Here is a 72,089-nt window from a genome sequence, read left to right as displayed (position 1 = left end):
AAATCCCATTGAGTAAATGGGGTGCTTTATTGTCTTTTGAATATCCACGATGCGCTTGTAGAGATGATAGCCCAGAAACGTTACCCGTCCAGTGCATTGAAATCGAAATGTTTTTGCTTTGGTCCTCGCTTAGAGCGTTATTTTTTTATGCAAACAATTTATTCTTTTGTCAGTTTAAATTTATATACTGATGTGTTAAAATTTCAAATTAGATAAATTTTGGTTCAGTTGCACCGAGAGTTAACGCAATACGGAAGTTTCGAGATTATCTCCCTTGGTGCTTTCTTTCGTTAAAGAGGGGAGTTTTGTTTCCTCGTAAGCAGGCAGGTGGGACAGTTATTTAATATTGGATACATTATATCATCAATATACCGTCTATCAAAACTTGTTGTTGGGATGTACTCATTACCGAGTTAAAGTAAAGGCATCAATTTTTTTCAAAAAAAAAAAAAAAAAAGAAGAAAGAAACGGAATAAAAGAAAATAAAAATCGGAACAATGAAAAGAAAATATCAGTGGATAAGACTTATCAAAGTGAAACAAGGGAAATATGGATATCTAATAAATGCACACGCATCTGATCATTGTACATCGGCATTCTGAATGATTCTTTTCCTTGTAATAACTTCAAATAGCCCAATATCTTTTTAGAAAAGGTTTGTACAATCAAAGAATTTTTTTTTATAAAGACTATGACAGTTCTTTCGTTTTCAAGCATCCTAACTGAAAGTAAATTTTGTAAATATGTATAGAAGAGCTTTACAAAATCATAAAAATGATCACTGCTTAGCATTATCATCTTTTTATAACATCAAATGAATTCTAAAAGCCATAGCCATCGTTCTTTTATTTATTCAAGTTTGTATACATTAACAATCTGTCCCACTACCAAGCTGATATGGATACTTTTTGCGCCTCTATCATAGGAGAGTTACAATCTCGAAACTCGCGTATTCTTCCAACCTACTGCAACTTTTATATACACATTTAACTAAACCCTATTATCTTATAGGTGTTTATATATAAGTGAAACATGTTACTACGTTATCGTTACTATTAAGATGAGCGGACTTAAATATTACAATTTGACAAGATATTTCAAACTAAATGTAAGATTTTCCTATGTCATAACCCAACAACTATTAAGTATAGTTCTGCTGGACACGTCATTACTATTGACGAAAATATAGTTAATAATGAAGACCTTAAATCACTTATTTTAAAAGGGCCGAAATTTAGGGAATTGTGTTCTTTCAACCGACCTCATAATTTCATAAATATTATGAATTCTGTGGAAGATTATCTCAGACGATGGGCAAACATGAAATAGAAGACCTTGACCGTCAGAATGGATTGAGAGTATCAGTTGGATGTTGAAATCTCGCATTAAGCAATTGAGTGCAATATGAAAACCATGCACCCTTCTGTCTTGAACAATTCAGAAGTGAAAAAAAAAATTAGATAGATTTTACGATCAGTATGTATTGGTCTTAGCTGACAAAGCAGGTAACAACATTATCTTTCTTTGTAAAGCTAATTAATTTAATCGTATTTTAGAAGAACTGTGGAATTCTGTGTAATTCAGCAAGTGGTAATCCAACTGATACCCATAGCTCCCTTTCTAAGGAGGAAATTCTTCAAAATCATATGTCAGTTTTAAATATTTTTAATATTCCCAACAATCAAAATTAATTTGAATAACCATACTTATACTGGATTCCTAAATATCACAAAAATCCTAACAAAGATACATAGCGGGTTCCAGTATTTGTTCTACCAAACCCCTTTCTTTACTCATCACTAAAATATCAAAAGAAAGAGAAACTTCAGGCGAAATTTTAAAATCACAAAATTTTTCCAAACCAATAACATCAAAAGTATGATTTTTCAACACTTTATACAACCATTCCTCACGATAAATTAAAGTTCAGGCTTTTTCACATCATAGCTTTTTCAATAAAAATGGAACTCGTAAATAAACTTACCTTGTCATTGGTCATTAGTAAAATTATTTTGTTAAAACATTCTGATTGAAGATACAAGTACTCTGAAGTTGATATTAAAAAGATGCTTGAGTTTCTAATTGAAAATATCTATGTCTTGTTTGGAGATCAGATCTTCCAATAATCTGTCGGAATGCCCATAGGGTACGAATTGCGCCCCCCCTTATTAGCAGAATATTTTTGTATTCATAAGATGCAGAATTTATTCAAAAACTTTTAAATGAGAAAAAGAAAACATTTGTGTGTTCGTTCTAACGCAGAGTCAGAGAGATGCTTTAGTATCATGAGGAAAATGCAGATTGAAAATAGACAGAGACTCTCATATGATATCCTCGATACACTGTACAATGGACAGTCTGTGCACAATTCAACATTGACCATGGACTGAATATAAAATTCTAAAAAGCTTCAAAAGTTGCTTGCAATACGTAATTAACACTACATGCTGTGGCACATTTGTGGACTTGAACTTTAGTTATAAAAAAGATCCTTTCATATAGATTTCGTGTCGAGATTTATTTTTAATTACTGTTTTAGATGAGTACCAGTAATTCGAAGTATTTCCACCAAAATGCCAGTGTTTTCAAGGCTTCTGTCCAGTATTTTCGTCTAAAATTTATCACATGTATGCCATACAAGCAGGGATGTGTACTTTACTGGTCCCTGACATCTGACATTTTAATATACAAGAGGGTAAGACTAATAACAGGAAATGCACAACACTACAGAATTTTAGTATGATCCGAATAAACAAATAGTAACTTGATTATCAGTATAGGACAGTTTGCTAAATTATAAGTCCAAATGATGGTAAATTAATTTTTAAGCAGAATTACACAGTACGTAAGATAAATACAAAGTCTGACTAATATCCTAATAAACAAGTTTCAGAATTTTTATATGTAAAACTTTATTTGAAAAAAGAAAATATCACTACATCTTAAAAGACTTTCTAAAATACATAAAACAAAACAAATTATAGTTTTTTATGCTTCAAAATAGTATCATGGTTATAAATGATTAGATCTAAACCTTGATTGAGTTTCTTCTTTTGTGTGTATGAAAAAAAAACTGGCTTTTTAAAATTGTTCTTTTACATTATTTTTTCAATTTTGGTTTGAAAAGTTTTAATATGAAAGAAATATGAAACAATAAAATTCTCCAAAAATTACTTTTTGTCCATTTTAGTCAATTCTTTAAATCTAAGCCAAAAAAGAATTTGACATACAAGTTTTCTTGTGAAGATACTAGTTTTGAAGTGATCTTATTCTACATTATCATGTTGCACTCCTGACATTGACCTGTATTTTATTTAACATTGTTTTAAAAGTTATAACACACATTAACCAATTTTTAGTTTGTAAATCAGCACATCGTTTTGATATTTTTTTATCATTTACGCCAAGTTTTTCCATATTTTCAACAGTTGAAAACATGATTGTTTGCAATATGTAATATATACTGAAAGGAAAAAGAAACGCATGGTAACAAAATATACGAAATTTTTTTGACTGCATAACTGAAAATTTTGAAAATTGGTGAGAGGAACATTTTGGTCACTGTGCATTAAAATCAGTTTTCAGAATTACTCAACCGTGAAATGTATGACGTAACATAGGGAAAGTGGTAAAAAGCCAAAAACACGTGCATATTGTTGACGACATGCTCTTCAACACATCTCATAGTACCACTTGCTGCACTGAAATTATACCCATCGTTTTTCGACATTTACAGACGATGTGCATTTTTTGCAATCATGGTGCGGTCGATGGAAGTACCATGGGGTCTGGGCATTGCATAGCCTAAGTAAGGACAAAAGCAACGACGGGTTTCTGTGCAGTTTGTTGTGAATTTTTCCACCATAGAACGTTTTATCCGTCATCGGAGAGGACCTAGAAAGTTTTCCAACCAACCGTGTCGATGACGTTGACGCGTAACAGTGCCACGTCAAGATCAGGCTTTTCATCCTGCAACCTTTGTAATCACCATCACATTACCCTAAAACTGCTATTAATACAGTAGGCTATCATAATCGTTACATTCATCCCAAAACTGAAGGAAACCGATTGCGCGATTTTGGTTAATGAGCTCATCAACTTTACGTTGGTGTTCCTTTCACTCGCGCACGCGTGCGTCGTTTGCCTTTTTTCGCATGTTAACCCCCGTCCCAATGCTGCCAGGGTTTGTCAAGATTTTCTTGCAAACAAATACATTTATCCACTTGCAGGTCTCCGTAAAGTCCATCTTTTCCGCATCGAACATCTTTGGGACTACGTGGACGATAGAGTTCAAAATGCCCAAGCTTTGTCTCAATCAACTAAGGGCTGCCTTGTTGAATAATATTCCCATTAGAAGGATAAAGACACCGATGAACTCCATGCATAGGAGAATCAAGGCTGTGAGAGATGCGCGAGGGAGACATGTTAGATAATGAGAATTTTCATTTTCCACTTCTCGGTGGTAACGTCATATGAGTTTCAATTACTCATGAATAATTTGGGAAAATCAAATAAGAATTTGGTTACAATTTTTATTAAAGATGATTTTAAATGTTAGATAGGAATACTGGAAAATACGTCTGAAAAATATAACTTTATTTTACCTAAAAAGTTTACCCTGCGTTTCTTTTTCCTTTCAGTATATATACATTGTATTTAAAGATATGTATTACATGTAAGTGATGAATACTATTCTCTGAATTGACTGAAAAATCTCTGTAATTAGTTGATGTACATAATGTATTGAACATCAAATAGTATCAAAAAAATTTTTTTAAATTTATTTTTTAGTTAAGATAGACGAAAATCACTGATAATTATAAAACAGTTTTGTTGCATTCTTAACTGCAGAAAAATTAACGATTTAAACCATAAAACACAAAAATTCATAAAGTGTTGGCAACATCAAGTGGTAACGAAATTGTGCAATATTTAGAGTCCAATACTTCATAATAAAAACACCTGAAAGCATTTAAACTTGTTTTGATATCTTGAATTATTCCCTATTTATTAGAAAAACTAGATAATATATATATATTTAGAAGATAGAAAAAAATATTTAATAATATATTTCCCTCCACAAGACAAAAGGTTGTAAGCAACTGAGGTCAACCAGAAACATTCTACGTCATTTTTTTCTTTACCTATTTTTGTATTTATTTGAAGCAGAATTTGTTCAAAATTTTATACGTGAAAAGAAGAAAACACTTCAACTCGACATTTAGATATATGGACGACGTGTTGTCAATTAACAATGGTTATTTCCATTCTTATGTCGATACGATATATTCCAGTAAGCTTGAAATAAAAGATACCACAGAGTCTGAAACATCTGTTTCATATCATGTTACACTCCTGACATTTTAACATCATTTTTGAGCATAACTTTTTTGTGAATTGAGATATCAATGAGATATTTTGCAGGTATTTAGACACTATCTAAACACATATGCTGAGACATAGAAATTTATTTCCATTGCCGATATTTTTAGTGCAGGTTGATATATATGTGTTTGTAAATTCACTCAAACCTTCTTTACTCACGGAGATCTAGCTGACAAACTGTTTTCATGATAATAATTAACACCTATAGCCCTTTATCAAAAATTTATGACCACAGGGTGAGAATAATTTGATCATATATTGAAAGTACATTGTATTTTTGATAATTGTATTTGTTTTGGATATTGTACTTCGAAGGTGGTCATATCATCGTATTGACTTCAAAATAGCAATAATTGTTTTATTATATGATTCAATGATTAAATGACACACACTCATTAAGCAATCCATGCCATCTTACTTGTTCACATCTTTTGAAGTACTAGCCGAAAATAATGAGAGAAACGGGGTTAAAACAACCAGTTGTATTATTTTGGAATTTTTAACTTTAGTTTAGGTGCAATGTAGAAAAAATAAATATCACATATGTATATATAAGATTGATTTTGAAAAAGTGGCATTAAAAGGAAAAAAATGACAACTTACTTGAAAACAAATATTTGACTAGCCTCCCCCCCCCCCCCAAAGGAAAAGAATTCAAAATTTTATTTGGTGGGATGTAAAGGACCATAAAAGAGGGGAGGGGGCTTTCATTGAAATTTTTATCCTTAAAATTTAATTTAAAACTTTACATTCTCAAAAGGTAGGGAGAGGGGCAGGCGTCCTGCAACCCCCCACCCCCCCACCCCCTCACACACGCACACAAGAATCATATGAGTGGAAGTCAGGTGCAAGTGAAATAACTTTCCAAAACTATTTGCATCAATTTGGAATTTCCCTATCTATTTTTGGTCCATTGTACAATAAATAATTCCTTATATAGACCTGGAAGGTCACGTGCAGGTCAATATAACGTAGTGTTTTTCTAACATTGTTGGATGTCAGCCAATCAGAGAGATGGGAATTATTCAATCATGTAATAATGAAATTTATTATACAGTGCACTTTATCTTCTTTACTTCTGAGCGTCTAGTAGACGAGCTGCATGAATATATGATAATTATTATAAAATCCTCACCAAACTTTAGAATTTTTGTTACATTAGTCCGGTTCCGGTCAAAGCTGCCAAACCCTAGGAAACTCATAAATAGCATACATTTCTACCAGAACACTACATTTTTATCACACATAATCTTTTTAAAACCTCTCAGAGGTTCCTTTTTTCGAAAAGCTGACTTGCCATGAAAAATATCCCGATAAAAATACCTCTTAAGTTTCTTTATTTGACTTTTTGCTGCTTTTTACAGTTACAAGCATCTGTATAAGTCTTTAAAATAAAGTTTGATGTTTTGGACATTTACGTGTATACAAGAAAAACTTGAAAATTTGCGTATTTCTCTAAATTATTTGTATAGTTTTACACAGTACACTGTCGGCCTCGCCTTAAGAGTAGTAATTAAAAGCGTCAACTTTAGCTAATTTAGAGTACCAAATGCTTATCGAATATGAATACAGCCACGTAGTTTCAACAACCTCGTTTTAAAGTCAGCATTTCGTAAATTCTATGGTCGTTATAATAACCTTGTTAGCAAATATAACATACCGTTGGGTCACATTTTGACTGACATATTTCATACAAATTGTTAGGACTTCGCTTTTATACTTCATTTGACTACACAGTGTCTGGACTACTCTGTCTGATCAATATATAGGGCTCACTGATGGTGTGACCGGTCGACAGGGAATGCTTACTCCTCCTAGGCACCTGATCCCACCTCTGGAATTTCCGGGGATCTGTGTTTTATGCCCTGTTCACAGATTTGTATTGTTTGATGGTTTTTAGAGACGGATCACTGTTCGTTATCCACTTTTTTCATTGCATTATCGCGCACGTGTAAGCCATACGCATTCCACGGATATACGAGTCCAAATTAAAATTCTCGTTCATGTTCATCATTGGACATATAAATTACATTAAAAACTTAACTTATCTATAAAACCATATAAATAAGGATTACTTACAGTAACCAACCCTTGGCTATTGGCTATTTCAAAACAATTTTCGCACATTCGATTCATGGAATAAAGGTACAATGTACATGTTAAATCTGGTTTAAGCGACCAAATTATCACCAATATTTAAAATCACTTTTCGACCGAGACAAAATTGTTACATAAAGAATACATGATTCCTATTGCAAAATCTATGGAGCCCTATATTTTTGTCACTAGCATAAATGATCCTTCAAAATTGTCCTCCATCATTTAGGACAGGTGTCAAAAAATGATAGATTAAGTAATCCATCACTTAAAGAACATTATAACTTCCTCTCACTGTCAAGGAAACCATTATTAATATTTCAATTATATTTCTATCAATATTATATGAATAAATGTTTATGATATGTATTGGTAGTTCTTAAATGTCAACAAATTAAGATTGAAATCTTATACATCATATGATATCCAAGTTGATCTGGTTTCCTCAAATATAAAAGTTAAACTTTCGAACTCACCAATTATCAAGCGTTTCTGAGATTATAGTTATCATTTTCTACAAAATTCAATTATAATTTTTTTTAATTGAAAAACGGGGAAAAATGTAAAATGACTTTCATCTATAACATAAATACCCACTGATTAGTTCTTTATTATGACTGCAAATGTTTTGGCAATTTCGCCAATCCTTGAAACTACATGTTGAATATATCACTGTCAAAATACCTTAATTACTAATTAAGATATTAAGATTTCTTATTTATACTGAGAATTCGGAAACAGTATCATAAATGGTCATCGAAGGCGACAAGTTATATAAGATAATACAATAGATGTTGACCAGTTACAATGTGTCATTTACATGAACTTTTGACTTCAATTAGAAGTATATATAGTATAGATAGGATGGGTATTCTACTCGACAGAGGTTCCATATAAGGTGTGAAGCGGTTTCGCACGTAAGTCTAACTTCATGTTCTATAATATATTGAAACATTTAAACATAGAAAAATGCAAAGTATATATTGACATAGTATAATAATATTATCGAAATTGAAACACACATCTTAAATGAATATGTAAATAACAAAAATACAAATTTGATAGCGTAGTTAATTCTTTGTATCTAGGAAATAATACTTGGACTTTGTAACAGAAATCTATCTGTTGCCACCTTGTTCTCGAACCCTGCGACTTTGTTCACATTCGAACTTAACTTGGTTAATCCCCAGCACTCCATTAAGTATTACTGTACTCTGTTCTAGGTTGCCCATCATGGACCTAAAGATTCTGTCCATCGTTCCTATATCGATAGCTTTGCTTTCTCTCCTATGTGAGTAATATGCTTTATATATGTAATACATGTTTGTATATATGTATGTGTACAAATATTTATAATTACATGTATATAATTGTTAACAATTTAAACGTCTTAAGTTTGTTTGAAGGAGCCTTAGATATTTGATAGATATCAAATGAGATTATACAGAAAATGTTTTCAGCAGGAAAAATTATTCGGAGTTATTGTTGCTGGTCGATCAATGAATTTTGATTATAATTTTTTTTTAAAAATAAATACTTTCAATGTCTTATAACACAGACCTACAGTGTTTCTGTACTAAGCCTCACTATAATCCATTTTTCATAAAAAAGATCTAACTTTTGCATTCTTCTTCTTTACTTAGCATAATCACTTTCAATTAAACATTTAAAAAGTACACAACTAAGTTTAATTTTCTTCTTGACATATATCTCAATAATTTTCTTTTTATAAAGGTATTAAGTCCACAACAGCGACGTACGGAGGCGGCAGCTGTGGTCCAATACCGGCAGCAGCACCTGGTGCGTCCACTTTGTGTACAGCAGCGGCAAACGGATTCTGTCTCCTTGATACTATTGACTTTGACAAGAAACTCACCACTGGAGTTTGCTATTGCAACCCTGGTTTTTCAGGCGAAAAGTGTCAAAGTAAGTTTGGATAACGTAACCTTTCTTAATAAATATTCCGGTATCGTTCACAATGGACAATGAAAATATGCCGACCCATCCAACTATTTGCATACATGCCGTTATTGGTGTCGTCGGTAAAAGTTCGCGTGCACACACTATTAAAGTCAAAAGACATACTAGTAGCCCTGAGTTAAAATTATTTTAGGGTTATTTCGTATTTACATGTTATACAGTACATGTTAAGCTTTTAGTTAATACACATTTATTTTCTTTCTGCACTCTCTCGAATATAGTTAACTTTTCACTAAATACATCACTCTCATACCCAAGCATCAAAGATACTAGTTACTTATAAATAACCCAAGCATAAAAGATACTAGTTACTTATAAATAAACTTTTTTCCCCTTTTTTATCAAAGACATTTATCCGAGACATAAAATAAATTCTCATAATTCTATTTGAATGTTTAAAACAAGCAATATTTTTGGAATTTCTTTTTTTAAGCTCCAACATCAACATCCTCAACCTCTTCAAGTGGAAAGAACGCCATAGTGGCTTTAGCATTAGGTGGTGCATTGGCGTGGTTGTTAAGCAAAGGTTTTGATGGAACATATGGCAACGGCGGCTCTAGTGGCTACGTGGGATCTAATATCTATGCAGGATCCGGTATCTACCCGGGATCTAGTGGCTACGTGGGATCTAGTGGCTACTCGGGATCTGATATCTATGCAGGATCTGGAATCTACTCGGGATCTAATATCTACGGAGGTTATGGTGCTGGATACGGATATCAAGCTGCTTACTCTCCTAAAGAAATGTTATACTTTACCAAGCACTAGAGAAATAAACTTATGTAATTATTACTTGAAAATAACTTCAAGATTTTAATCAATTTTGTGCTTTATAAATATCTTATAGTGGTTCTGTCAGTATTTTCTTTTTAATAATTAGCACCTTGCAGCTGATATGCATATTAAATTTAGTTTTCAAAGAGAGTTCTCATCAGGCAGGAGACGGTATAAATGATTAAACAAATTCTCAAATTTATCATTGTCGGGAAATTATATATTACCTGCAATAATTTTTAGCTCCTCTGAGCGAAAGTAAGTAAGCGGTCAATTTTATCGCAGTGTGCCTTCCAGACTGGATGATCGTCTACTGGTGCATCGTTCGTGAATTTTTTTTTTAATTATTTCATTTTACTTCTCAGAACTCCTAGGAAAAATCAATATTTTTTTCCAAAAGGCATTCAAGGTCATGAGGATTGAAATTTGTTTAATTATCAAATCAAATTATTGTTCAACAGACACTTGAAATATAGTTTTAAAAAAGGGAGAAGATGACACATTATCTTGTCAAGAACCTCTTCTTATAGATCTTCTACCAAAAAAATTTAATGAATTAAGTATTTTTTCCTTTTCATTAATTGCTATAATAGGAAATGCTTTGACAATTACATATGGACAGTTAAATGCGCATTTTACTCTCTGGAATCTTCACCTTCTTCTAAATTCATTCAAATTTTGAAATATATGCAAATAATAACCGGAGATATACTAAGATAGTGAGAACATCAATTTCAGTAAACCTATTGGGAGTACATTCACCTATAAAACAAACTATTGAAAATATTTATGAGAAACTTAAGAGAATACTTAAGAATTTTTTTCAGAATTTTTATGAGAAACTATAAATTTAAGGAATTCTTTTTATAGTTGTGTGTGATTGTCACACAGACTTGTCACATAGGCATATCTCATGATGCGCGCTAGCCTCTTTCTTTACTCCCCACCAAAATCTTAACAACAGTGAAGGGGAAACTTCAGGAGTACTTTACAATAACATATTCAAGAAGTGGTGTTAATCAGATGTGGATACTTAAATACTCCAAGGAACTTTTAGAAAATTTGAAATCACAAAATTTTACCAAAAATCAATAGAATCAAAACCTACGACTTCTCAACACTTTCAACAACCATTCGCAAAAATAAATTTAAGTCCAGGCTTTTTGACATCATAGAACCTGCTTTTCAAAAAAAAAAAAATAGAATTCGCAAATTTACATACCTTGTCATTGGTTATCTGCATTTTTTTGTTAAAAGATATTTTAATTGTACACACAAGTACTCCAAAGATGCTTGAGATTCTGATTGACAATATCTATGTGGTTTCTGGAGATCAAATCCTCCAACAATCTGTCGGAATTTACATGCGTATTAATATTATTATTAGCAAACCTATTTTTGTATTCGTATGAAGCAGAATTTATTGAAAAACTTTTACATGTACATATAAAGAAGCTGTCTCTTGCTGTGGCCTTCAATTCGACATGTAGATATATCGACGACATTTTATCAATTACTTATAATCATTTTCATTCCTACGATATATCCCTTTGAATTGAAATAAAAGACACCACAGCGTGTGACACATCTGTTTCATATTTTGGATATCTTACTGGAAAAAGATGTTTATTGCAAACAAACAACAAAACTTTATCATAAATGTGACGACTTCGTTTCTATTGTCAACTTGCCTTATTAATGTAATAATATACCATTATCACATGAATAAGGAGTCTATGTCTCCCATTGATTCAATACGCAAGAGCATGTTCTATATACAAACAGTTTTTAAAACGAGACAAGCTATTACAAATAAGTTGATGGCACAAGGATATCAACAGTCCCATTTAAAGTAAAAAAAATTCGCAAATTATAGGGTCGATACAATGACCTTGTTACCAAATCCAATCTTAAGTTGAACGTTGACTGATGTTTTTCATTTTAATTGCTAGGCCATTAGTTTCACTCTGAATTTTTGGAAGATTTTTTTCTGTTTGTCCGATTTTGACAAGGAACACATGTGTGACAGGTCGACAGGGGATGCTTACGCCTCCATGGCACCTGATCCAACCTCTGTTTTTAGAGGTCCGTGATTGCTCTCCTCCAAATTTGTAATGTTCCTATTGAGTCTTTAATAAAATCTATTTTTCCCATTGTTATTACAAATGGAAATGTCAATCAACAAAAAGTGAGTTTGAAAGAATATTAATGCTAAAAAATTTATATCCTTATAAATTTGCTTTGTTGTCTTCTTGTGTATGTGTGTGTGGGTGGATGTACCGGTTTTTCCTTTGTATGTTTGTTTGTTTGTTGATTTTATTTTGACGTGTCACCTACTCTGTTCATAAATGGATACATTTTGGTCTACAGTGCAAGGACTAGCAGATTTAAAAAATAAAAAAAAGAATTGCCATCAAAATATTCAATATCTCTCGTAAAACTCATGTTAAAATGTTTGATTATATAATATAGAATTTTATTGCATTTTCAAAAGTGAAATACTGTGATTCATTTATTGAATAAAAGTGATATTCTCTCACAGTGTGAAAGGATACCAAAGTGATATTCTGTCACAGTGTGAAAGGATATCAAAGTAGTAAAAGAATAATTTTTGTCCTGTAATAAGATAGAGATAGTAACTAAACCATCATGATAGAGACTAAAATTGCTAATTTCTTCCAAAATATGTTGCTTCAACCCATGTTAGTGTTTTCAATCTCACAGCTGCTAAGCTATGACGTCTCAACTACTCAACTAGGACGTCACAGACTATGACACCGTGTTAAGAAAAGACAGAGGCAAATGGAAAATCAAAGAAAATGTTATAAACAGAAAATTAAAGTTTTGTAGTTGAATATGGAATTTATTTTACTTGTGAGACAGGAGTTTTTGATAGTTTCACTCGCACTCGTAAAAATATCAAAATGTCCTGTCCCCCTCGTGAAATTAATTCCATATCCAACTACAAAACATTGAATATTCTCTATTTTCAATATTCACTGTGAATAAAAGAAAACACGAACTTACAAGTAAATAGAGTCTTTTTATTACATGATTAAGTTTAACACAAAATTCTTGATATTACTTTCATCTTAGTTTTTTTTTCTTTTTATCTGAATCCAAAGAAAGTCTTGATTTTTCTGCTGAAACTTTTTTTAGACAGTTGCCTGAAAAGAAAATATGAGAAAGCCATAAATTTTACACATATTTGCAATTTTATATGCATTTTTTGTGAAAGTAAAGTATCTACTTTGAATGTTTTAATTCCATTAGCTTACAACTTTTGCTCCAAATTTTTGTGCAGAGCAGAACGAATTAATTAATTGTTGAGAAACATCATCTTGTTCTTTATTTTATGTTATAACCTTTCCAAAAATTTCCTTAAAATGAAAGAGGGAATCTCAAGGAAAAGTCTGTGTGAAAAAAGAATTACAAGTTGCCAATCACAATTCAAAGGCATGCCTTTTACAACTCCTTTTAATTACTCCGTGGTGATGAAAATTTATTACTGTAACTACTCATGGTGAGATCCAAAATTTTCATTTGCACGGAATTCAAAATATATTGAAATAAAGATTATAACATCTGTTGGCAAGAAAAGGAGAACTTTAAGCTTTGCTACTTGAAATGCAATGAGTATTTATTAGTTGCAGGAGTAATTAAATGAAAAATTTATCGTCAATTTTTACTGTCAGGAGCAGTGTTCTGACCACACTAGATTCACTAACCTGTTACTTTATTATTCCACTTTGCTAACTTCAAAACATTGGGTTTTCTCACTTGCCTCGGACTCAGCTTTCAAATCTTGAGTTTTGCTGTTTAATGTATAAACCAACAATTAAAGGATACTGAAGACTTAAGAATTCTCCAAGACATATTCGCGAAAAAGGGCTGTTCAAATCAGTGCATATCTTAAATGAGATATTTTAAAAAAAAAAAATGCTTTCACAGGCCGACATGATAATGAAAAGAAGAATACCTGACATTGCCAAGAGCAATCATTTGCTTTGAACTCTTCGGTTGCTTTCTGGTTATGTTTATCATCTTGCTGTGAAGCTTGGTGCAGAATTGAAGACCACTGTAAAACATTGATATAAAAATCTTGTACTGATATTGTTATTTCCAACAAAAAATTTACATATAAACTTGTACTTGAGTACAATTAAGTAATTAGTCATCATTTAGGGATACACTCCCTTACCTATTCTATAAATCACTAGTATACTCTAATTCTTAATTCTGTCTTTCTTCATAGACATGCTTGACCAAACTTTATTTGTTTTTTGCTCCATTGACAAAAATACACCAACATGAATTGGTATCCGAGTTTATGTTTGAGAACCATCTCTTCACCCTTCCACTTTCTCCACCCAGCTGTAGGGAAACTTTAGTATTTCTAATTTTGCTTCCTAGAATTATAATACCCAAAGGAAAATTAATTTTTTTTGCGCAAACTACTAATATCATTTTTCCTAAAATTATAATACACAAAGGTAAATCGGTGTGACACTGAATGCATAAACCTACTCCGTTGGCAGTATTCAATAATCATATTCACTTTTGTTCAGTACATAACAAGTAGAAATAAGTACACTTGTATTATCGGTTATGGAAAAAAAACAAGGTTGACCAAAATCATTATTACAACATATCGGTAATCTCTGGAAAAGGGAGTTTTTTTTCAATGACTTTCATTGTCTAACATGAATCATAGGTTTTAAATATATAAAACAAAGCAGATGGTTTACTTACCAAATTTGTCACAGGTCCGTCGCCAAAATCCAAGAGTGGCTCTCTGAAATAGCAAACACTTATTTGTGACTGAAATAGTAAACACTTATTTGTGAATTTATTATAAATACAGTTAAGAGTAGACAAAATTACCAAAACATAACATAATATGTAGAAGTATCTATGATACTAGAATATAAAGCAACACTCCTGGCAAACATTATGACAGAGTTAGTTTTACCTAGAAATTCCTATCTTCTCTTCGATGACCATCTGAATTTGGGATTCGCACTCCTTTTCATCTTTCCGCGTGGCGCAGTGGTTAGAGCGTTTGCTCTAGAGTCGCGGAGTAAGAAGTTGATCCTTACATCGCAGGTTCGAATCCCACTGCGGGACGTGGAGACCGGTCCTTCGGATGAAACCGTATAAACCGAGGTCCAGTGTCGCAATAGGTGCTGGCACGAAAAAGATCCCTCACTGCTCAATGGCCCTAAGTGCCGAGTATAAGTCAAAATTTGTAGCCCTCCACCGGCAAGTGGTGGAGTCTCCATATGAGTGAAACATTCTCGAGAGGAACATTAAACAACAATCAATCAATCAATCAATCATCTTTCCGTTCTGAAGCTCGTTCTTTGACTTCCGTGAAAACAGATGAAGATAAGACACTTTACTTCCACTTTAAAATTAATTTTTTTTTCTTTTATAATTTTTCTCTCTTCTTCTTTTTTTTTTTTGGGGGGGGGGGGGGGTATTTGTTTGTGTATTTTTTTTGCTATAAGTACGAAGAATTTCTTCGTTCGCTAGCGATATTAATATTCTTAATCACAAAAGGGTCCAGTCTTGTATTCCACCATATTTCGGATTGAAGTCTACATCCTGTATTTCCTATAAATTTGCATCGACTATTGCTTTCAAACTTTTTATTACAAAAAAAAGCTTTACAGAGCCTGGATATTGAGCATCTGAAATATAATCCTCCATCGTGTTCATGTTCTTCTTCACCCTACAACTATAGTCCTTCTGGACACTTTATTACTCGTGACGTAAATAAAGTTAATACTGGGGACCTTGAATCTCACTTATTTTAAAAGGAGCAGAATTTAGGGAACCCTGGTCTTTCAACTGGAATCATGATTTTCATAAATATTAAGATATTACATCTGGCAATATGGCCAGACATGAATAAGAAGACCTTGACACTTTGTCGGAATGGATTAAATGTATCAGATGTCTGTTAAAAAATCTCGCATTAAGCGATTGAGGGGCAATATGAAAACCTTCAATCCTTCTGTTTTCAGTAATTCAGAAGTGAAAAAAGAATAAGATAGAATACACGATTAGTATATACTGGTCCCAGCTGACAAAACAAAAACAACATTGTCTTTGTTTGTAGGGCTCAGTACTAGTATTTTAATTGTGTTTTAGAAATTCTACAAGTGGCAATCCAACTTATACCCATAGTTCCCTTTCTGAGGAGGAAATTCTTCAAAATCATATGTCAGTTTTGAATATTTTTAATATTCCCAACAACCAAAATGAATTTGAATTACATGTACCATAATTATATTGGATTCTGAAACTTCATAAAAATCCTTACTAACAAAGAAACATAGCGGGTTCCAGTATATGTTCTACCAAGCCTCTTTCTTTACTCCTCACTAAAATGTTAACAGCAGTGAACGAGAAACTCCAAGAGTACTGTGCAACAATATATTCGAGAAGTGGTGTAAATCAGATGTGGATACTTAAAAATTCCAAGGAACTTTTGGAAAATAACATAAAAACTTACGACTTTTAAACTCTGTATACAACCATTCCCCACGATAAATTAAAGTCCAGGCTTTTTGACATCATTGACAGCTGCTTTTCAATAAAATTGAACTACCCTGTCATATGTCATTTGCAAAATTATTTTGTTAAAAACATTCTGATTGTACACATAAGTACTCTAAAGTTGATATTTGATTTGAACATATTTTATTATGTATTGAAACATAAATGTATTGGGCAGCAGGCATAGCCTATATAAGCTGTTGGAATTCCCATGGGTACCAATTGCGCCCGTTATTACCAGACCTATTCTTTTATACATGAGAAGCAAAATTTGTTCAAAATCTTATACGTGAAAAGAAGAAAAAACTTGCTGTGGTCTTTAATTCGACATTTAGATATATCGACGACGTATTGTCAATTAACAATGGTTATTTCCATTCTTATGTCGATACGATACATCCCGGTGAGCCTGACTAAAAGATACCACATAGTCTGACACAACTGTTTCATATTTGGATATTTTACTAGAAAAATCCAATATGTCCGACATCTGCTTCCATTTTTGTTGTAGAGATAATTGTTCCGTCACATTAGTTATTACGTTCTTGCGGTGTGTGTTTAATAACGTCATACATAATGTACAAATTCAGTCGAATGCTGGATTTTTTTTTTAGATTACAACTTTTTTACATACAAATTTTACTAATACATTACCGCTGCAACCAAAAATGGGGAACCGGCCTTTCAATAAACATATTCAACCGAAAAATGTTATGCTGAGAAGAAAGGGGGCAGAAAGGGGGCACCCCCCCCCCCCGTCCATCCTGATACTACGTGCCTGAGCAACTACAGTTCTGCTCTACTGTCAAGATTAAGAAGTAGTAATTTTGAAAACGATTTAAAGAAATCATTGCTGGAAATTTACCAAAAAATAATTAATGAAATACTGATGGAAAATAAAATACATTTGGCGAAGATTGGTGAGTCAACTGAGAAATTAACTTGTTGACGATAACATACATCTAGGTTGACGGAGAAAGAAAGAATAACTGTAATTAGCTTAGAAAGGAGGGAATAAAGCTTTGAAGCGCACATGTATTTCTGAAGAAGTAATTCCATATCTTAAGACGGGTTATTTTTAAGTGGGGGAAGGGGGTAATTTCTTTAAAAAGGTATCAAAAGACATGCTGTTGGAATCACGAATTTGCTTAACAATACTCTTGTATGAGTTTTTGTCATAAAAGTAAATCCATTAGATCAATAAGTAAATCTGAGCTCCTCTACTTTTGCTTGTAATTAATCATTTCTGATAAGTTCTTATTAGTCTCAGTTCCTGGTTTCAAAATTCGATATAGGAACACATATATATGGTAATGAAGAATGAGTTGATGATTTGATGAATCAATTCACGAATGTTACTTATTTTTTGGTCTGATTAATTATGTGAATTATGTGTATTTCTCAAAATATGTTGGTCCACTAGATCCAAAAAGCTTAGGCTGAGCCTCTCAAATTTTTAACGCCCTTCCCTAGCGCTAAACAATTCAGTTATAGACTATTTGGACTGGCACAAGGGTTTAAAAGAGGAAGCAATCAGTGAAAATGTCAGTTTCCATTTTTAAGAGAGAGGCGTCATTTCAGCAAATGTACACATAGTAAATAAATCCTTGGATTGGCATCGTGGAGCGCCAAATAAATATAACAAATCAAATTGGAGAATTGAAGAAATTCTTTTTAATTATTTGAAAATATCAATTCAATCATTGCGCGCAACAACTGAATTGATGCATCAAATCAAATATCGCCCTTATTAACTGAATTGAAACGCGCATGAATAGAATTAACAAGAGAATTACATGTAATTGATTTGGTTCGCGCGTCTTTTTTTTTTAAATAATGCTCTTATCAATTCAGTGGACGATTATCAATGATTTTTCTCGTTGATAACATTCATGCGCGCATCATTTCAGTTGATGAGCCCATGAATGTGGGTAAATAATTGCTCAGGGAAATTAACATAGACATCCGTATAAATGATTTGTTGATCTCTTAAATTCAATTAAAGATATCTTTATTTATTTACCAACGATTTTCTAAGAGAATTTAAAATGCTCAGCAACGTTACAATTAAAGATTTCATTATATAGATTCAGGATACGTTGAATTGAAACAGGTAAAAAATATGTATATTGGTAGTACAAAATATCGTATTTTAAAATGATGTCAAAGTTCATTATACGTCACAGTTGTAATGCGAGATAACTCGTACACAATTATGGAGAGATAAATCCTGCCCTCCACCCTGCAAGCGGTACCAGATAGCCTCCTGTTTTGAATGCCGTAGCTTTTCTCACACTTTATAAGCAAAATACATTGGAATGTAAATACACTGGATTTAAAGTGCACCGTGCCATTCATTATAAGATAATGTTTTTTTCTTTCTTTCTCACAAATGTACAACTTGAGAAAATGGTAAACTGAGTTTAAAATCAGCAGAGACTATATTTTTCACGGAAGAGCGGCGTAGAAAAATATCACATGTTCTGCATTTCAAAAAAAGTAATGAGTTTAATTCACAATATTTTAAACAATCAAAGGCTTAAATAATTTTCTGAAGTAGGTGAGATTTGTAATTAGAGATTTTAGTTTTAGAATACATTAAATAAATGTGATTTTCCAAACAAACTACAACCTTGTTTGCATTTGCATGTAAGCTTCCAATTGTATAGACAGACATGAGTGAAAAAAAAATCAGTAAAAACTATATTCTTTCTCTCTTATTTAACGATCAACATCATTATTTTGTAACTTTATATGATAACTCCAAAATATATGAAAATAAGAAAAAATTTAAATACATGGAGTATAGAATATACGAAATGTTGATTAGTCGTTATATCTGCTATTGAACTATTTTGTGATATCTAATTAAGGACATACGCAACGTCCCTTACCTATTGATAATTTTTCAAGATATTGTCTTTCCACAAATTTTATTTAAAAATAAATTTTTGTTGTTATGACTACTTTAGAGCTGACACCAAGGAGTTCAACCACAGGCAAAGCGAGTTTTCCCCCCAAATAAAGGAAATATTCCCCAATTATAGAACACGTTAAAAAAGACACAAAATTCAGACGTGTCAATATTCTTAATGTAAGATTATAGTGCCATCAGATGTTCGTAGACAAAAAATCAGCATGCATTACATTGTATCAGGGGTTTTGAAAAGATATCAATTGATGAAAATTCTTATATAATTCAAAGAAAAATATACAAAAATGTCTAAACATATATTTTAGATGTTTTGTTTATCCAACCTTGTTGTTCAATTAGCATATATAGACATTAATTTTTAGCACACAGTTCCTTTAAGTATTGGAACTCTTCAACTCCAGGGAAAAAGACAATGAAGTTCAAACTACGTTGCGTATGTCCTTAACCTAAATTGTTTCTCTCAGTTTGGTACTATTATCTGGTATCTCTTATGTGGTGTTATCTTTTTACGCAAAAGAAAAAAATGAGATAGAAATAGGCATCATATGATTGGAAACAGTAATTTTTTTGTTCTTAATGTCAAGGTAAAAGACAATGACTTTGACCTATCAATGCTGTTAAATAAGACGGTCAATTTTAATTTATACCATCGTTTAATATAATGTCTTCTAGATCTTTGAAAATTTCACTTATTTTTAAATACATGTACAAGAATCCACCCTTAAATCATAGAGACTTATGATATAAATTTTCATTGCTTTTGAAGCTCAAAGAGAACTTATGTTTCATCATCTGGAAACCATGTTATGCAATATATGAATATTTGACTTTGACCTTTTGACCTCACTTCTTTATTTAGGGAGAAAGGGTACTCCAAAATTTTGTTTGATGAATCTTTAAGACATCACTTTTAATATATGGTTTCAGCATGGAAAGACCAATATTACCTCTTAATTATTTTATATGATATTTTAAGTATTATTTTTATTTATTTATATTTACTTTAAAAGATAAAGTGTAAAAATAGTTTTATTTGCAAATGAGGTGCTTTAGAGTTTCCAATTGCAGCTAATAAATACATGTGTCTAATAAAATATGTCAAGAAAAGTCAGATAGACATTTTAATTGTAATTTATGAAAATAAAACGCATTATTTGTTTTTTTTTTGTTTTTTTTTTTTTTTTAATCTAAAGATAAAATCTTCAAGAAACGAATCACATCTAAAAAAGGTATGCTGGAAAATCATAGTTCAAAAAGAAATTGAGATGAAATTGCAACATCCCAAAAAATTCTGCGCATTTTCTCCGATTTAGATTTAATTAGACAGAACTTAATCAAAGCGCAATTAACCCTAATCTTTGATATTCCCATAAGCTCGGTGCGAGTCTATATATATCTGCAGCTTTGAGGAAGGGATCCTAAATTTAATATTTTTAAACGTAACAGCAGAAATTGAACAATCGAGGGCTTTCAATCTCTTTTTCTCCTTTTTTTGGAGGGGGGGGGGGTCTTTATATGTTGTGCTCTGAAATAAAAATCGATTTAAAAAAAAAAATTTAAAAAAAATGAAATTAAATAAATATAAAAATAGCAGGCTAATTGGTCACTGAATATTTAGAGGCCTTTCTACTTTCTAGGATGTTTCCATATAATTTGAATTGAAAAAAGAAGAAGAAACTGCAAGAAAATTTATAAAAAAAAAAAAAAAAAAAAAAAAAAAAAAAAAAAAAGAAAAGAAATTCTCAGTAAACATCGGGTACGGTGGAAAATTTTGTTTGTTTGTTATGGAAAGAAGTGCCAAGTAGAAAATAGCTTGTGTAATTTGTTTGGTGTAAAATAAAAATGCCGATTTTCTGATAAACTTCTTATTTGGGTTGTTTCATATTTTATATGAATTAAGATAATCAGTTTAGAGCCTATGAAACAGATAAGACCTACAGTGGCGAGACTGTTTGTAAATATGGGAAAAAAACTTAGAGAAGGTCGGGATCGGGACTGCTTGAAATAAGAGTCATAAAATTCAAATAAGTATTTGTGTGGGTTTATGGAATTCCATATGCGACAGCCAACTGCTTACTGTTAACTGCTCACTGCCAGCTGCTTACTGCCAACTGCTTATACTGCCAACTGCCACCTTATAGATGATATAGCCTATTTGATATCTTTAATACGCATACTTGAATAAATCCCATGATCGCAAGAAAAAGAACTGCGAACGCTAATAGAAAGATCTTCTTAATTTTAATTAGTCTAAATTTTTAAAAAATTCGACATACATTTTGTGAGCCACCCTAGCCAAAGATTTAATAAAACAAAACATTGAGGCTAATGAAATAAGCATTAAGCTATTAAAGTGACAAATGTGGAGATGTGGTTTGCATAATAACAATGATGGTATCCACCCGTGATGTTTAGTATGTCTCTTTTTTAGTTTCATGTAACAAATCAAGAATTGTTTTTATTGTAAGTTGAATTCAATCTTTGGGAAAACACCATAATGAGTTACTGTAGTGATAGAAAGATAAAACAAAGGTTTAGGAAATTAGAAATACTTTTAATCTAAGTATGAAAATAGGTTCACAAATTAAAAAAAAATTATTTTTTTTATATATGATTCTGCCATTGGTATAATATATTTATGTTAATTCTTAAAAAGCTTTCTCAGCCTCTCCAAAAATCCCATTCTCTCTGTTCTGTTCTTTATTTCTTTCCTTTTCTTCTGCTTTTCCTTCTTCTGAAAAGATATGTGTTAAAAAATTAAACTACAAGCATATTATATACAGGTATTCTAAATAAAACAAAAAATGAATCATATATTTCATATTGAGAAGTGTGATTCAGTGAAAGAAATTTGTACTCACAGATAAACATGTTCCACAGAGGAAGCTGTACCAGAAAGGTTGTCTTTCCTGGGTGTACTTGATGTCAACCTCCATATCTAGATTTATCACCTTTTTTCCTGCTTTCATTCTTTCTTCCTTGATTGTTTGCAATTTTTCCTCCTTCTTTGTCTCTGTTTCTGCATCCTCTTTTCGTGTCTCTAAATTTTCCTCTTTCCCTATCTCTTTGTTTAATTTTTCCTCCTGGTTTTCTTCCTTTGAAATCTGTATCTCATTTTCAATGGCCGACTTTTCCTCTTTTTCTTCATTTGAAGTATCAATCTTATTCTCTACATCTTCTTTTTTCACCTGTTTTTCAGCATCTGATGTCTCTATTTTATTTCCCATGTATGCCTTTTCATTTCCGTCTTCCTCTGATTGCTCTATCCTCTTTAATACATCTGATTTTTTCTTCTCTTTCTCTGCTTCTGGAATTTCTTTCTTCTTATTTATGTCTGATTTTCCTTCCTCCTTGCCTTTCTCTGATGTGTCTATCTTCCCTTCTGTACCTGACTTCTCTTCCATTTTGTCTTCCTCTGGTGTATCTATCATTTCTTCCGTATCCAGCTTTTCTTCCTCCTTGTCTTTCCCTGATGTGTCTATCTTCTTAATATTACCTGACTTCTCTTCCATTTTGTCTTCCTCTGGTGTATCTATCATTTCTTCTGAATGTGAATTCTCTTCCTCCTTGCCTTTCTCTGATGTGTCTATCTTCCCTTCTGTACCTGACTTCTCTTTCATTTTGTCCTCCTCTGGTGTATCTATCATTTCTTCTGTATCCGGCTTCTCTTTCTCCTTGTCTTTCTCTGATGTGTTTATTTTCTCTTCTGTATCTGACCTCTCCTCCACCTTGTTAACCTCTGATGAGTTTATAATTTCTTCTGTATCAGACTTCCCTTCTACCTTCTCTTCTTCTGATCTGTCTATCATCCTTTCTGTGCCTGACTTCTCTTCCATCTTGTTAACCTCTGATCTGTCTATCTTCTTTTTTGTATCTGACGTCTCTTTCTCCTTGTCTTTTTGTAATATTTCTCTTTTCTTCTGTATCTGACTTCGCTTCCACCTTGTCTACTTCCGATGTGTCTTCTGTGTCTAACTTCTCTTTCTCCTTGTTTTCTCTGATGTGTCTCTCTTCTTAACTGTACCTGACTTCTCTTCGATTTTGTCTACCTCTGAAGTGTCTATCATTTCTTCTGTTTCCGACTTCTCCTCCATCTTGTCTTTCTCTTCTGTGTCTATCTTCTCTTCTGTGTCTAACTTCTCTTTCTCCTTGTTTTTCTCTGATGTGTCTCTCTTCTTAACTGTACTTGACTTCTTCATTTTGTCTACCTCTGAAGTGTCTATCATTTCTTCTGTGTCAGACTTCTCCTCCATCTTGTCTTTCTCTGCTGTGTCTATCATTTCTTCTGTATCTGTCTTTTCTTTGCCTTTCTCTGATGTGTCTCTCTTCTTAACTGTACCTGACTTCTTCATTTTGTCTACCTCTGAAGTGTCTATCATTTCTTCTGTTTCCTACTTCTCCTCCATCTTGTCTTTCTCTGCTGTGTCTATCATTTCTTCTGTATCTGGATTCTCTTTGCCTTTCTCTGATGTGTCTCTCTTCTTAACTGTACCTGACTTCTCCTTCATTTTGTCTACCTCTGAAGTGTCTACCATTTCTTCTGTGTCAGACTTTTCCTCCACCTTGTCTTTCTCTGCTGTGTCTATCATTTCTTCTGTATCTGGACCCTCTTTGCCTTTCTCTGATGTGTCTCTCTTCTTAACTGTACCTGACTTCTTCATTTTGTCTACCTCTAATGTGTCTATCATTTCTTCTGTGTCAGACTTCTCCTCCACCTTGTATTTCTCTGATGTGTTTATTTTCTCCCCCACCTTGTTTACTTCTGATGTGTCTATCATTTCTTCTGTTTCCAACTTCTCCTCCACCTTGTCTTTCTCTGATGTGTCTATCATTTCTTCTGTATCTGGCTTCTCTTTGCCTTTCTCTGATGTGTTTATTTTCTCCTCTGTATCTGACTTCTCCCCTACCTTGTTTACTTCTGAAGTGTCTATCATTTTTTCCGTATCTGACTTCTCCACTTTGTCTTTCTCTGACGTGTCTATAATCTCTCCTGTATCTGACTTCTCTTCCATCTTGTCTACTTCTGATGAATCTATCTTCTCTTCTGTAACTGATCTATCTTTCTCTTTCTCTGGTGTTTCTGTCTTCTTTGTTTTCATATCTTTTTCTATCTCTGATATTTTCTCCTCTTTGCCTTCTTTTGTTTTCCCCTTCTTTTTTGCGTCCCACTTTTCAAGCTTTTGTTCAGCCTCAGACGAATCTCTCTTTTTTCTCTCTCTCTGATTTTATCACTGCTTTGTCAGCCTCTGATTTCGCCTCCATCCTTTCTGTTTTTAGCTTGATCTCCTCTTTTTCTGTTCCTGATTCCTGTTTATTTTTCCCTTTTGTCCCTAATTTATCTTTTCTATTTTCCCTCGTTTTCCCATTTGTGTTTAATCTCTCCATTTTCAACATCTCCACTTGCTTTTTCAATATCTCTTTCTTAAAGTTTTCCTCTTCTCTTTCCTTTCTTAATTTATTCTTCTTTGTTCTCATTTTCTTCGGTTTAATATCTGTTCGTTGTTTTGCTTTTGTCTTTATTTTTTCATCCTTCTTTTTAACTTTCACATCTTTTAAATTCAGAATGACCATATGTTCTTCCTAAAAGTTAACCAATTTAAAAATAAATAACTGATTCCCTTTCAACTCCTGTACACAATTCCAAATGTGGTAAATAAAAAAAATCACCTACCACAGTTTTCTTAGTCTCTTCCCCGAAATTCAGTTGGGTTTCATTCTACAAAAGTAAATGTGCATTGATTTTTAATAATTCGAAACATTATTTAGGAAATGTTAAAAACGTGGTTTTGATTATCAAAGAAAAATTTGAGGGGAAAATCGCTATTTCCAGAGTGAAATGCATTTTCAGTAAAAACCCCCTTTCTCCAGATTTGAGGAACAAAATTTTAAGAACCAATTAATCAGAAAAACGAGAACAACATTTTGGGAGAGAGACTTTTATGGTATATCTCACCTTTTCTTCCTTTAATTTCTCCTCTTCCACCTTTTCTACCATTTCAGCCCAGCTATAGTGAAATTTAAGAATGGCCAATTTCTCATCCTGGAAATAAACCATGAAAGCATGAATCCTTATGCAATATGAATTATTACTTTACTTTATACACCTAGCAACAAAGTTTGATTCCTTCGTGTACTTTGTAGCCCCCTCCCCCCTTCTGTGGGTTTTTCATATTTAATAGCTGCACTTACCACACTTTTAACAGCCTCCTTCCCAAAATCCGGTATTTCAGTTTCGTTCAGCAGAGACAAGAACACATATTCAATTACAAGAAACATTTAAAAAAGAATTTTATTTCAGCTTCTTATAATTTTAAGGGGGGGGGGGGGATTAGTATGTAAATATCAGGCGTCGCGCATATAAAATATGTATGACATCATATATAATTACCTGGTGAAATTTATCATGACTGAAACTGATATTAAATTTTCAGTTGTTTTAGACATAATCCTTAAAAAGTTAAAATTACCTGTGAGCAAACTAAATCAAAACCCTAAGCTCACGCCCACAAATGTTCGAAGAACATATTTTGTCTGTGACTAGCCTGATAACTAACCTGGTTAACACTTAGCATATTTTTTTCCAGACACAATTTCACTTTTGCAGAATAGAATCATCGACAAGAGTAAGACTACAATTTTCGAAAACATCAAACATACTGACGTCATAATTGATATTGTGACGTTAAAAGAAGTTTGACGAATCAGTGATCAGTAGTTTCTTGTGTAGGCCTACTCGTTACTAATATTTAGAGATACTTAGAGATTTATTGAACCCCCGTTGCAACATTGGTCAAAATTTGGCTGTTATACCCAACTTAACAATTCCCCCATTTCAAGTCTATATCAACAAATGAGTTTTATAAAATTATTGCTAAAATGAATAATCATGAATATATACGTTACACAGTACATATAGAAACACATTATAGAAATACACAGGTTTCTTTATTAGACAAAGTCCTATTTCACCTACATGTACTTTATTTTTCTGAGTTCGCGCAAAGTAGCAAAATACGCCAAAAAATCACATTTTCTCTCCTAAATTTCAGACCGGAATCAATTACATTAAAATAAAAATGCAAGATACTAGTATTCAAATACATGTAAACGTAAACTATATTCCATAACCATATTAAATCACTAACCTCATCGCAGATATTCATCCCGTTTCGGAAATATTTCCACAATAAATAATCTGTCACATATAAGCACAACAAGGTTCCGACATTCGTTGCCTACACTTTTGGAAATTGTGACGTCATAATAATCTTGGCGTCACAAGAGCTCTCTCTCTTTGTGTATGTATGTTCGTGTGGTACTGCAACACGCAGTAACCTACCAAAGAAAATCAGGCGCGGATCCAGGATTTTTTTCCCGAGGGGGGGGGGGGGGGGAGTATGCATTTTTAAAAGAAAAACCTGACAATGAAAACTTGAAATGATATTTAATAACATTTAGAAGTTTTGACTTCAACAATGGAAGCTGAAGAACTTTAGATCCTCCTCTCAAAGCTGTTGCCATCAGTTGTCTCGAATCACTTTCAGGGGTATTTCAGTGATCAGTGTTAATTGCACTTCTACTGAGTTCAAGCCAAAGCTTTACCGGACGAGTTTTCTTGCCATGAATATTAGAAAAATGCTAATAATTTCAAATTTGAAATAAAACCAATCTCGATAATAAATAATCGATACAAATTTAAAAAAACAAACAAACAAACTAAATGACTGTCTATCTCATGCACTTTCCACTGAGAAATGCATTAATGATTTGATTAATTAATAAGTTCAAATAATTTGTGAACCATATTACACCAGTCAATCTAGTACTAGTATTCTCGTGATATTTTTATTATAACTGTGGTTGAAAAATTATCAGTTTTTCTTTAAATTCACACTTTTACCTCAAATTTATCTATAAAATATTACTGTCTGATATTTCTTTTCTTTAGGTAACTTTTTCTTGAGTAAATTTTCTACAGGTTGAAAAAAAAGATATTTTTTATCTTCATAAGTAATATATTTTCATTTTAAAATTTTCAAATGTCAATCTGATTCTAGTGTTACACACAAACAGAATGACAGACAGACGGACGAACAGACACAATTTGAAATACCCCACGCTTTTTTGGGAAAGCGGGGCGGGGGGGGGGGGGGCATTCACAACAACAATAATATTTATGGAACTATGAACGAAAGGAAAATGAACGAGTTAATGAATGACGTAGACACCGGAAACGGCGAAAATAGCGAAAGATATGAACTGATGGAGAAGTGTGGTAAAGTTCAGCAGAAGGTTTCTTGTATATTTGAGACACATGTAATTGATGAACCAGCTAGTAAGAGGAAGTTTCAAGGCTATAAAGTGATTGCAACTGATGTAATCAAAAGTGCAGCAATTGCAAGCAGCATAACCGAATCAACAGCTACTGAAAAGCTGGACGGGACATGTGTATATATTGCAGAATGGCAGGGTAATGTTTCATCATCTTATTTTTGAAATGAAGATTAAAAAGGATTAATCACAATTGTCATAAACTCAAAACAATATGGGCATAAATAAAAATACGCGACATTACATTCATTACACAAGTCCACAGGTATTTGGATCTTGGTTTATCCAGTCCAAAGACTATTTCTACCTACGTAGCTAGTTATAGCTACCTACGTATTTAAACCTACTCCAGGTAGCTATTTTATCTACTTTTTGCTTTACTTGCATTTTGTTACCAAGTGCAGGAACGGTGCAATATGGTGAGTACCAGATTTCTTTATACAGTCACACTGACGATGAATACGACAAAAATTTTGGCCAAAAAATTATTACAGTGGTGCTGCAGTAATCCGGACGCTTCACCTTCCGGACGATATTTTTTTGGAACCGGTTTTTTTTCCAATTTTTACCGGTCTCATTAATCCGGAAATTTGCATTCTGGATCCAGACAGTCAATTTCTACTACAAAACGTAATATTATTCATTGAAAAATGAACGGTACGGTAATTTTTCAAGGAATGACTTTTTCACACCTATCTTGCAGTAGAGATAATTGTTGTAAAAACATTGTCCGTGAAGTCGATTTGAAGGTGGTACCTGTGACCTACAAACAAAAGCGTCTATAATTAGCATGTGTTTACCCCAAATAAAACGCATTATATTATGAAGCTTGAAGAATTTAGTTTATACTGTGCATTAATTAAATAATAAATGCTTTCAGAATGGAATTAATTGCTAACGGTATATAAATTTATGAGAATTTTGGAGAGTTATAAATAAAATGAATAATAAATCACAAGAATTTGTGTGGTCTTAAGTTGCGCAAGTTTATAAAAATACGATTTTCCATTTCTCAAAACAGACATATATTTGAAACGATTTTTTCTTTTCATAAAACTATTTATATTTTATAAGGATACATAATTCAAGAAAATATATATTTAATGCACTACAGTCTATAAACGAACATTACTTTAGAAAAGAAATATGTAGCTGGCGTTAGTTATAAATGACAAAAACGTTTTAATTTTCAAAGTATATAACTTAAAGTTTGTAGAAAAAATAATTATAATCATGAATATGGCTTGTGTTTACATTGAATATTTACAATACATACATGTACACTGATTACACGTGTTTGCGTTAGCTTACAGTGTTCAGTTACTTACTTTCTCAGTAGTGAAGTCAGGCTGGAATTTTGCATTCAAAAAAATATGATCCACTGATAAAAATAGAGCAACCAATTTTTTTTATTAAATGCTTATAATAAACTAACAATCAACTGATTTTCAATTATGATTGATAATTAAAACACTAGTTTTATATATTTATTTTTTTGCTTTTATAGGTCTACCTTGGCTTTGGGCTCGTTTAGACAGAAAACCAAACAAAGCTGGAGATAAAAGATTCAAACAATTCCAGTTTCTTCATCAAAAGTGGGAACAAGGACCAAAAGATATACCTGAACCCACATTTGAGTGGAACATTGAAAAAGATTTCAAAGTAAGAGAAAAATACATTATAAATAAAGGGGCGTCGGCAAAGGGGCGGCAGGGGCGGCGATTACCGCCCCAATAATTTTGCGAAAAAAAAAAAAGAAGAAAAAAAAAAAAAAAAAGAAGAAAAAAAAAAAAGAAAAATGAATTTTAAATGAGAAATACGGAATTACAAAATTTGTAATGGCAGTATCTGTGGTCAATGGAGCGGCAAGAATAACGGCATTCTGTGGTCAATGGAGCAGCAAAGTATGAAAGCTATACACAGACACAAATTGGGATGTACGTGTATATACCTGAACCTGGCATGCATAAACAATAAGCATAGTATTCATTGCTCTACTTGCAAGTTTGCGAATTCTTCGTCAGGCCCACAGCTAGCAACATTTTTGGAAATTCTATTTTTGGGGGCGGGGTGGGGATTCTCTAAGTTTCTGGAATTTTTTTTTCTTTTCAAATGCTGGTCCGTGGAATTTGCCAAGCAGCGTCTAAATGAATGAATTTTTACACATCGAAACTTAAGCCAAAAAAAAATTCTCTGAAAGAGTGGAGAAATTGGGCAAAAATTGGTGCCCCCCCCCCCCTTCCCTTGTGTATAACAGGCCTGTTCATTGTCTAATGAATTGGTCGATCGATGTTTGGGAATCTTTGAAGAATCGTAGTTGTAAGCAAAGTACTGGGTAAAAATTACTACTTAAAACAACTTCAGTTGTTTTTTTTTTTAATAATGTCATACATATTTCAAAAATGGAGGGATTTTGAAGGATTAATCACCCTGTTCATTCGACCAATTCATATTATGCATTCTTTCGCCGAGTAACAATTATAAGTTTATAATTATTATACAAAAGTAGAAAATTATATGTATTTTAATCTTTACCTCGTCATTAACCCTTCTAAGTTCTTTCTATGCTGTTTTGGAAAAAAAAAAACTAGCTCCTACATATTTAAAAATATTCCAGTTTTGTTTTATTTATAGTACATGTAACTTAAAATACATAAAACTTTTTTTTGGTTGCATGTTTAATTGTTCTTTTTTAATCAGAAAATAATTCTTAATGAGGAAAATATCAAGATTTTGGCAAAAATTTTAATTATTTAGTTTATGTAACAAAAAGTTGGTTAGCTCCCCCCCCCCCCTTTTCGATCCAGTTTGCCTCCTCAATGTCAAATACTTGCCGACACCCCTGAAATAATCTTAGAAAATGTAAAATATAACAATGACCCTTGTCCTTACAACTGTATACATTGTTTATTGGGTAATTTGGCTTCTGGAACATTTGCTGAATTTGATACAGAAAAGAGTTGAAATATTGGTGTTTTATATTTTGGCAGATTTTCATTTAAATACTTTATACAATAACTCTCTATAAACTATGGAAATGTTGTTCTTTATATTTAGGCTTTTTTTTGTATCTAACCCCCCCCCCCCTTTCAAAACGACAAGTTTTGCAGAGTGCCAAAATTACCTGATATTCAGTATGTTTCTGTTTAGTGGATAAAGTTTGTTAGCTCCTACTTATGGTAATGTCTTTAATTCCCTATCAGGAGGTTCCAGATCATTGGAGGCCAGCTTCTGATGTAAATCTGGTAAATGGCCAACCTCAACCAGACAAAAGTAGACACATTCCAGGTAAAAAATTAAATGACTAAGAATATTATTAATTACTCATATTGGCTGGCTTTAAGATATGGAAAAGAGTAATGAAATTCAATAATATAATCAGGAATATCAAAATCCTTTTGAACTTAGTCTTAAAAAAGAGGATTAAAGTTCAAGTTCTTAAGAAAATACTGTTAAATATCATTATTTTGTACCTGATGGGTCCAAGAAAAAACAAAAAATGAAAAACAAAATCCATTGATCCAAGATATTGAGGTTAAAATACATAAAGAATAATAGATGGGACTTGTTGGGAAGTTTGATAACAAAGTTCAGCTCTTGACGGAGCTTATAATGAACAAACAGAATTAAGGGATATAATTTTTATTGCTGACAGGTTGGGTTCCCTTGGAAAAGAAATCAAGACAGTACTGTTGGCATGAGTCTGCTGTGGACTTAGACAGAGGGCTTGGGTTGTTTTTAATGTAAGTAGAAAAGGATAAAACACTGGTCTCTACAATTACAAGTACATACATATGCAGAGAAAGATCAAAAAATAAAAAATTACCATGATTTCCAACAATATGATCAATTTAAATTATACTGAACATCACCAGGTTTTCATGACACCTTATTTTAAGAAGAAAGTCATTTGTTATTTATAAGCAAGATAAAATTTTCACATATTTTGATAATTGTTTTATATGATCTTTTATAATAAAATTATACACTAGGATTAAATTTTCTCAAGCAGATAGCCTCGTGTAATTATGCCAAAATAAAGTTCTTATGAAAAAAAAGTAATTTAAATTACAATATGAGAAATCATTTGCATTTTAAAAAGAAAAAAATACATGTGCATGTACCATAAACATACTTTTTAACGTGGGGTCATAATTTAGCAGGTTTACAATATCTGTTTGATCAGCGAGTACGAAGTTACACAGATTTCTTGAATTTCCATTGTATGCATAAAATGTAGTCAAGCATTGATAAAAGAATTCAAAAGCATGTGTATACATATTAATGGCAAACACTATTATGGTTACACAGAAAATGAAAATTTGTTTCATAGAAAATTTTCTATTCGCTTATTGGCAATTAAGACCATAAGTATTTTATAAAGTATAGATGTCTATTACCAATATAGCCTTTAAAAAAAAAACACATTGAAAAACTGAGTTGATCAATGACCATGCATCATTCATATATAATAATGATTAGGAAAACTTTCATTATACTACAGAATGAATTTTAAAAAGAAATATCTGACATTATTGATTAAGCATCTGCAATCTTTTAATTAGCTCACGGTTGTCAAGGTGATGTAGTTTTCTCCTGATCCCCTAGGATCGGCATTCCAGGTTCAAATTTTTGGAGCAGGTCCAATTGCTAAGTAGTTATAACCCTGAACAATAAAACATCTAATGTTGCTGTATCTGAATTATGTTTTCCAGATAGAGAACTAGGTTAAGTTTATGGAGTATTTAATCCCTATTTGGAGGGATATATCTAAAGATTAATACCTGGTACTTATTTTTATATTCTCTCTCAATGCATCCAACTAAATCTAAATTAATTCTAAGTAAGAATAAGTAAGACCAATATAGGAATGTTACTTGCTATCCCCTTTATTAAAAAAAACATAGTAATGCCAACTTCTTATTAATGACTTTCTGACTTTCCATTGGGTAATTTTCTTACACATGTACATGCACTAGTATTCAGTCCATTTTTTTTTTGTTATCAAATATAATATTAGTATCTATATGCCACATTCTTCTGCATGAATATCTATATGTATCTGGAGGTTAAAGTGAGAGTCCATAAAAGTATGAATAACGAAAAGTTATAATTCATAATTACATGTACCTAGTCATGTTCTAGTTGATATATTTTGAATACTACATTTGACCTGTATTTTATGGATAAATGGCCAATGTGTAAAGTTTTAGAGCAGATCTATTTCAAAGTAGCTAAAAGTCATACCTGAGCTAAACTTGCATGGATGATGTGTGTTGAATAGTTATGCATATTGTGAGAACTGCTTTAAAAGTTGCATCTGACATGTTATGCATTTTAGCAATATGCCTAGATGATCCACCAAGGGATGTGAGTTACCAACTTTGCTTAATCTGACCTACATCTGAACATGTTTGAAGTGTTCTGAGCATGCCAATTTCAATGAAAGCATACCACTGTCGAGATACTAAACCACCTTGCAGGAATAATGTAAAATTTGATGCAAATTGCATCTGACCAATATTTTCAAGTTGATTGGCTAAGGTAAAAATTTTAGAGTTCATTTTCCAAATAAGTTGAAGCCTTTCCAGGACCAAACTTGAATGGTTGATATGCATCCTTGCTTCACATACATTCAGATGAAGGCATTATCTGAATCAATCTTGCAGGAATGGCCAACCGTTTTACTTATACTTACTACTTACACTGATCGAAGTGACCCATATTTCAAAATAAGTGACCAGTTTAACATTTTTGCATTGGGCCCTTTCCTTTTTAATCATGCATATAAAACCTTATATTGAACAGATTTATATGGATGATGGATCAAGGGATGTTGATTATTTCTAAGTATTAATTAAAGATGTAGAAAGATGAAATGCACAGAAGCATCATTTTGAGCATTCATTTGATATGAGACTGCCTCGCTTTATTAAAGATTACATTTGTCAATGTGAGCTAATAATCTTGATTATCTTTGTTTTAATTGCTTTTATGTACAAACTATTGTCATTAATTGTCTCCTTATACTTGGAGTTTCATACATAAGTGATTCTTACAGGCAGAAAGAGGGTTGTCCACAGTGTCTTCAGATACAAGCTTTGCCTCTACGAAGTGCCCTTGGTCACACAGCGGAGCTGATAGGAACACATATTAATGGAAATGCCTACAGTAAGTAAAAATTACAGTTTATGTAAGAAGCTGCTGGAATTACCTCCCTTTAGCAGCAGCTGTGTGATTTTCCAATTAGAACTTTTTTTAGCTTTGAACCTCAGGAAAAATTACTGTGTAACTATGAAATTTAATACCAATTACACATACATTTTTTGTATTTAGAAAGTAATTCTATAAATAATTAATAAACACATTGCTATTCTTTAAACAGGTACGGTAAATATTGATTTTGACAAAATTTTTGTCACAGGTATCGGCAGCAAAAGAAATCCTCTCCACTTTCTGGTGATTCATGGTTCGATACCTCTCTCAGATCCCCCTGAAATTTCTCTCACAGAGATCCAGAACTGGTTCTCCTCTACACAGGAGGGTCTTGTTGAGGGTGTGGTCTGGCACTGTCAAAATGGAAAACTGTTTAAAGTAAGAAAATTATGATACATGTACAAGTAAATTATGATACTTGTATGAGTACTGTGAATGCTGAATTTCAAATTATCCTTGCCAGGATGCAATGTATTAATTTTGTATTTCTTGTATATATGAAGAAATGCATTCAGTTATTTTCAGAAAATAAGAAAGTAAACTGTATTTCAATGATTAAAAATTATAGTGACATATCCATTTCCCAGTATCTCATATCAGACATTGCTAACTTAGTACACGGGTGTATACTCACAACATGAATATATTCCTCTTAAGTATATATTTTTTGTTTATTTCTAAATGTTGTCATGGTGCTCTTTTTCTTTTCTTTCTGTATTATATTTAAATTTTGTGTTAAAAGTGGCATATAATCCCAATGGGCTGGGTTTTTGATATATTTTTAAACTGCTTCTTAATATAATGTCTGAGAATATACACTCGTCACTATGAAAAAATGAATAACATACTTTAAAAGAAAATATAATAGAAGAGGTTAACCTTCCAAAGTACAGATCTTGTTTTAATCAACTTTTCAAAAGGATACCTATACATGTAGAGCAGAATAGTGAATAAAATTCATAGGTATGTTTTGGGGTTTCCTGTTTTGGTACACAATTTTCTGTTGAAGTGTTTAACAGGTTGGGAACAATCGCCCAAATAGGGTATAATAACCCATCTGGGATATAATATCCCAAATGGGATATAAATTTACGGAGCAAAAAAATAAAAAAAATTTTATTTTGGCTATAAATATCATAAATCCACATCAAAATACTTTAAAAGGAATAACTTTTGGCAAGCAAGTTTTTCTGCAACCCTACGAGTTGTTAGATTGATCCCCAAGAAGTTTACGAACTTCCGAGGGATCAATCTCTTAAACAGTGGTCATACAGAAAAACTTGCTAACCAAAAGTTATTCCTTAATTTATAAGTATCTTGATGCGGATTTATGATATTTATAGCCAAGGTAAAAAATTTCATTTTTTGCGTTGTAAATTTATATTCAATATGGGATATTATATCCCAAACGGGCTATTATATCCCATTGGGCGATTGGTCCCAACCTGTTTAATTCTCATGAATGTATCTCTTTTATAGATTCATAGACACCATCTAAATTTACCATGGCCACTGAAAGACACAACCCCAATTTTTTCTCAGAGAAGAGTGGAAATTCTGGTAGACAGTTCTAATTTTGAATCAGATGAAAATGTTAATACTGCGTTTCAGAAACTGAGTAGAATTTTCAACAAGAAATGTGATTCTATATTAGACTTGGATCAGCTGTTAGACAGTGATGGGGAAAAATGAAAATAAATGTACATGTAAAATAAATTTTCATCACTTTTGTTTCATTTGTCATTTGAAATTGTAATGTTATCAATTATTTTGGTTGAAAATTCAGTCATAACAATATTTTTTTTTTGGCCTGTAAATATTTTAATCTACTTAAATATCCCTATATACACTGAACAAGGAAGAATTTTAAGTCCATGGTAATCTTTATAAAGTAAGGGTGATCTGTTAACATGATTTAGTATTAAATAAATGATATCTTTGATCTCATACACAGTTTGTAACTAATTTAACTTCAAGTATTGTTAACATTATATACACAGAAAAGTAAAGCAAGTGTAAAAAATATATCGTATACTTTTTCTTCTTGGATTTTTTTTTCTTTTCTTTGGACTCTTTCTTAATTGTGGAAATACTTCAAAGTGCTAAAAATATTTTTGCGGCCAGTTTCAATTTCATGCTTTGCATCAATTTAACTTGTGATATTATATCTCAAATTGAAACACAGAGAACTCTCTATCGGTTTTACATTGATTAAGATTTTTAAAAAAAAATTGAAATTCCCTTATAAATGCTTCATTTCAGTAGAACCTTTTCTTTTTTTTTCTAAACCCCCAAACCCCCCATTTTGAAAAAAATAGAGGCTACGTGTACGCGCGAGGAGGAAGCTTAAAGCCAAACAATGAATTTTTTATAGTCTATCATTTCAGTGCTCAATACATGTATTTAATGTACTAAACAACATTAAAATGCTCTTACAACATCATGGCTAAATGTTTTGTAAATCAGATGTTCCGTAAAAAAAGTTCGAATTTAAATAGATACCTGTGTATTTCATCTGCATATTTCTCATTTTGAATCTCATAGGATTTTCATGATGTTGCAGAAAGAAAATTATTGTGTCTAGCCATGTAAATTGATATATATTTAGTTACATGTATATATCCATTAGACAAAAAGTGAAAACGATTGATGAGAGTACTCAATTCCCCTATCCCCCCCCCTTCCCCGCGCAAAATGAATGATGTTAAACATTGGAGAAAACGGGAAACATTAAACATGTATATGTTCTCGTGGTTTACTGAATAGCAGTGAGCTGCTAAATGAAAAAGAACAAATAAATAAAAACCAGATAATATGATTGACGTCGGAAAAATTTCCTTTACAGTGTTCAAAAAAATAGGTAGCATATGTGACTTTTCATTTTACAAATCACCTTCTTCTTTTTGTTTGTAACGTTGAATTGAAAAGTTCTTAGAATATTTCACATTCAAACTTTTTCAACAACTCTCACTACAACTTTTAGGTTGTGATAATGAAGATTTTATGAACGAGTTAACAAATTTTACGAGAACGAGTCTTCCCGCGAGAGTTTATCAACTTCCTTAGCAACGGTTGGTTTTCGGTGGCAAAAATAGATTATGGTTATGATATAAACATTTAAATAGCCATGGATGCTGTTGGAACTTTAGAATTATCGTAAGTACAAATTATTTGTCGATAAATGATGCTGCTAAAACTCATTTTTAGAAAAATTACGATAGCTCGCCAAGTCAACAAGTCTGCATAAACAGATGAAGCATCATCAAATTAACAAAACTGACACGAAGTGAAAATCTTGGCTGCACTCTAGTATACACAAAGATTGAATTAAAGTAGCTGAACAATTTCTACTAAATTAAGGGTGCTTAATTTTTTTTGGCTTCATCGTGGTAATGATTAGCTGATGATGATGCAGTCATCTGTTTGCGTGCTTGATTATGATACTGGTACTCAAAGACATATTTTTCTTTTATTGTTATTTTTCAAAATTATGATTACATAAAACGTGTTTATTACCATATCTTTAAATTTTTTTATGGATGGCATAGAAATATACTTACTTGGATTTTGTGTATATCATAATAGGTGGGCACAGGGGTACAGTGGTGGCAAAATTGGCTACATTGATAAAGATGTGATCTGCTACCAGGCAGGAAGTAATGTGAAGTTTATAGCAGAAGATGGAGCAGAGACTGTGTTCAACTTCAAAGGAAATGGAGTTGGACCATTTGCAGTGCATCCAACAAATAAATGTTTTGCCGTTGCAGAGCAATGCCTCAATCCAAAAATTACTGTTTATGTGTATCCAACTTTCAGACAGGCTGCAGTTCTGAAAGGTTTGTGATAAATAAAAATTCTAATCATGGGTAGCTTTTGACACACCATATTGAGTAACATTTCAAAGAATTTGATGATCTGTGTAAATGAGAATGGTCTGTAGCACTGCCTTAAATGAAATTCACACTAAAGAGATAAATTTTGTGAGCTTGATTGAAATGAAAAAGAAATTGATTATGGAATTGCTTTCTGCAGATGGAGCTAAGCTGGAGTACAGAACGATGGCTTTCTCACACAGTGAATATCTTGCAACACTCACTGGTATTCCTGAATTTCAGCTCATTCTGTGGTGAGTGAAACAGAATATTGCAAATATCCAGAATGATATACAGAAGGCATAACTTTTCTGTAAACATACCACTTCAAGTCTGTTATTGTTTAAATATATTAGGTCAAAAACGGATATGTGATATACCAGTACAGGTTATGTAAATTGTGAAGAATGTCCTCATTTTATGAATGAATAATATGTATCGGCATTAGTTACATGTACACTGTATATGATTTTTTTTTTCATAAGAAAACAATTGCTGCATACAAAGTGATATGAAATGACAAGCTAAAATGAGAGATGCACATGTCATGTGTTTCCTATAGTGGCAACTTTTTAAATATTACTTTCCTAAAGTTAATTATATTTTCCCTCTATTTTAGGCGGTACACAGATGGAACCAAGTTAACAACTGTAGACATTACATCAGATCCAGTGACTTGTTTGACCTTTAACCCTGGAAACTGGAGGCAAATTTGTGTTACCACTGAGAAACTGATGACAGTTTGGAACACAGAACAGAGTGATAATAAATATGTTTTACTGCCTCAGTAAGGATTTCTCTACTTTTTTATTGGTTATTATAGTATCTTCAGAATTTGCTGTCTAGGAAAATTAAATCATAAACAGTACTTACAGATAGACAGCATAACATACATGTATGTATTAGATGAAAAAGAAAGAGAACATTATATTTATATGGTCATATAAAGCTAATGAAATATAATTTTGATATATGTACTAAGTAACACACAGTGAAGAAAAAAAGATCCCATCCTGCTTGTAACTGATGATATTTTTATGTAATGTTGTAATTTTCTATTATAAGCATATATTATTTTAAATAGAAAAGTAAAATTGCCAGCTGAAAATCCATCACTGAACTTTGATGACGAAAAAGAGAGAGATATTCCTACCCGAGCATCAACACGGATGACCAGGTACACCGTTGAACTTCCCAAAGCAGCTATCGCTGGGCTTATAGGGGAGAAAGCTGAAACTTTAGAAGAAATCCAGGACACCACTCCCCGTGTAGTTCCCCTTTCTCATACCTGGTCTCCCAGTGGTGATGTTTTTGTGGGATGTAAAGGAGGTCAAATTTTAAGGGTAGGGATTGATTGTATGTATACGTGTAATTTTTGTCATGTAAATTTTTAATCCTCTGATTTAGTGGGTTTTTGTTTGTTTGTTTTTTATCTTTTTAATAAAATATTTTTTAAAAAAATCAATTTATTGTAAGATTAACCTTTTCAAAAAAGTATTTAGTGGATGTTAAAATCTCTGCTGGATTGTAAATGATTTTTGGACAGTGCTGACAGCTCTTGGTCAGGCCACTAGAATCTGCAATACATATATTAATTTTTTATCAAAAATATCTTTTCTTCATAATAAACGTGTATTCTTTGTTGGTGCAAATTGCACAGTAAGTTTAAAATTGTCCTTGTTTTGAAATTCATATTCAAAATCTATTACATTTAATAGCAAATTATGTTTAAAGAAGTTTTTTTTTTGTTTGTTTTGGTTTTATATGCCTTATTCCCTGTAGCTAAGATGTTCATCAAAAAAAAACTCTGGCATATTTCTTCTGATTATAGTTTTTTTTTTTCATTCAATGGAACTAATAAAATGAGAATTGCAGTTCCGTGTTCATGTTAAAAATGAAAAATAAACCCATTTCAATGTACAATGTCCAAAAATTGATAAATTCCTTGCAAAATGTGTGGAAATTAATCTGGCACTAGGCTATTGTGCATTCCATGCTTAACATATCAATTGAATAGAAAATATTTTCTGGAAAATATCCAGAACAAATTTGCTTTTCATGAAAATATGCTTTGAATACAGTGTTTAAGTAATTTTTGTCATACTCATAGAGGGAATATGTATTGTTTGATAACTACTGTAGTTACATTTATAAGAACAAAAAAGAAATGCATTTTATATCCTAAATTTTAGCTTTATGCAGTTTTGATTGATGATGATACATGTATGACAAATTTTAGTGTAAATATCAATGATATTAATGTTGCTTTATCACTATAATTCTTATCATAATTAATAGGTAGATGGTGAGATTTACAAGGCCAAGGTTTTGTACTGCCCAATTCCTCCAGCCAGCGCCCCAAATTCCAGAGCCACTAGTGCTGCGAGTCGTTACAACTCCCAACTGGACTTACCAACAGGTAATATTACCTAGAGGTTAAAGGTTATGAAGGGAGTTCAAGGTCATTGATTTTAATGTTTATTTTTTAAAAAAAAAACCTACTCTGCATTTTTAATTTTGAAGGAAGATTTTCATGATAGATTTTTTTTTCAAATTGATATATGTGTATTTCTAAATTGGTTAATTGAATTTCTTCTTTTTTTTTTAATTAAAACTGATAAATCAATAAAAAATCAAAAGAAATACTATATATAAAGTAGATTAGACATATATACAAAATATGCCAGTATGTTGCAAAGTTTAAAACAAGACAGAAGTGCCCATTGATTTATTTTATATTATTTTTTTGCAAAAGTGTTTACATCTTAATATTCAATATAAATATTTCTACATGTACATTATAATTCATTTACAATGGTAAATGACATTTGTAGTCAAGAAGAAGACAAGATATGGTGAGCTAGTCGTTATTATGTTTGTGCTAGTAACAATTGCCTAGTCATACATGTGAATAGAAAAATGGATTTCACTAATGTCAGATCTGAAGTGAAGTTTTTGTCTTATTGATAATTGTTAGAACATTAGGTATTAGAAATACTAGAAGTGTGATTTCAATGGAAGGCAATGAAATTACATGTAATCAGTTGTGTGTAATGTCTCAGTTAAACGGTCATATATAATTTCATAAAGAACACATTAAATTTTTATTGTAATCATGTATTGTAGAGATGAATTGTATGTTTACATTACAATGTGCTCCTTATATTGTTATAGCGTACTAATTTAGATGGGATTTATTTTGGTGATCATCAAATATGTGATTGCTACTAATGCAAATGTGGTTGATAAGGTTCAAATTAGATAAATTTAAACACACATTTTTTTATCTCTTCATTTCAAATCATATATTCATACTTGTCAAAATAACCCTTCATGATATTTTTTTTTTACAATTATCTCAAAATCTTGTGAGGTCTTAAAAATATTTTGAGGTATTATGATTTTTTGTTTTAAAAAAAAGTTACTATGAAAAGGGAGTTGGGGCTTTTGAAATGCCCATATTTTTTTCCCTTTCATTGTTTAGCTTGTATTTCTTAGAATTTGTAAGGACAGTTCATTTTCAAGGTAATACTGGGCACACACATCAAATTTATTTCCTAATATATGAAAGTGATTCAGTACAGGTAGTTTAACCAGTGTTCCAAATTAAAAAAATAAAATAAAACAAGATCAATCATTACAAATTGATTAAAAAGAAAATCATGCTTAAACTAACCAACAAATTAAATCTAAATAAAAACTGTAACTGATAAGTTTGTTTAGTAGATTTGCAGCAGTAATTACCAGTATTTTAACTTGTTTCATCTATAAAAAAAAAAAAAATACATGTAGTATTGATACCAGTCAGTACAACTTGTAATACAAATTGATATGTTTCCTTTTGTTTGCAGCTGATGAAGTGAAAGATATGATACTGGAGGGAGGAGCAGATTGTGTAGCCCTCCACAAAAAGGGTCTTTATGTGGCTGGACAGGTAATGCATGGACACTTGATGTTATATATACTTATCACAAAAAATGTACACCTTATCCTCTAGGGATTGAGGCATACTGCAGACATACTTATTTCCTCATGGGATTAATTTACGGTATGTACATGGTCCCTTTTTTTTTTTTTTTTGAAATTATCACAACGTACTTAAAGTGCAGTAAGACATACGATGGTACTCTAGGAATCCATGTAATTTTCTACCTGCAGATTGAACAGAAATTGTGATTTTGATCGACTATGACGTACCCTACAAAAAATTACCTTTACAGTATATTTATGATTAAAAAAAATGTATAGTCACTGCCTGTGATATAATTATTGGCATTTTCTGATTTATTTATGGGGGGGAGGTTATCACTTTAAACAGTATTACTTAAGGAATAACTGTCTAATTTTTTGGATTCATGATATGATCAATCGAGTGGCTTGCGTGATAATTTGCATAAACGATGAAGGCATTTATGCATAAAATTATCACGCAAGCCAATCGATTGATCATCGTCATGAATCCAAAAAATCTGACAGTTATTCCTTATATTTACATGTACATGCTTCTGATTCTGCAAATTCCCGTGCTAATAGTCCCGCTTCTGTCTCTATTTGTCCCGCCCCACATGTGATTTTTTTTTAACCGCACCTACCGATGAACCAGTAGATTTATGTAGAAATAAAATATTTTTACAATTTGTAATTTTATTTCGGACAAAGACATTGGAAATGTAAATATTTTGAAATAATTTCAAAGACTTTGAAGTAAATGCTTTCTGCTGATGCTTATTTGCAGTATTAAACATTTTTCTGAGATCTTGACAAGCTAGGGTAATCTACCAATATATTAGTCTGGTTTCCCAAGTTTAACTTGAAAAAGAAGCAAACACATTTTTTCATGGTATTTTAAAGTTTTATATTTGTAAACAGGAGTCTGCTCATGAATTGTGTAAAGATCAGTATTAAGTTATACAGTCATGTACCCTTAAGACAAATGTATCTATTTCAAATTGTTTTTTTCATACACAGGATGGTGTGATAAGATTAGTAGATCTGAAATCAGAGGAATTTAAAGTTGTGGAACAGATTCCCATTGGAAATCCTGTCACTTCTATGGCCTTTTCCCCAAGTTATCGGCATTTAGCTTCAGCTACAGGCAAAGTAAGTCAATGAGACTATTTGATTGAATTTTTTCTGCTACTTGTTAAGACCAAATGAGTTTAATGTTTATAACTTATTATAAGATTCCTGTAAAGTATTTGTTCATATCTGTTGTTGTTTTTTTTTTAGGGAACTCTCCATATCTATGATGTGGGCTCACCACCAGATTCTGTCAAAAATCTAAAGAATACTCACTGGGGCAACTTTGTTGGTGTATCTTGTCTGGCTGGAAATGAATACTGTGTGGTGGGTTTATAGAAACTATTATCCATTTATTATATATTAATTGCTACATTAAAAAGTTTTATTGTGGATGCTGTAAATTGTACTTTGTTGACCTTTGAACTTTTTGACCTTGTAGTCCATAAGAGAAGATGGAGAGCTTCAGGTTTGGACAATAGACAAAGGTCAGCTCATCTCGTCTGTGTCTCTGGGAGTACAGGTGAGTACTCGTAGCTGTATATTTAACATGGATATATGGCTATTAACGAAACAAAAATTCAGTATCATGTTGATTGTACAATTTAAAAAAAGCTACAACTAATATGAACTTTAACAGATAATAAAAATATATTCTGTTATAGTTGGTAAATAGGATTTCTGGTCCAGTCAATGCATTGCACATACATGTATACAGACAATCTTTACCATGTGTAATTTTTTTCTGTTCATAGGCTTTGTGTCTGTCTTGTTGCCCAATGGTTCATGTTGCTGCCGTGGGAACCATCAGTGGCCATGTTTACTATGTGGATCTGACTTTTCCTAAGAAACCTAGGCTTGTCACAGCAACCAGACTTTATCAGGGACCACTTACACACCTCATGTACGATATTAAATTTATACACTGAAATTTAAAGTTTCACCACTGGAAATTAAAAAAAAGTATAAAAGATAAAAACACATGTTTTAATTTGGTTCTTTGATTACTTCAAACTTATGAAAAAGATTGAGGTTTTGTTTTGTTTTGTTTTGTTTTTTTTTTTTTTTTTTTTGCTGTTTTTTTTTTTTTTTTTTGAAAAGTGACTTTTCAGTGTTCCTAGTTTTAATAAAAAACAGAATATATCTTCAAGGAGTTGTCTGAAAATTGTGATATCAAATCTTAAAGTTTGTGAGTTCTGATATTTTACTATTTTGATTTCATTTTAGGTATGAATCTGAAGGGAAATACCTGGTGACTGGGTCAGATGATGGACATGTGTTTGTAGTAGATGGTAGAGCTTCAGTCAACTTCAAACCCATTGGATACACAAGTAAGTGTCCACAATAGCAATAACACATTATCCATCTTTTCACTGTATCACTGTAGACCAGGTGCTAAAAAGTAGGTATTCTATCATAAATTGGAATTTGTTCCTATTGCTTTATACAGGATAGCAGATGAAAATAATCATTGAAATCAAATTTTTATATTTCAATGCATATCAAAAGGCACCAGAATGAAAATGCTTTTATAAAAATAATTACTGAATTGTATAGATAACTTATAAATGTTCTAAAATATCAATTTAAGTTTTAAATATCATATCAATTTAAGTATCAATACAAGTATAATAGCTTAAATTTCTTTTTTTTTCAGCTATACCTGGAGATATACAGTGTATTGCTACCTACACCTCAAACACAGTCACAAAGATCGTGGTCACCTCTAACACGAGTGGCAACAAGAGAAATGGAGCTGATACAGTGCTTTATTTCCAGGTTACAGATGACATGGTTAAAGGTAGAACACATCACTGAAACTGGCAGAGAATTTCATATTTCAAGCAGAGAAAAGAAAATGTCTATAGCAAGAAAAAAGAGTGAAAGTCCTTTTATTGAAATCTGAATAAAATATTTATTTATGCTTCTTCTTTTTTTTTTTTTTTTTTTTTGGTGTTAAAAAATATGCTTAGTAGTTATCTGTTCATTGAAATCCTTAAAGAAAAACAGCATTTCCATGTGAATTTTCAAGAAAGTAATTTAAAGAAAAATACCTGTCATATCACTTGGTACTCGACAAGTTTGAATTCAATAATTGAGTTTCCAGAGCAGATTACTCATGTTGCATAAAATGTCTTCTACACTAGTACTGTGAAAGTTGATAATGATAAGGGGTATATCTATGATAATTAAATGTGTTTTTCCCTTTCCACAGATTTGAGGAGTAATGTCAACAGCTTGAAGTACGACTTTAAGGATGTTTCCATCAAGCGGATGATTCTGAAAATGCCCATTCCTGGTTATGGGGCTGCCTTGGCAGATGAGAATACATTCTTCAGTATGGGACAAGTCTCTAGAAAACTGTATCAGTTCTCACTTCCTGAAGAGCTTCCAAAGAAGGTACATAAATCATAGCATAAATTTAACTTTCATGATTAAGTGAAGAATAAGATAATGAGATACTAATCTGGATGTTAATGTTATTTAAGTGACAGTTTGGTAGGCTATAGGGTTATATTGATGTATGTAATTCAGATTTATTATTATAGTTTAACTTGCAATATATGATCCTTAAAATAATATTTTCTGTTATTTGCAAGATATTTCATCAGCTGATTTTAATAAAAATTAATGAAACACAAAAATTTAATAGTATTTCTCCTGAAAAATTCTAAAAATGGACATATTAGGGATTAAGAAATTATGTGTTTAAAACTGAAATTGCCATAATTTTCCCCAAAAGGTAGAGGTTGAGATTGTAGAACATGGAGTAAAGAAGACTATTTTGGTGGAGGTAGAAAACTTGATATCGTTTATTTTCACAGAAGTGTCCAAATATCCCCTACACTACTGAAACCTATGCATGTCACTAAAATATGTTTGGCACAATTGTGTCCTCTACCAATCACTTTGCCCAAGTGTCACATGTTATATGTAATTTTTTGGTTACTTTTATTTCATGAACCTCTAAGTTGTTTTTCATTTTCTTAAATTCACCTTATTTTAATTATAATATTTTGGCCGTGATTTCTAGGAGGACCATATGCATATACACATGGTTTGTAACTTGATAGTACTTGTTCATTGTTCAATGAAGCTTTAATTAAATACATTGCAAGCCAGTTTGAACTTGGTGTTATGATGAGTTCTTTACAGTATATTTATTTATGCTTATGATTTTTGGGCTTTTTATAGTTGCTAGCAAAAAAGATACATTATGGGTTATTTATTGGATCACTATAATTGGTATAAGGAGATATCAAAATGTAATCATAGATTAAATGATAACCAAATTCATGCAGGAACTGTCTGCAAAATAAGGGTCAAGGGTGAGAGAAAATAGATTTAAAATGATATATATTTTATAAATCCCATGATAGAATTTCTTCTACTGAGACTGAAACACATCTTTGCATAAGTAATGCCTACACAACCACAGTATTTAGACCTGCTTTTGTTTTGTGAGCTATAATTATCTACCCAGACAACTGATCAGGTAATGTAATTAAGATAAAAAGAACTGTGACAATTTTTTTTAAAACAAATATTCAATTTGATTGGTTGACACATTAGTCAGATGATGCAATCTTGGAGGAAGATGAGGAAGAACTTATCGATAGTGAAACTTTGTTTAAGAGGGTAAGGTGAAGCTATGGCTTTACTAAGTGTTCTTAGCAACTGCAGTTTGTTGTAGAGATGTCATGTGACTTAAATCTGTCAATCTTCTACATACAAAAATAAACAGATTAATGTTTTAATGCAGGTGGAGTTGCTCTCTGTAATGTTGATTCTTTTTAAAAAAGCTAATCCATCACAGTTAAAAAAATTAATCGTTCGATAAGTACATGTATATTTAATATTTACAACTTTAAGGACTTTTCATGAAATAATATTTTTTTAATTAGTTAATTAGTATTAGGAGGGATCTTGGATATTTAGTGATTAAAAAATCAAACAATGTACAGTATAACCTGAGTGTTTGTGCCTCAAATATATGAGGTGAATGTTTGTATTATTACATTTCTGTGTTTTACTAATACATGTACTTCAGGAAAAGTCTTGTTTTTCTTAACCAAGTGGAAAATTAACCAACTTATTTTATAAAATCATGAAGTTTATGTTAATCTACTAAATATTTCACTCTTATGCTTGTGTTACATCAAAGTCATAAAAATAGTCAAAGTCATATATTTATAAAGTTGTTTGATATATTTTGATAATAGAAGAAATATATTAAATTAAAAGACTGTTATAAAAAATTATGTACACATTGATAAATAATCACTGTTCTTCCAGGGGAAACCAAATGAATTGTTTCCTGAGGCTGAGTTTGATTCCCATCAATTTCCTGGAGGCAAGTTACAGTTGTCTCCTCATGGTAAATGGCTTGCCAGCTGCGGTACAGATGGTGCTGTACAGCTCCGTGCTTTGGGAACACTAGTAGGTTCTATTATATATACTGTATGAATTTATTATAGTTACATACATGTACTACAAGCTAGATTAAGGGGACAAATATTGATCATGAGAGCTATAATTTTGCTTTGTTTTAAATTCTATTAGCTTGAAATTTGTCTTGCATTCTGAGAACAAAATCTGAATCTTGATGTGACATACATTACAGGACAGGTTTGTAGTTATAAATCCTCATGACTACCATCTGGGAGGTGTCAGGATTGTGGCATTTGCTGACGATGCACAGAACATATTTACAACAGGATTTGATGGTGTTCTTTGTTGTTACTCATGGAAGTAAGTTAAACCTGCATAAATGCTTTTAAGCAAAAAGTGTAACCCTTAATTTACATCACTTATTCAATGTCTGTGTATTTCATAAAGTTAATATGTATCAGCAGGCTAGCAACCTAAATTTGCTTTTATTATAAGTCATACAGGTGATATGTACTGGCTGAGGACACAAAATGTCATTTTTTTTGTAAAATTTTACAATTACATAAAGGCAGAATACAAGAACATATTGTACTACCATGTATATTCAATGTGAATTAATTTTGAATTCGATCTGATCGCCACAGCTTCTCTTCCACTGGAATTGGTAAGGCAAAGTCAGCCATGGAAGCAGCCAGAGCACGTAAGACAAGATTGATGCAGATCCAGAAAGATGAAGATGAGGTTGTCAGAAATTTCCCAGAATACACTGCTCCTTCCACCTCTAGACCTGTATCAGGGGAAATAACTCAGGCAGAAAAGGTACCTACAATCATGTACTCTCTAAATCATGAGTTGATACGATTCCAATTTCCATGAGAGTGTATATCTGAATTAAGAGGTTTTTTGGGAGTATTTGGATATGATACAGTTGAGGAGCAATTCAGCTTTCTTATTCTACATTTTCCATTGTGATTTTTTTCACAGAGAAAGGGTATATTTCTTTCTTTGAAAAAATCATGCAATATTTTTTAAAAAATTACCTATGAGTGCTCTGTTAAATGTGTTGAGTTCTCCCAGGATAGTTTGTTGGATTATTTTTCAACGTAGTTACCAAAAAAAAAAAATTATAATAAATAGATAAATAAAAATAAAAGAAAGGGGGTATTGAATTTAGTTTTGTAATGATATTTTTGTTACCAAAAAAAAAAAAAATAATAATAATAATGATAAATAAATAAAATGAAAGAAAAAGGGTATTGAATTTAGTTTTGTAGTGATATATTTTTAATCTTATTTGGAGATTGGTGAAAAAAAAATTAAAAGATGAAATACATGTAGGCTTAAGATATTTGTAGAGCTTGATCAATTGGTGGGGTTTTATTTGACTTATGATGATACTATAAACACTCTGTTGCTCAAAATAGGTAGGCTTAACCCCTCCCCTTAACCAACTTCATTGATATAAAGTACCATTTCACCAAGAGAGAGAGAGAGAGAGAGTGTGTGTGTGTGTGCATCCACCTTCCTTTAATAATTTTCATTAGTAATTACCTTTATATGACATGTATCATGTTTGCAGGAGAAAAAGGCTTTGGAGAAGGCTCTTGAGACTGATGAAATCTACCGCACTCCAACACCTGTAGCTCCTAGTGATGCCACTTGGCAACAAGTACAAGAGTTAGAAGTAAGTCCCATAACTCTCTATGATACATTTATTCTGTCTTCCTTAATCTAGGAATAGAGAAAAGTTATAATTAACTATTAAAATTTGAATAATTTTTTTTGTATGTGGTTATATATAGTGAAACATGTTGATCAATATTTTCATAAAAACTGTTATGTATATTTCTTAGGCATAAATTAATTTGACAAAAAGCCCTAGAGTGTAACAAATTTGATATAAAAAATGTCAAAGTAAAATGCTCTTGAGTATCATGTGGCCTCTCAGTTTATTTTTTTATAGATAAATTGAGGTTTAGAGGGTTATCATTGGCATAATTACATCATATCTATTAAGTATTCATGAATCAACTTCTTAAATTCCTCCTATTTTTTTTTAATTTAAAGTTTTGCTTATGTCATACAACTGCATGTATGTTTTGATATTTTAGTCAATAAAAGAAGAAGACAATGAGTTTGCAAGTGTCAAACAGGACTTGAGGGTTCAAATTAGGGATATGAGAAGAACGGTGAGACAATTCAGGACGTAACTGAGATTAAAGTGTTAAAGCTTGCATGTTTTATCTTCTCTGAGTAATTCACAAACTGCAAATTTTATAACTTTTACAAATTAAATTCTCATGCATGTTCTAAGATTTTCAACGTTAAAGTCAAACAATGGACAGTGACACACACCCCCTCTCCCCTCCCAAAAGAAATGGGGTATTGACTATATCATTTGATTCAAATCTGTTGAACTTGCATTCATAACTTGGAAAAATCTTAAAGCCAACAAAAAGCCAAACTTTTTTGTTCATATATACATGTATTAACTTTTTATTTCTTGTTTTTCAGATTCAAGGGATGCTGAAGCAAAACGAGACTCTGCCAGATATTGAGAAACTAGGTCGCCATGAGTTTGACCTTGACATTGAGGAACAAAACCGTCTCCAAGCAGAAGCTGATGCTGAAGTCAACAGGGTAAGTCCCAACTCTCATCTGATTATTTGAAAGGGATTGAATAAATATTTATTACATAATTGCATGCTTGAAGTGATTTTGATAAAAAAAAATAGATCAGTATTTTTTTGTTTGAAAAATCTTTTATACTAACATGGTAAAATACGAGAAATATCTATGGTAAAAATTAGAAACCTATCTGTGTAAACTTTAAATCTCAATTTCTAGGTTAGAGAAGAAATAGAATTTGAAAACTTGGCCAAGATTTATTTGAGGGAAATGATCAAAAGAGAATGCTGGGATGAAATGAATGTCAAAGGTCGAGCTATTCAGGTAAGTCAGAGGTTGAGCTTTTCAGGTATGTCAAAGGTCAAAGGCTTTTCAGGTATAAAAAGTATTACAGGTAAGCCACAAGGTTCACAGAAAAGAATGAGTGATATTTTAAAAGTATAAATTGCAACATAAATGTGCAATAGTTGATGTGTGAGTTAGATACATGTATGAATGATCCTTTAATAAGATAATGTTCAATATTTTCAATTTATAACTTGATTGTACAATTATATTCTATCATAAAAAAGTAAGTCAAGTTCTAACAGTTTCATTTAGAGATTTTTGAAATATTTTAGGCATTTTTTACATCACTGGAGGTTAGCAACTTTCCAATGAGGAAAAGATCAGCTGCTGCAGAAAAACAGTTACAAATTGTTACAACTCGCAGGAAGATTGAACTAGCTGATATCGCAGTAAGTACAATAATTTACAACTGGCAAGAACTGCAAGGATTTTTCAATTATTTGCTAAAATGTATGATATATGATTAATTATAAAAACTTTGAATATTTTAAGTTATTAAAAGCTTAAAATGGAATACATGTAGGTAGTTGTAAGTATCTATAGAACTGGATATTTGTATATAGAGCTTTTTTCATTGCTTGAGTAATTATTGATTTTTGTTTACAGGCTCGTAAAGCTGAAATGGAGGGTACACAGAGGCCAGGCATCACAACAGCTGTAAGTGTTCAGATTAAGTACAATCATACTTGTACCTATTTACTCTATCCTTATCCTGAAAAGATGAATGTGTATTGTTGTACAAGTAAACTTTCCTTTTAGTGATTGTTTTTTTCATCATTACTATACTTACAATCTGCTTTTGCAGTACTCTTTTGAAACTGTTGCATAAGCATTCCCTTTATTAAGGTAGTCTTAGTAATGGTCATGTTTTACTGTAGATGTTACTTAGTATGCTACATCAGCAGAGTTATAGACGAGTGAGTCATTTTCACAATGTCAGTTGCTTCTCATTGCAGATGTTTTTTTTTGGTGTCATTTTGAAAAATTATGTTCTTTTTTCAGTTTTGCATTTACTTTTCAGTTATCTTTCCTTTTTTGCAAACAATGAGGGGAAAATCTCAAGAAAAAAAAGGGGGGATGCTTTTACAATACACTTGTATTTGATGTTCTGCTTCCAGCATATTGGTCTACACAAGTGTTCTCATATGTGGAATAGTACATGTAATTGAATACTGTATTTATCATTACAAATTATAGGTTTGGGTGTATTTTTATAGCCAAATTTAAATCAAAGAGCTTGAGATCACTTCTGTTACAGACAGTTTACACTGGCATTATTAAATGCCAGGAATTTGTTACTTTTTGAATGTAAATTTGCTTTGACAATGTTCAATAATGTGGATTTTTTATGTTTATCTGATTATTTACATTGTTATAAGAGCAAGGGTAGAATGAGCTTATGTTGTAATACTGCCACTTGTTGGATTTTTTTTGAAAATTTCATTCAGTAAGTATTTTAAGGCATATACACTTAAAAAAAAATTACTGCCTTATTGGCAAATCTTAAATCCTTATCTTCCTGTGTTGTAAAATGTTACTGGAATATGTGTACTTGTCTCTTAAACTAGATAAAAAATGCCAACCATTTAACAAGATGCTGATGCAGTATATATTTGACTATGTTTACAGGATTTTGATGTATAATTTACAGGATTTTAATGAATAATTTATGGGTTTCTGATGTAGAATTGACAGGATTTTGATGTATGATTTACAGGATGATGAGGCAGCTGACCTTGATGAAGGAGAAGAGGGAGGTAAAGAAAAACCCTCCACCACTGGCAGTCTGGGTAAGCACTAGTGTCCCATGTCTAAAGTGTTCTCATGACCTCATTAAGTCAGAATTGCTCTCAGTGACAGGGAAAGAACATGTTAGCCAAGTTTAATTTCATTTTTATGTTGGATTTTTTTTTTTAAATAATGAAGTTAATTATTCTAATTATGAATCTGATTGATTTATAATGTGATAATTTGAATATGCATTTTATGCCCGTTTATTTTTTTTTTTCTGTGCACTCACATCAACTAATTGTGATTTGATGTTGGCTTATTAAATTGAATTTATTGTATTGGATTTGAGCATGTTCTATAATTTTGGTGATTGGGATTTACAGGATTTAAAATGACCACTACATAAAATGTCAATTGATAATTTAATTCCAGATCAGGGAATGAGTATGTTTTTATCATGATAAGTATTAGCACTAGAACTTTTGAGCAAGTTATTCCCTTTGTTAGAATAAAAATACATTTCAGATCTCCTGGCACAAAATTTTAATTTTGATATAATGACATCAGTATCAAAAAAATGCAACAGATATATCATACTGTATTGCTCAAAAGTTTTAATCTATATAAAAACAGCTCTCTCAGAATATTAGCTATTTCATCCAGTTTCCTCTTCATAAAAATAGTCTTTTTCTCCTGTCATTCAAGTCTGTCATCTTCATAAAAACTTCAAGGTTATGGCATGAGGTTTATCATAGCACGGACAATTATTTTATATACAGTACTTATTAGGGATGCACACTGCTAGGAATAAAAAAAATAAGATAATCTATTTAATGACTGTTCCACTTGTACAGTATTACTACTGTATTGCATATTAACTGGTGATTTTTAAGAATAAATAGGAAGGTAGGGACAATAAAGTTACCATTACATGTTTTAAAAGACTGTTGAAGGTAAAATGTTTGGGCTGAATTACAGAATCTTGTAGAAAGATATTTTTTAAAATGAAATCATCTTGATAATAAAAAAATATATATTACCTAGATGTTGTCTATTTTATTTCAACACACTGCATGTCAAATCTTTAGATGTACAATATAAAGAAAATGCATGTTTCATTTACAGTGTAATATACTAATACTGCATGTGATGTCTTCTTAAAGTCATTGTACTTTAATTATGATAAACTTTGATAGGGACAGTCTGTCCATAACTGTTAGAAACTTGGGGTACAGTACAGGCTTTGTAATCAACTGGTGATGGCAGAAGCTTTACTGTGTACACTGTACATGTATAAAAGATTATAAATATGCAGCATCTATTGCTCAACTAACTCTCCAGAATTTCATACACTAATACATGTAAATAATATTTATTTAATCAGTTTTGAAATCAAGCAATATTTTATCTAGTTGGAGCTCCTGTGGATATTTTAAAATCATAACTGGATGGATTTTTATTTATTTGCTTGACTTATTTAATAGGTGCTATGTATGGAGGGGGCAGTGACCTCTTTTTCAGTCAGTTTGACCTCCACACACGGGACCAGAAAGTCAGTCAGATCGTTCTCTTGGAGGTAATTATCTCCCCTGTCACACCATCAAGTTTCTCTCTGCTTGAAACATTATACAAAAAGTCAAGGACATTTCAGATTGCCTATCCCAATTGGTTTACATCTTGTCAATTATGTATAATTTTATTCTTTCACCTGTTAGTAAATATTTATGTATGTAGAAAATGTTTGTCAAAATTTTTAATTTGCAGGATGCAATCTACAGAATTAAAATTGCATTTAACAAAGAATTTGATGAAGTTTATCAAAAGAAACTGTCAGAGATTGCTAAAATTAAAGATAAGAACAAGAGGATTGTAAAGATTCTACAAGACCTGGATCTTCAGGAGGACATGGTCAGTCCTGAGTTGTCTATTTACGAGGATCCAGAGTCCCTCCTCAAAGTAGAAGATCATGAGGTAAATTTAGGGGGTTGTAAGGAGAAATGTCATATGCTATAGTGATATGGTGAAAGGTTATCAAATGCTCTCCAAATAATTTCAAATGCTACATGTACATGTATACAATGTACATGTTTGTTGTAGATAGCTTATATATAGAGCATGATCAAGATTGGAATGTTTAGGATAAGGAAAATAATCTTAAAACTACAAAACAAAAATTATTTTAAAATTATTTTAAAATACCTAAATATGTAATTGAAATGCATAAATACATGTATGTAATTAAAATGATATGTAGCCTAGCATTATTATGAATTAATAATTGTCCACATAACTGATTCATTGCTGTATTGATTTACCAGTTGATTTCTATTTTCCCAGGTGAAAGTGGAAAAATATCTGACAGCTGAACAGAGGAAAGAATTAGAGAAGAAGGAGAAAGAGGAAGAGGAGAGAAGGATTAGAGAAAGAGGAGATAATGCCCGGGAGAGAGGACTGGACATGATGATGGGAGGAGTTCTGGAAATTAAGAAAGAGGATGAACTTAAAAAGGTAAACTTGCAGAGGTCTTTCTCTTACAATAGAATGAAAATCATAAGAATTAAATCCCTTAATCTCCTCCCCCCCCCCCCCCCCCCACCCCCCCAAAAAAAAGAAAAAAAGAAGAAAAAATTAATTTGAATTTGAATTGTTATTTTGATTTTCTTTTTCAGGATATTCCCAAACCATTGTTTATGTCCACTAAGGAACCCACTGACTGGACTGAAGATGAGCAGAAGCTGGCCAAAGAGTATGAAAAGAAGGTCAAAGAACTGCAGGAGGAAAGGGAAAAGTACAGAAAGGTCAGTGACAAAAGGACATGTAATGGCATAAAGAGTCTTTCTTGGTACATAAAGGACAAAGTTTATATACTGATTAATGAATGTCTTTAACAGCAACTGGAGACAGAATTAAGAAAGCTCCAAAGCATGATCCAAGATGGTATGCAGGGATTTGACGACGTTTTGACCCAGTTGTTTATGAAGAAGATTAAAATTATGATGGTCATTTATCAGGTGAGCTCATTTAAGTCCTCTCCTATTAATTGTCAGGATTTTGATGACATATGTAGTCTTATCAATCTGAACATTTAGTCCAAATGTCAGTAAAATTCTTTGCTCTAAAATGGCAACACTAGGATTGTTTTAATCTTTTGATCAGTAAAACTTACCTAATATGCCATTATAGTGACATTAAAGTGATGATTGACATTTATAGGAGGAGCTTAAAATTCTGCGTCTGCGTTATTCCCTGTTGGTGGAGGAAGAATTGGAGACAAGAGAGAAAGAACTAAACCGACTCATGGAGCACAAAAAAGCCATGAAGGTACACTAGCTTTATACTCATTATCTACCATGCTGAGTTCTCTAGAAAGTTATAAGCATTGAATTTTAAATGTTTGATTTCTGTTGTTCAGGCTTTGACAGCAACTGCTGTCATGGAGTCTAAGAAACACATGGATGCCTTCAAGGAGCAATATGACATTCTGAATGCTGAGGACAAGGTCATGGACAAAGCGTTCAAGCGTGAATTCCATGATGTTACGGCTGTACAGCAAGATCAGCTTTACAGACTGTTCAGAAAGAGGCCAAGGTATGATGCAAGAACATCACAAGTGAATAATACCTTTGTTACTAATGTTTTAATTCATAATGATAAACCAGTTAATTAATCTTTAAGTAAAATAGTATATTTGAATTTTATTCAACTTAAGTGTATCATATATGCATGTTTACTTCATATCTATATTTTTTCAGAATACCAAGACTTAAAGGTTTTGACACCCCTGCTCCATCCACGGCAGATTCCTCCCTCCCCAATCCTTTTGCTGACCGTCCCTCCACGGCCAGACAGCACGCCCAGGCCAAGGCACAGCTGGACGCAGCCATTCAGGACTTGGACAAAATCTCCAACATGCCTGATGGAGTGGAGGAGGCAGTTTGGCAGAGACTGTGTGCTTACAGGAGAGAAAAGATTGAGAATGATTTATTGGTAAGTTACAGAATATGATAGATGTGGAAGACATCTGTATTTGTAATAGCTGTTATAAAATAATGCAGACAAGAACCTACAAAATATATTTTCATGAATATGTATACAGTCAACCCTCCTTATCTTGAACTTAATGGGACTGAGAAAAAGTTTAGAGATATCCGAAGGTTTGAGAGATCGAGGTTAAATTACAATACGAATATAGTGTTGTGACTTCCAAATCATTTCACATCAAATGTATTTGAGATACATGTATCTGAGTTTGGAAAACTGAAGTTCAACTATTTACACATAGTTTTTCAAAATTGTGCTGTATTTCGTTCACAGATGATTATTACTCCAGATCATCAAGATGAGTTTATTTGTACATGTAAATTTCATAATACACATTAGGTCCAAATGAAAACATACTATTTAATATCCTGACACTTGCATTACAGATAAAACAAAAAGCCTTGGTCCTGGCAGAAATGGACAACTTTTACAAGAAGAGAGTGGAAGAGGATGAGGGACTGAAGAATGAAATAGAGGGAATATTTGATACACTCAACAAGTATGTAATGTGTGCTATCTCAAAGTTTTCTTTATCAGTCAGCTGTTGACAAATTAATACAAATTTAAGGTAAAGTAAACCTTCTAGGATCAAGTACAATTTGTTTAAGAAATAATTCTCGCGTCCGAGGAATTGTTGGATAATATACCCAGATAGTTTTGAGATTTTGTTGACAAATAAAAACCGATCCTAAAGGGCATGAGTTTTTGTACTTAAATTCTTATTTTGTTTTCTAGATTGCATGATGACAGAATACGATTTAACCTTAACTTAGAAGTCCAGTTAATGCTGAAACAAGGTCAAGTGGAGGTGGATCCAACCAATTTTATCCATGATTATAAAGATAGTGCTCTGATCCACAGGAGCGTGGTAGAGGAACTCAACAGTAATATCAAGGTACATACCTCATATACATGTATCTATACAACAGTTAGTCTGGCCAGATGATATTTTGACCTGAAGTATTTTATATGGACCTCAAATATCCACACAGTAGTTAGTCTGACCAGATGTTATTTAATCATTTTATATGCATACCAAATAAATGACCTGCATGTAGTATTTTAATAGTATAAATATGATAACTGCACTTTATATAACTTTGGTTTGAGTTAAGTCCAGCTGGAAATGTTAATTTGATATGTAATTCTCGATGTGTACATTTGTAGCAACTAGGTGAAAGCAAGATTACAAGTATGATGGAGAGCAAGGACTTTAGGAAAGGCATTATACAGCTAGAATGGTGAGAAAACCTAAAGAATTAAGATGAAATATTTTCAGTTTGTTTTTCCATTAAAAGAATTGTACAAATACATGTACATGTATATGCTATACCCTGTCCCATGTGACTGTTTACAGGGAACAGAAGCGCATGTTGATGCAGATGGAGGATCTACAGAATAAGATGAAAGACATTCAGTTCATGAAAGTCACCAGAGAGATTCAACTGGTAGGTTTGAAACGATTTATAAAATCACCTGTATGCAGTCTGCTTTATATTTGTAACACTTAGGTTGTCTATAGGGACAAATTGTATGCATGTATAGTTATAACTGAGCAGTAAACATCTACCCTGAATTATACACACATTATCCTACCTTTCCTTCAGCAAGATAATTGGGAGAGATACCTTAATTTATAAATTATTGGACAATTTGCAATGCAATCATAACAGTAATTTTAATTATCAACAGAAACACCATACCAACAGTGAAAATTTTGTCTCATTGTTTAAAGGATAAAGGGATTGGTTTCAAAATATTCACATATAGTGAATGAATGCATTCAATTCTGATCTCAAAATGATCATGCTAGCTAGCTGTTTTAACCTCTATCTCCATATATTGTGTTAATTATTTATAAATATTCAGCTTAATACCTGTATTTCTGTTCTAGTATTTGTCAAACGAGGATTATGAGGGCAGAAAAGCAGAAGAAATAGGAAAATTAGAACAGACAATTCTCACCCAGCTAAAGGTAAGTTACTTTAGTAAAATGTTTTCAATAATTTTTTTTAAAAATCTTGTTCATTTTTTAAAGTACAGCATAATATTGGCAAGGATATTGTATGTGCCTGTATATTCAAATCCCAATGCTACATAGGTCATTCACTTCCGAGAAATCATAAAATTGGCATGATCATTAACAAATATGCTGATACAAATACTGGTATATATATATACTTAAATTATTATGAATTGCCACATCAGTAACAGCAACAGCATATCAAAGTGTCAAGGTATAAAATCGACTGAAATAAGTTGCCATAAAAATTATATCTCCTAATATTTTGTAAGTTTATAATCAAAGTAAAAGAATAGCAGCATTATGACGACACAATCAATTTTTCCATCAGCATCATGAAAAGAATGTCAAGGAGAAGAAGAAGATACTGAAAGACCTACAGAAGACAATCAAGTCTCGAGATTCCGAAAACTTCTCAATGGACAATGATCTGGCGGAGCTGAATGTCACTGTCAATGAGAGGAGACTGATCGACCAAGTCAATGGTACGGCTTATTTCTCAGGGAGGAAGATTCTTGAAATTTACACACCGATTCTTTAAAAAAAAATTTAAGACATTAGATCAGTACTTAAACTATATACACCCTTATGTTGTTTTTTTTTCAGCTGAGAGAAGATCAGACACTGGAACAGAGAAGCGATATCAAGAAATAGTCCAGCGACGGAAACTAGTGGACCTTGCCAAAGCCCAGGCACAGGAAGTGGCCGTGTTACGAGCTGAAGTGGAGCGGTTACGCATGAGAACTTTCCCTGCTTTAGTTCAAGTGGAGCACTAGCATTTGCTGAATGTGATACTTTTGTCTGTTAAATGAAGATCTTTGATTTTTGTAATTCAGATCTCTTTTCTCCTTGACAAAATAAATATGTAATTTGGGGCACATTTGACAGTCTTTCTCGATTTAAAATCTACATTCACAGATGCATTAGATCAGAAAGTGTTTGTAGTTGAATGTAGACCCTGTGTACACAAACATTGTCAGAGTTTAAAGAAAGCTATATGAACTGTATCTCTGTATTTTTTTTTTAATTCTTCTGTTTGATTTTAAGATAACTCATATTTGTACAGTGAAGAAAGAATGATGTAATAGTACATTATTAAAATATCTGTGATATGAAGTATACATGAACATGTAGTAAGAATAGTATATTTTATTTTGTATTTGATACTATGAAATATCACGTGTCAAACTATGTTTGAATGATACATCATTAATAAATGATGAAACTATGGAATTTTTTCTTACATCAAACAGCGCCATTATCAGAAAGATTTAAGATGGTAAAGAACATGGAGCTACAAGTGTAATTATGGTAGGTCTTTAAATGTCTTACAATGCCATTTATCAGCTTTTAATGCAATGGAACGTAACTTTATTATTTAAAAAAAAAAAAGAGAAAAATCACTGTCCTTTGGGAGCCTCCCTAATCGAACATCCACTACAAACATGAGTGTTGCTTTTGTCAGAATAGACAAAGTGTAGTATGGGATACTGTCAATCAAATACCTTTTTTGCCACTACACTGAATTTTATTCACTATCAAATACACAAAAGTTGATATATTGTTTACATTATTCTTATTGATGATTATAGAAAAGGCCAAATAAATAGTGGTTCCTACGGTGCATTTTTGACGCTTAATGATATAATTCTGTCAGTAAGCCATTTTACATTTGAGGTTGAGAAAGTCAACGCAATAATTTATGACATTAAGCTTTGCATTTGCAATGCTTACATGTAATGATATTTCTATCTCGTCTGTCTCGTTAGCAGTTGCTACATGGAATTTATTACAGCAATGTCTTCTTTTTTTTCAAAAGTTCACAAGTTAGACCTTTCATAAAAAAAGAAAAAAAAAAGAATAGATATGTAGATTTTTTAATTAATTGAAAGACATCAAAAAAGACAAAACAGTGCATTAGAGGCCCATGGGCCTTATAGTCACCTGAGTATCATGAGTTTCTCAGCCTATGACTGACTTAGCTCAAACTGGGACAGGATATAGACCCATATGTGACATGAAATTACAAACACATAGAGGATTGTTTCCTACCGACTTGAAGTTTCTTACCTAGATGCTAAGGAGTTAAGGATATTTTAAAACATAATTAACAATGATACATGTATATTCAATGATGAAATTAGCCCCACACTTGTGTCTGAGTCCAGAGGACACAAAATTCACAATTTGATAAGGGGCTTAAAGTTTATTCTTATTACACACATGATTTTTTGCTACATATACAGACATAAGAAATTCTAAAGCATAATGCATTTTCAATATATGTCCAACAAAGTTCCACCCTAGGACCTGAGCTGACATTGATTTTCATGATATTGTTACAAGGCAAAAATGTAATCATACAAAGTTTGCCTGCTAGATGACCTGCATGATAAAAAGAAAATTTTTCAAAAGCATTGAGATGATCAACTATGTCTGACCCTGGGGTGTGATTCCTTTCCCTCACTCTCAAAGTAAACAAATTTCAAAAATTTGGGAGAGGGATAACTGTTCCTATGATCCTGAAACAGTTTGCTTGCTAGATTTCCCTAAGGTATAAAAAAAAAAAAACTGAAAGATGTTATGAATTTTATTTTCATTAAGGGATCAATTTAAAGCCTCACTTTGGGTCATGAGACAAATGGGCTATTAATTCAATTAATTTTTGGAAAGTTGCCAGGTGTTTATAATGCTAACAGCTTTTCTGTTAGATATTTTGGAGTACAGAAGAAGATTTCTGAAGATTGAAAGAATCTTGATGGGATTAATCTCACCCCTGAAGCCCCAGTCCCACCCTTTAGCCCCAGCTACATACAGAAATCGGTAAAAATTAGTTCAGCCATTTCATCAAACAAACTGAAAATGTTCAGAAGTTTACAAAAAAATATACAGTAATGTACAATAACTCATAGCAATAGGTCATAAGTGACCCTGGTGACAAACAAAAATATTAAAAGTTCAGTCACCAGGACGTAGAGTTTAAAATATTACAAGTAACCCTGAGTCATACATGTATATCAATTTACTGATAACAACTGAAATCTAGAATCTTGACTTGTAAGTCCAGTGCAGCATAAAGTCTTTTACTGTCAAAAGCCAAGGAATAAACAGGACTGTTCTGATGGCCTATATAAAAGGACTGCAACAATAAAATTCAAAGGTGAAAACATTTCAACATATCATCATATTTGTACATTAAATACATGTATATACATGGTAGGAAGAGAACTCAAAGTAAAAAAAAAAATTCCTAAGTACATTTGACTGAGATCTCATATTTTAATGTTGCTGTAAATATTCATGTACTTCTGTGTGAAGTAAAAAATTTTCCATTAATCAACAAACATTTTTTTTAATTTTTTCCTATAAATATCAAGCCCCAAAACATAATTGGATTTACATTAAAATTTTGTATTTTTTCATCCTAATTTTAATTAAATTAAAAATGTTAAAAAAGAAATTGCAGAATTGAAAGGAAGCTTACTTGGACAGGTTTACTTGTTTTCCGTTTGTCCCAAAGATCCACTAATCCATGTCGTGAAGCTCCAGCAAATATGTTCATGTGACCATCTGACTTGAGACAGTAATATGCAGAGTCAAACCTTTGTTCCCAGGAACAGATGCTATGGCATAAATCAACACAGGATTCATAAAACAATACATAATGCTCAGATAACAAAATGCACTGGAAAACTGAGTAAATCTAAATGTTGTCATAATATTTATAAATGATTACATGTTTGTGACAATAAATTACTCCTTGCTAGGTACATGTGCACTTAAGCATAACAAATATAGCGTAAGATTATAAACCATATGAGGTCATATTGACCTAAACAAGTGGGGAAACCTCACCATCTGTTGATTCGGAGGTCCCACATGTGTATAAATGTGTCATATCCACAAGTCAGCAATGTGTGTTCATTCTCATACTGCATGTCAAGGACACCTGCACCAATCTTGTGTTCTGTGCCTAACTGGTTAACAGCACACTGTCTGAAATCAAACTTGATTTTATGACATTTTGAAAGATAGTACATTTGATCTTTTTTATCTTTGTTTCCAGCTTTAATTTGTGGAAACTTCAGTTTATTAATTCATTGGCATATTTCACATAAAATGGTTCTGGTAAATATAACAATCAGACTTATGATAGAACATCTGATGGTATAAAATGGTTGAGGTTAATTAGTTTAAGCTTATGATTTGCTGTTTATATACTGTTCATACTTGTTCAAATCCAACAAAGATATAGGAGCATCTCCTTCACAAAATGCTGTTCCACATGCACAAAAGCTGAAAGAATAAATACTAAGTGAATAGTTCATTCATATCACTAAAATCATTCCTCTCAAAATGTGTTTCAATATTTTTGCAAGGAATTTAACAGTCATACAGTGATATTAAATATTTTAGATCAAGAGTTTTACAAGTATATCAGACAATTCTTTACATAGAAAATAAATAACTGATATTACTGTGCTTCAATAATAATATGAATTTTAGAAACCAACCTGCCACACTGAGAGAGGGTAAGGGACCACACCCTGTCCCCTACAGGAAAGCAGCACTTCTCCTCAACACCAGTGATGCCACTATAGTTATCCGACTGTAGCCTAAAAACCTACATTTCAAAAAATAAACAGGTTATTACATTATTTGTTGGATATATCTCAGAGATTTTATTAAATGTACATTTTTGAAGAAAAAGTTTGTGGTTTCTTGTTGTGTAAATATACGCATTTAATAATTTGTACTTGATGTGGTCATTTTAATTCACGTGCCTTTAGAGTTGCATCCCTTGAGCCAGAGACCAGGATACCATTATGACAATCCACAGCCTGTGTGTCTAATGGGTGGGCCTTCTCCACTACTGTGTGAGTACCTCCTGCTTCCCATATGTGAATACTGCCATCCCTACAATACAAAAACTAATTACAAGTATCTTCAAACAAACGTAACATCAGTAAAATAGACAAAGATGAGGAAACCTAGAGTACCAAATCTGTTGGGTTGAAAGTGTATGATTTGATGTGCATGTGTCAAATTTTATCACATCATTATGACACAATACTTATATCATAATCATTTAATGTTATTTATTTGTCTAATTTTTGTGCAAACAAATTCTTACTGTATTGTTAAGTCATATTCCTATACAGACACTTGCATTGATGGCATCAGAGAGCAGGGCATTTCTTCATAACAAGACTTAGTGTTATAATGTTCAGGTAAATAATGTAATGTACATGTACAAAACATCCTTTAAGTCCTTAAATGAATGCATGTATCCTCTTACATGATGTCCTATCTGAACATAAGTGAGTGGAGAAGGAATTAAAGTGTTGGAAAGGGTAAATAAATATCAACATCCAACACTGATGAAGCTTACAAGCATCCGCTGACAATCCTGTCTTCTTTAGTGACAAATTTAGTGACATCTCTCTGAAGTTTGTATGGATTATTCTTTTTATTGACTTTCAATTGTTTGCCTCTGCCAGGGCTATAAGACTGAATCTCATTCTTAGATGAGACCCATAGGTTCCCATTGTGATACTGCATCCATGGCATTTGTCTGAAACACAGGCATTGTGACTGAGTTAACTATTAAACCTAAATTTTAATACATAGTCCATTCAACTTTTTTATAATCATTTTCCCATAAAGACTATTTGATGTGAAACAATAACTTTCCTCAATTTCAAAGATTGTTAGATTTAACCAAAGATATGAATCAAGATAACAAACTTAGCGCTAGAAGAAACATGCTGTATGATGTTTTCATTATACTTTATATCTAATCTTAAAAAATCAACTACCCCTACCTTTTTGAAAAGTTGGCAAGTAATGATTCATGGCAGGTTCCTTTTTCTCTATTATGGGAAATCCTGAACTTCTCTTTCAGAGGAAGTCTACAAACACATACATGTATGTATATTATTGTATGAATCAGGGTTCTCCACAAGGGGTTTTACCATGGCGGCCCGCCATGGTTAAATTTATGTGCGCCATGGTTAAACGAGCTGCGCCATGGTTAAAATCAGCCGCCGCCATGATTAAATTTTATTGCATTTCAGTACTGACACTTAATTTTTAATGACCTGAGTAGTTAATTGTGTTTATGCTACGGCTGGCATGCACCTTGAGAGAAAGCGGACTGTACGTGCTAAACAAACACGGTCGTTGATCGGCGAATACCGTGAAGCGTGACAATTGAGAGTCAATCAGTTGATGATCAATATCTTTAGAATTAATTTTTCTGTACACATGTAATTTCGGGGAACTTCAACGTGTTCACTATATACATGTAATAACAAATTTACAAAAGATAACACAGCGCGCAGTAACGTAACGATGTCTATATAATAATCGACAAACATTCGAATCAAGTTTCTGTGGCCAAAAAGAATTTTTTTTTATCCGTTGTATTTAATTGATACCTCTTGCTCCGTTTTTAAATAACAATTTTATTATTTTTCTGCAGATTAAATGGACACGAACGCCAATCACCAAAGCCAAGTTTTAGAGTTATCTCCCTTTTTTATGAAACGTCGCGTGGCGCTCTTTTTAGCAGTGGGGCACATCACATGGAGGAAGAAAATCGGCGAAAAACGCAGTGTAGAAAACTTTTAAAAAGAACAGAGAAAGCAATGTAACAGTTATTTCAAATTTATGCCCCTGGTTGTATTAAGTTTTGATACTTATAACATCAGTAAGCTTTCAAAGACCATGCAGTTAAAAGCTCAGGCAATGTTAAGATGTCGGGGTTCGTTCGTGTGTTCGTTTTTGTGTCTGTAATTTTTTTTTCAAAACACTACTGAGCCTTCATCAGTTTTTGTCCTTTTTAAATAAAACTTTTCATGCGACAGACAAGATCAATTCTGTATATTAGCATTTGAATAAAATTCGACGAAAGTTGTTGCAATGTTTACTATATACATGTACTAAAATTTAAAAAAAAAAATGAAATTCTTTTAAAACGATCATACAGTTTTGGTCCAATTTTGGTACTTTTGTAAATTAAGATACATAATCCTTTTTATTGTTTTATTTCAATTTCTTTTCTTTTCTTTCTTTCTTTTTTTTTTATAATATCTTTAAGGGGGCGGGTATTTCATCTTCTTGTTTTGCAGTCACTGTGGTTAAGTTTTGTTAAATCAATCATTGGTTATCAAATAAAATATCAATTTCATCTGTACTTTTTTTCTACCTCAAATAATGAGTGAAACATTATCTTTATCAATAACTTAAACATGTTTAAGAGTTCAATCCCTATTATCATGATTATTCAACCTAAAACCCTGCTAAAAATATTGTACACCACACCTGGGTTTTTTTTATAATAAGTTTATAATATAATTATTAATTAATATAAATAAGTTTTCAAATATTTCTCATTGTGGAAGTATCAATAATATACTACAATTGAAGAAATTCTTTTAATTTTCTTCAAAAGTTTTATATATATATATATATATATATATATATATATATATATATATATATATATATATATATCAGATATATATATATATATATATATATATATATATATATATATATATATATATATATCAGATATATAAGGAACATGAGGAAAGATTCAACTCACACGTCTTCCTCAAAATGAATCACATTGAAATTATGAGAAAAAAGCACCCAAGCATGGTCACTGCTGAGCAGATCTTTCAATCTGCAACAAACTCGACATAAGGTGGACAAGGATTTGATGTCCAACTTTCTGAAAATTGAAAACAACACATCGTCTGGAAGGTCACAAAAGTTGATGATCCTCTTGTCTAATTCCTTATCGTCCGATTTAATTGCGGTACCAATCATTATTTAAGAAAGCTTGTGTGAAAAACCTTTTGATTTTGTCTTTTTTAAAAGCTAGATTTTGCATTTTAAAGATTGTGAAATAACCAAGTCCGCTTTGTAAGTTGTCATTAGGATTATTTTCATCGATGTAAAAATGGTTCTTCCTAATGAGCAGAAGGAATACCCTAGATAAAGCGTTTAAAAGACTAGTAAATAAAAGAAACCTTTATCTTACAGACGAAAAATATCCGTAATGGCTGGTTTTTTGAAAAATATATGAGAGAGAATACATCAAGGTAAATAAGAACATGTAATTAAAGTTTTGGAATGTACGTCTGTCTTTCCTTAGATTGATTTTTTTTTTGGGGGGGGGGGGGGTAAATGAAACAATTATCTCAAATTTAAATTCATAAATCTGCAGTTGCAGAGTTTGCATAGAGTGACCTCACATGGGTTAGAAAACACAATAATAGAAAATTAGAAATATTTCGTCTCGATGAACAGATGAACTGCTTTAATGAAAAGAAAATATTGATTACGCAATTTAGTAGCAATTTCCGATGTTACGTCTTCTAAACTATGTTTTTCAAATGCAAAATTATGTCCATCACATTTTTTTTTTTTTTTTTTTTTTTTTTTTTGTGAATTTGGTGCCTTAAATAAATATCCGAGCATTGTTGGTGATCTATAATGAACTTGGTTGCTTACCTCTATTTACTCAATGGAAAATTTCATTATATATAAAATTTTGATTAAAATGTATTGGAATCAGAGCATTGTATAATGAAAAGTATATTAAATTTATATAAAACAGATAGACGAGGTTGTCCATAAAGTTAGTGGACAATGGGTTTTTGTCAAAATGAATGGCTCTAGATATACTCTTCGTATACGAAAATATATTTCTTAGGAAAATCCAAGTCAGAAATAATTTGTTTTTTTATTGTTTGAAATTCATATTTTTGTAAAAATCGCGGTCTTTGAAAGGTCGCAGATAGAATGCGCACGGCTTATGGTTAAAATGCTTGAAATAAAGTGTTCTAATTAAAATGATTATTTTCTTCATAAAACAAGTCAAAGCTTAATAAAAATTAAATTATTAAAAATAAAGCGGCTAACGTCATTTTCTGATATCTTTAGTATCGCTTACTATACAGGCAATGAAAATATAAGTAAAAATCGCAAGAAATATGTTTCAAAAATTGACAGAAAAAGCGACGTCAGCCGAGTGAACGGAACAGCGTCCACTCCTAAAATGTTTTAATATGGTATTCAAACAACTTGAACTAATTAGTTCATTGATTTGGAATTGGTATATATGATTTTTAAACGGTTTGTACAAGTTCGGAGACACTACAAGAAGTGGAAAAGCACTGTTATTTGATGAAATTAGGATATTGACGTTGTTATAAATCTAGTGTAAGTCGGACTGGGCTATGCAGCCTGTGTATACGAACGTTTTATGTTGATGACCCTCGTAAATTAATGTGTATATACAGTGTATTGTTTTTTTAATTTTAAAAATTAAATCAATTATGGTCTATACATAAATATTTTTGCACATACTTTACAATGTGGCATGATAAAGAGAATGAATATGTGATAAAAATTCAAAATGCATATTTTTAGCTCACCTGAGCCGAAGCTTGAAGTGAGCTTTTCTGATCAAAATTTGTCCGTTGTCTGTCGTCGTTGTCGTTGGCGTTGTTGTCGTCCTCGTCGTCGTTAACTTTTCACAATTTCATCTTCTTCTCCAGAACCATTGGGCCAATTTTGACCAAACTTGCCACAACGCATCCTTGGGTGAAGGGGATTCAAGTCTGTTCAAATGAAGGGCCACACCTCTTTCAAGGGGAGATAATTAAGAAATAGTGAAAATCTGGTGGGGTGTTTTAAAAATCTTCATCTCAAGAACCACTGGGCCAGGAAAGTTGAAACTTATAAGGAAACATCTTCAGTTAGTGTAGATTCAAGTTTGTTCAAATCATGACCCCTGGGGGTAGGACGGGGCCACAATGGATGATCAAAGCTTTACATAGGAATACATAGGAAACATCTTCTTCTCCAGAACCACTGGGTCAGGAAAGATGAAACTTATATAGAAACATCCCCTGGTAGAGTAGATTCAAGTTTGTTCAAATCATGACCCCTGGGGGTAGGGCGGGGCCACAATGGAATCAAATTTTTACATAGGAATACATAGGAAAATATTTAAAAATCTTCTTCTCCAGAACCACTGGGCCAGGAAAGATGAAACTTATATGAAAACATCCTCAGGTCATGTAGATTCAAATTTGTTCAAACCATGACCCCGGGGTCGGGGCGGGGCCACAATGGATGATCAAAGTTTTACATAGGAATTCATAGGAAATATCTTTAAGAATCTTCCTTTTCAGAACCACGGGGCTGGGAAAGATAAAACTTTTATGAAAACATCGCCCCTTGGGGTGGGGGCAGGCCACAATGTACGATCAAAGTTTTACATGTACATAGGAAAACATAGGAAAAATCTTTAAAAATCTTCTCAAGAATAGCAGAGCCATGATTAAACATATTTATATGGAAGCATCCTCAGGTAGTGTAGATTCAAGTTTGTTCAAATCATGACCCCCGGGGTTGGGGTGGAACCACAATGGACGATCTAAGTTTTACATAGGAATACATAGGAAACATCTTTAAAAATCTTCTCAAGAACAGCAGAGCCATGATTAAACATATTTATATGGAAGCATCCTCAGGTAGTGTAGATTCAAGTTTGTTCAAATCATGACCCCCGGGGTTGGGGTGGAACCACAATGGACGATCTAAGTTTTACATAGGAATACATAGGAAAAATCTTTAAAAATCTTCTCAAGAACAGCAGAGCCATGATTAAACATATTTATATGAAAGCATCTTCAGTTAGTGTAGATTCAAGTTTGTTCAAATCATCCCCCTTCCGTTATGGGTAGGTTAAAACCACTTATAATACTGAACTCCTAGTCAAATGCTCAGGTGAGCGATGTGGCCCTTGCAGGGCTGTGCGGCTTGCATTTACAAAGTATTTTCACCTATAACGATCGTAAAATAGTGTGTACTGTTTTAATTGTTATATATTTGTTGCAGGGGTGGTTTATACTAGATGTAAATAACTCAACTCCTGGCTAAGGGTTCATTATTGTGTTTATTACTGATGTTTATGGAAGTCAATATTATAAACAAAACGGCCCTATAAAATAAAATAATAACAATGAATATCACATGAGATAACAAATGTATATAATATATATTACTTATTCTTATTGATGTACAATAAATAGATTTAACAGTTAAGAGTTATCTCTTCCTTACTTTGAATATTTAGCATATACATAAATCACTGTACAAATATTCTTTACACAAATATTTTACTGCCACATTTCAAGAAATGTAACAATATGTAATTATAACTTAAAATATACAAAAGGTAACATATATTCAAATTACCTCTCTATGGGACAAGGCCCATTCCATAAAACATAGTAAATAGCCTGGATGCGTCATACAGGTCTACATATCTAATAACAAATACTGTACACTATACTATACATACTATAATACTCATAATTCAAATAAATTTATACTCTGAGGTAAAATGCTTTAAATTTAGTTTTATTCATATTTAAACTTTCACTCTTCTTTCAAACAGTGATATTAGCTAGATAGAAATATTATAAAGATATAGAACGTTAAACTTTATACTTACTGTCAGATCTGGTCTTAAAGGTCTCAAAGTCTTTGTCTTTGTCTAAAAATTCTCTTGTTACAAAAACCACAACTATCCTGACCAAATTCTCTGAGTAGTCCATCTGAGAACAACTCAGAACCACCAAAACTTACAACCAATAAAATTACAGAACCCTAATGTCATAACCTTTGAACTCTATCGCTCACCAAGTAAATAAAGGGGTGGATCTGGGTTTTGTATTAAATCATAAAATCTTATTTAATTTCATTTATATCAATAATATTTATTCAAATATTATGTGATATACATTATATACAGTTAAAACACACTGCTACATTCTTCCCCTCCTCCGAAAAATGACGTCCTCGTCATTCTCAATGAAGAATGTAAAATTTAAAATCATGTTAAAATTATAATACAATTCACTGAAATTTACAAATTCAAGTTTTCTTTACAATATCGAGTAAAGTTTTTAAAATCTCACCTCGTTCAAATCCTTGACATCTTTCATCTTGAAGAATGTTCTGTAGTAACTTTGCTTTCTCAGACCAATGCGGATCAATATTCGCCTGTTGTAATCGCACATAATTTCCACTTCTTAACCAATCTGGCTCTCTTCTAGGCCTGGTTGACCTGCGTGGAGCAGCAACAGGTGAACTTATGTCATCTAATCCTGGTTCACTTTCATCTGCTGGTTCAGCTTCTTCTGCTGGTTCAGCTTCTTCTGCTAGTTCAACTTTATCTTCCTGTTCAATAACAGGTGCTGGTTCAGCTTCAGATTCTGGATCATCTGCTTGTGGTGCAGGTTCCATAGCAGTCTCTTTATCTGCATTCTCTTGCAATATATCTTCTCCAATCTGATGGGCGTCCCCAACTGTTTGGAGATCTTCATCAACAATCCCAATTTCCGTCTCAACTTCAGGTAACACAATGTTAGGGGCATCAATGTGATGACGTTGTGTTCCATCTGGTATTGTTATATAGACTGCTTCTTCATCATCTGTATCTGACTGGGTATCGACAGTGGACTGTGTGTCACCGTTTTCCCTCTTGTTCTGTCTAGTCCTTGGCTTTGGTGTAGGTTTCCGCATTGCTGGAATAGGTTTCTCTTGTTTGGAATCTACCTTTGGTTGAAACTCTGTAACATGTCCAATGGGTAAGAGTAGGTTTCTATGAAGTATCCTTACTCTACCAGCACCGTCTTCTCTCTGAACTTTGTAGACAGGGATCCCTTCATTTGGTTGGCTAATCACCAGATAGGGTTCTTCTTCCCATTTGTCTGCAAGTTTATGACGTCCATCATAGGCCACAATCTTAACCAGGACTCTGTCACCAACTTCTAATACAGCTCCTCTGGATTTAAGATCATAGTTGTCCTTTTGTCTTTGCTGTGATTTTCTTGCAGCTTCTGATGCCAACTGATAAGATTTCCTTAGTCGCTCTTTCAAGTTGTCTATGTACTTTGTAAGGGATGCTGATTTCTGATTTCCTTTATCTAATCCAAATTCAATGTCAATTGGCAGATTAGGTTCTCTTCCAAACATAAGATGATAAGGCGAAAATTTTGTAGTTTCCTGTTTCATGCAGTTGTATGCATGTACAATGGGAGCTATGTAAGATTTCCAGTCTGCTTTTCTTGATTGTTCTAATGTTCCTAACATGTTTATTAAAGTCCTGTTAAAGCGCTCACAAAGTCCATTCCCCATCGGGTGGTATGGTGTAGTTCTTGATTTTGAAATGCCGAAAAGTTGACATAATTCCTTGATAAGTTTACTCTCAAAGTTTGCACCTTGATCAGAATGAATGCGTTTGGGGAGTCCATAGTGTACTATAAAATTGTTGAAAAATGCTTCCGCTGTTGTTCTGGCTGTTGTGTTTCTAGTTGGTACGGCGATGGCAAAACGGGTAAAATGATCCGTTATCACAAGTACATTTTCATAACCTCCCTTACTTCTCTCCAAACACAGGAAATCCATACACACCAGTTCAAGCGGCTGCGAGGTGATGATGTTGGTAAGTTCAGCTTTGTCCTGGGCCGGTGTTTTCCTAAGTATACATCTTCTACATTCTGTAATCCAGTTTTCTACATCCTTGTACTGTCCAGGCCAGAAGAATCTATCCCTAAGTAAACCTAATGTCTTCTCTCTTCCAGGATGTCCCATGTTGTTGTGTAGAGACTTCAGTACATGGCCTACTAAGTTTGAGGGTACAACAAGCTGATTGACTTTG

General features: G+C 32.3%; 6 protein-coding genes across 11 annotated transcripts in view; 2 read left to right on the top strand and 4 right to left on the bottom strand.

Moving 5' to 3' along the window:
• Positions 1-22,376: 22,376 nt before the first annotated feature.
• Positions 22,377-23,571, bottom strand: LOC133181233 (glutamic acid-rich protein-like). The gene is made up of 2 exons (XM_061315769.1): positions 22,597-23,571; positions 22,377-22,469 (listed from the first exon to the last, which is right to left on the bottom strand). Exons 1-2 carry the CDS (start codon positions 23,569-23,571, stop codon positions 22,377-22,379), a joined length of 1,068 nt encoding a protein of 355 aa, XP_061171753.1.
• Positions 23,572-23,706: 135 nt separating this feature from the next.
• LOC133181232 (uncharacterized) lies at positions 23,707-24,114 on the bottom strand. Its single transcript, XM_061315768.1, has one exon. The coding sequence runs from the start codon at positions 24,112-24,114 to the stop codon at positions 23,707-23,709; it is 408 nt and encodes a 135-aa protein (XP_061171752.1).
• Positions 24,115-27,994: 3,880 nt separating this feature from the next.
• On the top strand, positions 27,995-36,012 carry LOC133181333 (RNA ligase 1-like). The gene is made up of 7 exons (XM_061315851.1): positions 27,995-28,205; positions 29,574-29,728; positions 31,270-31,354; positions 31,722-31,809; positions 34,128-34,237; positions 34,491-34,660; positions 35,762-36,012. The coding sequence occupies exons 1-7, from the start codon at positions 27,998-28,000 to the stop codon at positions 35,972-35,974; spliced, it is 1,029 nt and encodes a 342-aa protein (XP_061171835.1). The 5' UTR covers positions 27,995-27,997; the 3' UTR covers positions 35,975-36,012.
• A 1,328-nt stretch (positions 36,013-37,340) lies between these two features.
• Positions 37,341-59,569, top strand: LOC133180991 (cilia- and flagella-associated protein 43-like). 6 transcript variants are annotated; one of them, XM_061315484.1, is made up of 42 exons: positions 37,341-37,438; positions 37,868-38,118; positions 38,315-38,408; positions 38,774-38,941; positions 39,239-39,497; positions 40,453-40,573; positions 42,006-42,088; positions 43,123-43,254; positions 43,384-43,500; positions 43,616-43,696; positions 43,929-44,077; positions 44,401-44,504; positions 44,831-44,974; positions 45,389-45,573; positions 46,747-46,812; positions 47,470-47,613; positions 47,798-47,925; positions 48,210-48,384; positions 49,145-49,249; positions 49,677-49,754; positions 50,080-50,205; positions 50,413-50,517; positions 50,814-50,930; positions 51,148-51,198; positions 51,420-51,458; positions 52,259-52,331; positions 52,705-52,716; positions 53,757-53,848; positions 54,037-54,243; positions 54,610-54,780; positions 54,942-55,070; positions 55,164-55,283; positions 55,486-55,593; positions 55,685-55,860; positions 56,025-56,259; positions 56,700-56,812; positions 57,049-57,208; positions 57,481-57,554; positions 57,671-57,761; positions 58,208-58,288; positions 58,668-58,821; positions 58,943-59,569. In XM_061315484.1, exons 1-42 carry the CDS (start codon positions 37,410-37,412, stop codon positions 59,110-59,112), a joined length of 5,217 nt encoding a protein of 1,738 aa, XP_061171468.1. In that variant the 5' UTR covers positions 37,341-37,409; the 3' UTR covers positions 59,113-59,569. The 6 variants fall into 6 exon arrangements, with proteins under 6 accessions (XP_061171468.1, XP_061171471.1, XP_061171473.1 ...); XM_061315487.1 differs by lacking the exon at positions 46,747-46,812 and adding an exon at positions 46,208-46,231; XM_061315489.1 differs by lacking the exon at positions 46,747-46,812.
• Positions 59,570-60,197: 628 nt separating this feature from the next.
• On the bottom strand, positions 60,198-66,256 carry LOC133181332 (F-box/WD repeat-containing protein 4-like). Its single transcript, XM_061315850.1, has 9 exons — positions 65,949-66,256; positions 64,162-64,248; positions 63,729-63,911; positions 63,121-63,253; positions 62,851-62,960; positions 62,567-62,632; positions 62,192-62,332; positions 61,821-61,959; positions 60,198-61,475 (listed from the first exon to the last, which is right to left on the bottom strand). Exons 1-9 carry the CDS (start codon positions 66,173-66,175, stop codon positions 61,359-61,361), a joined length of 1,203 nt encoding a protein of 400 aa, XP_061171834.1. The 5' UTR covers positions 66,176-66,256; the 3' UTR covers positions 60,198-61,358.
• A 3,605-nt stretch (positions 66,257-69,861) lies between these two features.
• Positions 69,862-72,089, bottom strand: part of LOC133181223 (uncharacterized) — an 8,249-nt gene continuing 6,021 nt past the window's right edge. Inside the window, exons 3-4 of the mRNA XM_061315760.1 lie at positions 70,345-72,089; positions 69,862-70,007 (exon numbers count right to left, since the gene is read on the bottom strand). The exon at positions 70,345-72,089 is cut by the window's right edge and continues 3,443 nt beyond it. Of these exons, the coding sequence (XP_061171744.1) occupies positions 69,862-70,007; positions 70,345-72,089 (1,891 nt within the window). The remainder of the gene's footprint in view (positions 70,008-70,344) is intronic.

Source organism: Saccostrea echinata, unplaced genomic scaffold (assembly GCF_033153115.1).
Source record: "Saccostrea echinata isolate AGI-Se365-2 ecotype Australia unplaced genomic scaffold, CSIRO_AGI_Sech_v1 ptg000008l, whole genome shotgun sequence".
NCBI lineage: Eukaryota > Metazoa > Mollusca > Bivalvia > Ostreida > Ostreidae > Saccostrea > Saccostrea echinata.
Note: the sequence above shows the minus strand (reverse complement) of the source record. Positions and strands in the feature narration are given on the sequence as shown.

Bases quoted from the DNA above. Each gene is read 5' to 3' on its own strand.
- LOC133181232 (XM_061315768.1), bottom strand. From the start codon at position 24,114: ATGATAGACACTTCAGAGGTAGACAAAATGAAGAAGTCAGGTACAGTT.
- LOC133181233 (XM_061315769.1), bottom strand. From the start codon at position 23,571: ATGGAAGAGAAGTCAGGCACAGAAAGGATGATAGACAGATCAGAAGAA. The intron at 22,470-22,596 runs GTGAGTACAAAT...ATATCTTTTCAG, and splicing joins TCTGTGGAACATGTTTATCT to AAGAAGGAAAAGCAGAAGAA.
- LOC133181332 (XM_061315850.1), bottom strand. From the start codon at position 66,175: ATGATTGGTACCGCAATTAAATCGGACGATAAGGAATTAGACAAGAGG. The intron at 64,249-65,948 runs GTGAGTTGAATC...ATGTGTTTGTAG, and splicing joins ATTCATTTTGAGGAAGACGT to ACTTCCTCTGAAAGAGAAGT. The intron at 62,961-63,120 runs GCACGTGAATTA...TTTGAAATGTAG, and splicing joins CAAGGGATGCAACTCTAAAG to GTTTTTAGGCTACAGTCGGA.
- LOC133181333 (XM_061315851.1), top strand. From the start codon at position 27,998: ATGGAGAAGTGTGGTAAAGTTCAGCAGAAGGTTTCTTGTATATTTGAG. The intron at 34,238-34,490 runs GTAAGTAAAAAT...TTTTTGTCACAG, and splicing joins TATTAATGGAAATGCCTACA to GTATCGGCAGCAAAAGAAAT. The intron at 34,661-35,761 runs GTAAGAAAATTA...TCTCTTTTATAG, and splicing joins AAAATGGAAAACTGTTTAAA to ATTCATAGACACCATCTAAA.
- LOC133180991 (XM_061315484.1), top strand. From the start codon at position 37,410: ATGGATGCTGTTGGAACTTTAGAATTATC. The intron at 43,501-43,615 runs GTGGGTTTATAG...TTGACCTTGTAG, and splicing joins CTGGAAATGAATACTGTGTG to TCCATAAGAGAAGATGGAGA. The intron at 51,459-52,258 runs GTGAGTCATTTT...TATGATTTACAG, and splicing joins ATCAGCAGAGTTATAGACGA to GATGATGAGGCAGCTGACCT.